We start from the raw sequence: 67,332 nt of genomic DNA, 5'->3' as shown, positions 1-67,332 counted from the left end.
CACATTGGTGAATAGAAATAGGAAAAGCTGATTTACTAGTTCCAGAACGCTCTCCAGTTTGCTTCTCCTCAGAAACCTCTCTATCTTTGCTAGCAGCTGAATCTGTAAATCTCTCTTGATTCAGATTTTCCTCCATGTCAACATGTTTACTAACATTCCCATTGGATGAAAACAAACCTAAGGATGTATCTTTGTGATTCAGACCACTCAGATGGGCAACATCAAATATGCTAGTCTGCCCGTCAGCGCTATCTTGTATGAAAAAAGAGCCTTCTGATTCTCTTTTCTTATCAAAGGTCAAGCCCTCCTTGATCCCAGACTCTTGGCGAAGATTGACCATAGAAGGAAATGGTGTTAGTGTTCTAGGTATGTTTCGCCAATCGCTTCTCTCATCTTCTTCATCAGCTCTCCTCAGAAGAGGAACATCATCATCCACATCAACATGCTCACTAACCCTCTCTTTGAAGGAAATTGTCTGTATAATTTCCCTCTCTTTGAAATTTGATGTGGCAAATTCAGGCACTGGAAGTCTCTGATTTGCTTCAAAGTGAATATCACTGGATGAATTTCCAACCTTGAAAGCTGAAATTTCTGGAGTTCCCTTGTGATCTTCACTAGCCTCAGGAAGATTGATTTCACCATAACTTAGTAGGACTCCAAGAAGAATAGTAGTACATATAATTACAGGTGAAGAAGAAAGCAGGAATGCGAAGAACCCTGGCGAAGATCTGTACAGTAAATAGAGCAAAACACCCAAACCGAAGAGGATCGGGTGTTCAGAAACAAATCTATAGCTTTTTCTAATAGACAGCCTCAAAACTTTCTTGATACATTGAGCAGCTTGTTTTGCCTCAAGGGCCATGGCATGTAAACCTCAGTAGCCTCCAACACAAACCTACCACAATCACAAGGAAAAAGAAGTTGTTAGTTGAGTGGAATAAAGTACTGTGTTTGGATTAACTGATAAATACAAAGCAGCTTGAAAGCGATGCTAATTTAATAAAACCAATTATAAATTACCCTGCGAGTTAGACCAAGTTTGTTCAATTTTTCTCCTCCCGAGCTTATGTAGATGTTTGCTACTCATTTGATCTAAAATGATACTAATCGCACACCTTTACAATACACCGTCCTCACAAATAGAACAGCCCAGCACAAGCATGAGACTAATCTTGAATTATCTAATCGAACAGGATCACAAGTTCAGGACTAGCCCAGCACAAGCATGAGACACGTCCATAGCGAATTCTTATTCAGCAATTATCTAGCGCTTGTTGACGGAGCAGCACAAGTCAAATCTTGAATTTACTGGCTGATAGCTAGATCAACAGCAGCAGGTACCTATCGGCAAAACAGCACAAATCCAGCCTTGCAAACTGATCACCAGAGATGGTATACAAACAATCTAATAGTTTCAGATTCTGATAACAAAACCTAGTCCTCAATTCGAGGGTAAACGAATCCGATCTTAACCCTCAAACTCCCGAGACACGGCGACCTCCAGTGCCGATCAAGCAAGAGGCAAACAGATCTTCGCTACTGGCAACCCAGCATCATCATGGCCCAAATCCAGAAATCTGCGAAGCTAGATCGACCATCCCACAGTCCATCCCAGGCTCATCAACCACAAGCACGCCAGTCGAATCAGACGTTACCGGAAAGAGCGCCACGTACCTTTCAGGAAGCTCCGCAGCGGCCAGCAGCTGCGAGCGAGGCCGAGAAAACTCCAAGGTGGTGCGGAAGAAGAAACGGACAAGGGGGGCAGCAAACGGGAGAGCCCTGTGGCGATGTACAGCGACCAGGCGCCGGCAGCTGAGGCAGGAAACGGAGCGAGGGCCGAGTCAAGAGAAGCAAGGGATCGCGCCGTCGAGGTCAAAGCCAGCAGCAGTGGCGTATGCGCGAAACGTGCGCGCGTATCCGTGCGGCGGGAGGGATACCAGCAGCAGCAGGGGCAGGAGGACAGACAGGGAGGTCAGGAGTGGGTGGGGGGGGGGGGACAAGCAGGGGCGGGGGGGGGGGGGGGGAGAGGGGGGGGGGGGGGGGGGGGGGGGGGGGGGGGGCCTGGACTGCCGCCCCGCCACTTTCGGCCGCCGGTCGCGGCGGGACGGAGTGGGCGGTGCGCGTCGGGACGGGGGGCGGGCGGCGGCGGTGATGGCGATCGCCCGAGGAGGGGAGGTAGGGGGAGGAGGCGGAAAAGGGGAAGCGGCGGCAGTAGCAGGCTAGCAGCAGCAGAAAGCCGAGGGCGGGCGGGGAGTGGTGGGCCCCGCTACTCCGTCTGCGTTGGCACGGTTGTCGCGGATGGCTCCTTCGGTGACGGTTCCGTGCGGCTGACGGTGGTGGGCCCCAGGTACCCCGGGCCCAGCAGCAGTCACAGAGGTTCTGGCGGTGGTGGGGCCCCGTGCCTGCGCGGGAGGCACCGCGACAGCGTGTGAGAATTTCCGCTGGCGGAGGCTCCGCTGTCGGAGGCCGGCGGCACTGTGCTCGCATCTCGCGATCTATGGTATGGATCTACATACGAATTCTTAGAACAAATTTAATATTTTAAAATAGATATGTTTAAAATTTTATGCTAATCTTTTTTATATTATCAAACATATTATTACACATAAGAATAAAATTTTGTATAGATTTTTTTATGTATTATTTGCTCCCTACAATTAAAAAGGTGAAAAAAGATTTGAATCCGTATCCGATCCGTATTCGAATTTTTATATCTATTATTTGAGAATATATATGATAAATTTGAGGTTTAGTTTTTATGAATCTTACAAGATCAATGTTAAATACAAGGCTATGAATTTACATAGTAAATGTTATATTTTATTTATCCATAATCGAAGAAAAATGACAAAAAATCTGGCATTCGAATAAACATCCGAATCCATCCTAAATACTGCTACTCCGTACTAGCTTTAGCGGCACCGCACACAAGCACACAGCACAGCAGCAGCAGAGGCCAGCCGGGCATGATTGCCTGAATCAGCTGCTGCTGAAGGCTGACGGACGAATCGCAAATCTGCCCGGCAAGCGGGCAAGGTGACCCCCGTCCAGTTGTGCTTAAGCCAAGCACTGTACTCCACGTCGATTCTTTTTTTTAATTCGAATTCATCCATCAGTGACGTACTGGTCGTGAAAGATTTCGGCCTTGCTTTCACGGCCGTAAGGGCTGACTGCCTGAATCAGTCTGAATGGCCGGTGGTTCAGTGCTTCACCCGTTCGGTGTCACAACAGACTGATTGTTCCTAATCCTAGGTCAAGCACTGCGTCTGTCACGTGCAATGCAATATGGTCCGGACGTGCGGTTGAAATCGGAAACTTGGGGACTGATCGCAGCCTTTTTGCGATCGATCTGACTAAAGAAGTGTCCCTGTCAGACATGTCATAGTCAGCCAAGTGATGGACCAAACATTCAGATCCAAATCCGACGGGGTGCAGGTGCGCAATAGTCAACCCTACTAGATCTCTCCAGGACCAATAAACCGGCGCGTGTAGAGGCAACAGCAAGAGCGCTGTTGTAAAACAACGGGACTCTCGTCTCGGTATAGAAAGAAGGGAGGTTAAGTTCTATTTCTATTCGGGTTGCTTGTAGGTTCTTACCAAAAATTGTAGATGAGTTCAGACTATATATACGAGGGAAGATTTTATTGTTAATTATCAATATTCAGAGAAAAAAATAGTCTTCTGTATTTGTGTCTTCTACTTTGTTCTTGTGCTTGTTGTGAGAGGCGAGAGAGGGGGAGGATTCAACCATTGATGACGTGTTTGACAACACATTATCAGCACGACCACTCTTCGTCGACTACATGCGCCGGAGGAAACGCTGTCAACTACATCAACATCAACGTCGCCAGTGATCGGATGCATCGACTCACCGTCACGCTGGTAGGTCCCCCGGCCCTGACGAACTGTCCTAGGCGACAGTCTTCGTTTTCCCTCTACACAAAATAGAAGGTATAATCTTTTAAGAGATTGGATTAACTCTGATATACTTGCGCATTGGTAATGTTGCACAGTAGTTTGTTTGTTTTCCTGGCCGATGAAGCTGAAAAATCATTTTTCCAATCTACTACTTGATCATCCACGAAGGTAGCCCTACTCGTATGTGTTCTCATTGAGCACTTATGTACGCATGCAACATCCCCCGGACCGACGAAACCACGCGTGATTCCCTTTTTGAGAAAAACTGGTACTTTTGAGAAAAACTGGACCTCGAGCGAGTCGTGGATATCTCGTGCCGTGCTGTAGAAATGAGTTGCCCCTCTAAAACACGGAGACAAGCCACATGCGTGCATTGACTCCCCACGCTACGGAGGTTTTAGAAATCCAAGCTTCCGTTCAGATATTTTTTTTTAAAAAAAAAGGAAACCGAAGAGGCTAACAAAGAATTGGAGATCCTCGAGCCTGCCTGACAGATCTGTTCGTCCAAGGACATGTTCAAGACGCTGCAGATCAACAGCATGTAGATTGTAGAGTACAGTACTATCTGTTTCAGCACGCAGTTGTTCATTTGCGTATACTACCGGCCCGCCTCTGCGTCCGTTGGCTGATCGGTTTCCACCGCAGCACCTCCGCCACGCCGCCGCGCGGGAAAATCGACGGACAGGGCGGCGCACCCGCCGGCGGGGACGGGTACGCGTGCGTGCACGGCAGCACGGGGTCGGCGTGCGCGGCGGTGGCGCCCGCCGTCGTGGGCGCTGGGCGGCCGATCTCATGCCGAGATCATGCCACGCACATCGCGTGACGGCCTGATCATGGATGGGGGTGTGCGCACCGTGCGTCCGGATCCATCCGTAGGCGCGCAAAGGCTGCTGTCATTGTTGAAGCTCGAAGCAGAGGTTGTACCATTCACAACTGTGACAAGTGTGCACAGGGTAGTAGCAGAAGAAAAGCTGCTTGCATGATGACAAGAAAAGTTATAGGCAAGAAAAGTTATAGGCATGGCTTCAAGGGCAAGGCCCAATGACAAGAAGTGTAAAAGTACGAGGATGTCCAAAAGATCGATGTGCAGCACACAGAATTAGTACTAACGAAGAATAAAAGAAACCGATCGTGTGCAACCAAAAAGACGAATACAACGCATGGATATATGAGAAATTAGGTACACGGCGTATGCAAACGTGCAGCGTCGCGACCTCCTCAGTGTCATCGATGATGCAACATCTTTTGGGTTCCAAGACTCTGTTCGGCAGGTATTAAATGGATAAGCCGACAGATTTGTTGTGAGAGAAAAATACTGCGCAAGAAGTTGTACGGCAGATTGATTGTGAGAGAAAGTATTGCGCAATAAGCCGGAAGAAGAGCTGCCGAACGCTGTCCAACTCTGAAGCCACAATGTCGCAACCCTAATCATTCATCACTTGGCATCTTATCCTCTCTTTTTGCTTCAGCCACCAGCTAAGCTAGCAGATTTGCAAAGGCAGCGAAAGGCCGAAAGCCAAGAACTGTGGTGCAAGATTGGTGCTCTCACTGAACCAGGGGCCTACCACCCTTGAAATCTACCTCGCCCCTGCTTTTGCACTTCTAACCTTACACAAAATCTGTAACTCGGTGCACGCACCGTCCATTACCAGCTAATGCCGGCATCTGTGGTCACTGGGGACTCTCATGTCTCATCCCCCGCCGTTCCTAAAAAAAAAGGTCCCTAAATAACTTCTCACTTCTCTATAGCAATTTAATGCACATCTAAAAAAGCATCAACTTTCCAAGCTGCGGAAAGAATAAGCTAGCAGCAATCTATGCTTCAGTAAATTGCTACCGCATGCAAATCCATCCACGAGATAGTACACAGCATGACATCAAATGACTGATATTACATTGTTCAACAAAAACCATGAAGCATTTCCAACAGAATCCAGACCACAGGGATGACAAAAACGGTTCTCTAATAGAAAGCAACAAAAGTAAAATATCCGGTTTATCTCCATGCTCTTTATTCGACAAAATGACTAGTCGCATGAAGATAATCACATTCGGTAGCTGCTGCACCTGGGCGCCCTCAGAAGGTCTTTTGTCAGTAATGCGGCGTCAGAATCAATAAGGCCTTCCTTGACATTGACCTCAATACAATCGGCAAGAACAGAACCTCCTTCAGCGTTCAAGGAGGAGCAGGGAATTCATTTGAATTCCGAAATTTCACAAGCCTGTGGCATGTTGCCCCATGAGGAAGAACCGAATACGATTCCGTCACCGACAACTGGTTTGGACTCGGCATTCATGTCGTTGCCCAGTAGCATTGCGATGGCATCGTTGAAAGAGCATGGATCAGCTGTGTTACCAGAGAATAGTGCATCTGGCCTCAGGTTTTCAGGATGAGGTGAACCTGCCGCATCATGTTTAGGCTCTACTGCCTGCTCACCAGAGCCCATTGAAGGACTTTGTGCTGCAAATGAATAAGCGGTCAGCTGAAAGAAAGGGTGCAAATGAGAAGAAAGGGTCATCGAATATATGTACTCACCAGGAGAAATTTTGGAGAGCTGAAAGATATCAGGTGACGCGGCACTAACAGGAGTGGATTCAGTGAACGAATATCCACTGAAAGGAGCACATTCATTGAGGAAAGAACTGTGATGTTCGTCCCAATACTCCTGGCAGAGATCAAACTCTGGGCTAACTACCGTAGTAGTCTCACATGGTGTACCAGCAGAGGAACTTGAACTTCTGACAGATGGTAGTTGGTTCTTCCCAGATCTTAGTGCCTGAGCTTCATGAAGCAGCTCTTCCAGAAGACCACTGTTCCTTGGTGATGCAGACTCAGATTTCGCTGATGGGGTCGCTATTGGAGAGTGCAGGTAAGGATCAACTAACTCAGTAGGCTGCATTGCAGGAGCCAAAGTATACTTGAGCCAGCTATTTGGATCAGATTCGGTATCTTGGAGTGAAGGGAGCTCCATCTTCAAAGGACCATTGATGGGCCTAGAAGAAGAGAAGATGCCATTTAAAAAGGCATGGCTGCCAGAAAGTGTAACCCCAAAAGGTGCAATAGTCTTGCTGCTAGCATTGGCTTCATTGAGATAATCAAAACCTAAAGCCTGCTTGAGCTTCTCAGAGTCTTTTGAAAATTGATCCACTGAGGAAAGCACACCATCAACAGTATCGCTCAATGCAGGGAGCACACAGCCAGATTGTTTCAGCATGCCTGATTGGTCTACCTGATCCATGAAGCTACAATTCTTTGATGCAAAACTCTGGCCAAGCAAATTGCTTATTGAAGCAGCTGAAAGCTGAGGTGCATAGGATAAAGCCTCTGTATTAGCAATGAAATTGTCACTGGTAAAATCTGGTAGATAAAGACTGTTCCCACTCAAAAGATCATTGGATATATTCTCGCCACAGTTAAAATCGCCAGAAATTTGCTGATCTTCACTTGAAGATTGATTGCACACACTAGCAGGATAGATAGGAAGACCAGCTCGTTGACATCTCTTTATTCGAGTGTTCCAGTAGTTCTTAATTTCATTGTCAGTACGCCCTGGCAACTGAGAACAGTGCTCAAGGTCAATGATGGCATTGTAGATAAAGACTAAAATTATCCAGGGTAAAAATAGGAACTTAGTGGAGACATGCATACATGATAAAGCATATGAAATATTTCAAAACATTTTTTTATTAATAAAGACACAGGGTGAAAGCATTAATTGACCGGAACTTATGTGTTACCAAATTGTAGTAAGAACATACAGGTGACGATGGCAAAAATGGTGCTACTACTTGGTGTCACCAAAATATATCTTCTCGAGCTATCAATTTAAGCACCTTATAATCAAGTAACTTGTATGTCAGACAAAGACAGTCTGGCTAGATTTGAAGAGTTTGCTAACATGAGAATATGAGTTACCTAAGTCTCAAAATAAAGGATTGATAAGAGATAAGACACAATTGCCGTGTTGAGCATCCTTTCCAGTTGATTGTTGAAATTCAAAGAAAAACTAGTAGCCAGGCCAACATGCTTTTCGTGACAAAGAAAGTAGAGTCAGCCTCTGGGGTAGCTATCTTTGCTGCTCAGGTGAAGTATTCCTACCTTTGAATATGACTACCAACGATGTCTTTATCCATAAAAGAGTAACACTGACAGGTCATATGGAGTTGAAAACCAAAGATAATTTTTTTTTTGAAAGTGATCATTTCGTGGTATTACAGATCAGGAGTGATCATAGAAACTTAAGATTTGTGGACCAGGATGATTTGAGAAGGTTGCTACACGAAAATTTCCCAGGCCTAATTTTTTTTAAAACAAAGATGGCATCTACTGAATTAAACTTGAAAATCTATTGTAGAACGGTAACAGTAAAGCCACACTAACATATAAGTACAGTTCCAATGCGTGAAAACGAAATAGTTCTCTAAATAAACCATCTCTGTTTTTCATGAAACGGTAATTCCTAAGTACAGAATTAATAAACACCTTGAATTAAAAACTGCACGTACGTGACGACCTAAAGAACGAATCAATTCTGGAAACTTGGTAAAGAACTGCATGGTTATGTGCAGAGGATGCAATCATCATAGCACTTACATGAGCAGCCATCCTCGCCCACTTGTTCCCCATCTTAGCGTGGAGCTGGATGATGAGGCGCTCCTCCTCGGGGGTGAAGGCCCCCTTCTTGAGGTTGGGCCTGAGGTGGTTCGCCCACCGGAGGCGACAGCTCTTGCCGCAGCGGAACAGGCCGGTGTTCTTCTGCACCGCGTTCCAGTTCCCCTCGCCGTGCTTCTTGACGTAGTCCACCAGGATGGCGTCCTCCGCGGATGTCCACGGCCCTTTCTTCAGGGGTGGCCCGCTACCCCTGTGAGGCGACCCCCCGCCGCTGCTGCCGTCGTCGGCCACCGGCGAGTCCATCTGGTCCTGCAGCATCATCTCGCAGTCGCTCTCGCTCTTCACCCGATACATCGCGCGCGGTCAGGCCGCCTGAATTATGGACGCAGAACAGGGTGGAAGCAGTATTAGATTAGCACTTGGGTTATTTCCAAAAAATAATGGAAAGAGCAGTATCACTAGATGAAAACTACTACCTAATTCCTAAATTCATCATCAGAGAGAAAAGGAAACAAGTACTTAATTAACGGCTAAACCATGTTCAGCTCAAAAACTCCAAGCAGGGGCAGCACTACAATTTAGCCGAGATTTTCGGTAAAAAACAAGAGAACGGTGGCTTCGTTTCTCATAATTCACAGATCAAAGCACCACATGCCGTGACCAGCACTCCCTCCGTCCCAAGAACGGCAGAATTGGGGCGGAGAAGGAAGGGAACCAAAATTCAGCACTTTCCCCCTCGGATCACACCAGGCAACTCAGAATAATTCTGAATTCAACAAGAGCCGGAGCTACCTGGCCGATCTCGCAGCAGCCGGTGCCGATCGAGGCGGGGGGTGGCGCTGACTGCTGAGTTGAGCTCCTCCAATTGCCCCCCCCCTGCTCTTGTGAGCTCAGCAGAGGATTGCTGGAGAGGAGGCGACTTGGGTGGAGCAGAGGAGTAGAAACCGGGCGAGGAGGATCTCGCCTAAGCGAGATGCCGCCACCACTTAGAACCAGAGTATGTGGAGAATTTTCAGGGGAGGGAGAGAGTTTTGAGGAGTGAGAGAGCAGGCGGAGAGAGAGTGCGCGAGCCTGGCTGCGAGAGTGGAGGATTTGCTTGGGGGCAGATTATAAAGCTGAAAGGTACAGCGCCAGAGAAGCCATGGTATTGGGCGTGAGCGCAGGGGCACCTATTTTCTCTCTCTAGGCCCCTAATTTCTTTAAAATTTTTCTTCTCATGTACTAGTATTGAAGAATACATCTGTATTTACAGCAAGTCCTATCGCTCTAGGCGACTCAAACCGTGAATGTGAATACATCTTTATTTAAAACAAGTTGTTATGCTCTAGGTGATGAATCAAATTATGTAATATTTTCACATACCTATTGTGATGAGCATCGCCCGCCGCCGTGGGTTTCTAGCAGGTGGTGGTCGAGGTGGGAGGCCATGTAGCGTAGAAATGAGAAGTTAGCGTCATAGGTATGCCGACGGTGGACTTGGAGATAGGAGCGTCGCCATGACAATTTAATCAGTCGAGCGGGAGGCGGGAAAATACGCGGGGAAGAAGAAATTAGTCGAGAGGTAGAAGACATAATCCTGACCTCTCGATTCCAATTGTAAGCTAGCGATATTAACTAACCGCTTTGTCTTTTCAACCGTCTAACGTATAGGGTTCTCCTAATTCTACTTTTTTTTTTCATGACTCCTCTTTCTTAGGACCAAAGACTATATATATATATGATCCCCGGCCAAAAAAATGATAGGTCAGAGCATTATCCTATATTTGGAGGCCACAAACTTTCCATGAACTTCCAATGAATTTTCTTCGTTGTAGAATTAAAATTGCTAACACATTTACCAATGTGGTGTTGTGAAACTATTTCCGTTGGAAAATTTTGCAAGGAGTTCACATGAAGGTTATTGGTTCACGAAGGATCGATCCACTTGCTAAAAGAAAATAGCCAAGTGCCATTTGTGGAATCTCCTTTTTATGTGTGTAGAACGTAGATGAAATGATGAATATACCTTGCGAATGAGAAGATACCTTCAGTTAAACGCCTAAAACATTTCCATGTTGCTCAAAGGAAAGGTGGCCTTTATACCAAATGTAGAAATTTTTTTCCTTTCATAGGCCGTGTTTGGTTTATTTCCATGAAATTACTGTAGCACTTTTGACCACCAATTTAGAGTATTAAATGAAGTCTAATTACAAAACCACCTCCGCAACCCCCCGTGTAAATCGCGAGACGAATCTAATGAGGCCTTTGACCGCGCGATTAGAGGATGGTTACTGTAGCATCAATGTAGCAAATCATCAATTAATTATCGTCATTAGATTCGTCTCGAAAAATTACACTCATCCCTGAAAAGGTTTTGTAAATAGACTTCATTTAGTACTCCATGCGTATGAGATTCTCTTCTCGAAAAATGTGCGCGAAAAATTTCACATGTAACCAAACACGGCCATAGTAATGGTAGCACCTTTCTCGCTTACTCTTTACAACTCTAATCTATTCTGCCACTGCTTTTCCCTAGTGTGTTTTTGTTCCAAAAATTATTGTATTATTAGACCATGAGCTCTCCCAATCACCTATACAAACAAAAACACAGTCCTGGGTTCAAGCCAAAATAAAAAATGTGACATTCGACGATGTTGTGTATACGAGTCGGACGTATATCACATCAACTTTTGTCCTGGGGTCAAGTTCACAACGGTTTTTTTCTCTTTCACTAGCTGGCATGTCCTATCAAGTATTTATTACTTGTACATCTTTTTATAAAAAAACAATTATATAGCACGAATGACAATTTACAGTTTACACAGTCACACCCATACAATATGATACATCCCGAAGGGTTTTATCGAAAAAGGAAAAAAAAAGATAAAAACGTCCAAGTTTCACGTGGAACGGACACTAATTTTAACGGAGGTGCACTAGCCCACGGTGACGATCGCGTCACTCTTCCTCGCTGCTCAAACTTTGCTGCTCGATCAGAATAACACTCCAACATGCCAGTTCGCGCGGACGACAAGTCAACCGTTGCATGCACGCCCCCATCAGGCCAGCTTTTACCCACCACCACCACCGCCAGGAGGGCGGAAGCCAAGCCAAAGCCAGCACCCGGCCGCCAAAACCCGCGGCCAGAGCTCCAGAAAAGGGGAGGAGGGCGCGGTTGCTTCCGGGGCGCGCGAACGAAACACGCCGTGCTCCGGCGCGATCCGGCTTCGCGCCGCGCGGAAGAGTGAGTACATAGCCGGCCCGGCGCGGGGTTTGGTGGGCGACGGAGGGAGCCTCGCGGCGCTGCTAAATCGGGGGGCGCACGTGGTGAGCCGCCCAGGTGCTCGTCCCTGCGTGCCAGGCCCGGAGGGGAAACCGCACATGCGCCCGGTCCATTAAATTTGTCTCGCACCGTATCTTCGCGCCCCGCCTGCCTGCTGCAGGCTTAGAGTTGTGCAACAAAAGACGCTAGCTCTTGATTAGGAGTGGTACGGCATACAATGGGAATTGACCTAGCAGGGTTACAATATTGTGAACAGCAGTGGATGGAGTTGAGCAGCTTTTGTTTTGGGCGCTTTCTTATGTGGAACTATATCTTTAGTTTGAGTGGTGAAGACTTAGTTGTAGTACTTCATGTATGCGGACGCGGATGCTTTTTTGGTAAGTATTGCGTTGCCAATCTATACTTTTTTGGTAAGTATTGCGTTGCCAATCTATACTACGAGGCTTTTGAAAATAAAGGCGCGCCTGCGTACCCGCTTATGCTTAGCACCTTGCTAATTGTAGAAACACAAAGAGATGTGCTTCACATACAAACAAAAAAAATCCATGTACTCACACACTTGCCACATCGGTTTAACATTTGTAGGTGCAAACATAAATCAACGAAAAATTGGAACTTTTTTTTCCTATCTCTTATTATTCGAATTAAGACTCTATGCGCACCATGGAATTTTATTATGAAAAAAAAGTAGCTCCTCCGATGCAAATAATGTCCTCTAACAGACTTTATGGAGAGATGATTGAAGAGTTCAATGTTGACGTAAAACTGGCATCCGATGCAACCTATCTTTTTTTTTAAGTTAACAACCTATCTTTTTAGAAAAATATAAATAAAACTGAGCACATGAGAGGTCCATATAATCCGAGGATAAAACTACGCTAGTTTACATGCATGGGGACCTTGCGTATGCTGTTAAAAAAAGGCCTTCCGGTCAAAAGAACTCCGTTCAATTGGAAATGTTTCAAAATTCAAACACTTTGATGTAGCCTACCAACGTATAGATGCACCAGGGCTTCCTTTCACCCTTTACCTCAACACAACTCGTGCCCACAAATTTGCTTTTTTTTCACATGGATCTGGCATTTATTCCCTCGTCAAACACTCCCACAAAGAAAAGGAAAGCGGTAAATAAAGGAAACCGAAGGCCACCTGCGCATTTGCGCGGCTAGATGTTACCATCTCTAATGTTATATTTTAAATTATTTAATTATTTATATTTATTATTTGTGCGGCTAGGTGTAAGTATATTTAAAGTTACATTTTTTAATTAGCTTTCATAAAATAATATTTTTTTGTTGACAAAAATCAAGATCTATTAAAGCTATTTTGAGGATTAATAATTTGATTTTATTTTCATACTCCTTCTAGGTTTGAATTGGATACCATTTTGAGATAGTTCTAAGTTTGTTGTTGTATACGTTGATTAAAAAAATATTTAGTTTCACTAAAATGTAAATTTTTTAATAGTACTCAAAGTTGTGTTTTGAGGATCGCGTCAATGGCAAACAAATTATTATTCATTTGGAGGTAGTATTATTTTTGACATAAGAACATTTTTGAGCATTTTTTTAGGTTCATGTGTTACGGTTAATGTTGTAGCGTAATGTTTTTATTTATTTAATTTGAATTCTAAGTCAATGATTTGCGGCAACTTCTTGACGTCTTCCTGATACTCACCTGCTGGTGCCGTTGCTTCTTGTTTGGTTGCTCAAGGGGATAGACAAAAAGGAGAGGTTTACTCTCTCATTCCCAGCTTAATTCGTAGAATCGATAGAGCGTGTGGATTCTATTCACCCCCAACCATTTATTTCTTCGTTGTTACCTCTAATCCAATAATAGTTCCTCCACACTCCACACTCCACACTCCACTCCTCCGCGTCGTCCACTTCGTATCTGCCCTAGCTTGCTTTTCCTTTTTCTCATTTTCCTTTTCCTTTTTTTCTTATTCTCATCCCCCTTATCATTTCCAATGGAATATAGATTTAGTGCACCTATTTTGTTCCTCTCTTAGTCTTGGGTATTCATTTAATCAATTCAAATATGCTGCAACTTATTTGACTAAGATAGTGAGATAAACAATGGTTGACATAAGATTATTTCTGGTTTTTTCAGCGCCATTTATTAGTTTCAACATGACTTTTGAATGAAATATTAGTAAATAGAATACATATTAACTTTGTCTGTACATGTTTCGATTGTATGCTAAAAATAATATTATAATTATTCAACTAAAATGATAGTATTTCTCAGTAAACTGTGAGGCTACAACTTTTCCACTTTTTCCAGCGTAGTGTTGTGGTGTGCAAATATTTTTCTGGAGCTTGTCCGGATTTTTCTCTATCAATGTTTATGCCTGTAGAAAAAATGAATTAAAAATTATGATAGTAATTTTTAAGAATCTCCTAGCTTATCCAATGCTAGTTGTTTAGAGTATCATTACTATGTTACATATCGGATTAGTTTCTTTATAATGGCATGGTGGGCTATATTTAGTCAAACACAGTGGTATTTTGGGCCGATTTTTATCGTAATGGCAGTAGTGGATAATTTTAATTTCTCTTATTTTCTCTGATTAATGTGGAAATTTTTAGGCCTTAAGATCGAACGTAGAGGCTTCGTTTGTTGGCAAAATAATAAGATATCGCAGTATACTATGAGGCTGCAATTTTTCTACTTTTTCTAGCGTGGTGCTATGGTGTGCAAATATTTTTCTGAAGCTTGTCCGAATTTTTTTTATCAATGTTTATGCTCGTGGAAAAAATAAATTAAAAATCATGATCGTAATTTTTTAAGAATCTCCTAGCTTACCCAATGCTAGTTGTTTTGAGTCTCATTACTATGTTAAATGTTGGATTAATTTCTTTATAATAGCGTTGTGTGCTATATTTAGTTAGACACAGAGTATTTTGGATCGATTTTTATCATAATAATAGGGGTTGGATTAATTTCTTTATAATGGCGTGGTGAGCTATATTTTTTCAGACACATGAATATTTTAGGTCGATTTTTATCATAATGGCAGTGGTGGGTAATTTTATTTTTTCTTATTAGACCTTAAGAGCGAACGTACGTGGAGACTTTATTTATTGATCGAATAATAAAATAATAGATAGCATGTCACCTATACGTGAGTGCCATGCGACCACGACCATCATGAAAGCTGCAGCATTACGTAGATCCCTGGAAAAGGAAAAGTTACCGGTACAGTACAAGGCAGAGTATACCAGCGGGACTCCGATCCTACGTGGCTACGTACTAGTACCCAGCACAGCTCGCAGACATGTGCCGTCCGGCCGGTAATTTTTTCTGCTCTAGCAGAGAAGGGTAACTCTGGCAGTTCTGGAAAAGGGAAGCAAGACACGGTAACGTACGCAGAGGCACTAGTGGTCTGTGCTCACTTCGAGAGTGCTCGGTCGGTCGATCGGTGTTAATTCCGCTAGACTGCTACGATGGTTGGTCAGTGGCGACCGGCCGGCGAGGACAGGGGCGTGATTTCTTCTCTTTGTACGACCGGCGCTGCAGGCTGATGGGCTACGGGAACGGGAGCCACTTTTGCGGCCAGGGCACGGGCGATTCAGAGCCGGGTAGCCCACGGATCTTCGCGCAATCTACAAGTACTGCAGCGCTTCACTGTCGCTGTACTGCGGCAGTGATGGCCACGCTGCCCCACGTCCGTAGCTCATTTAGATTGTAGTACTAGTATACTATGTACAAGCTCTGTAATTTTTTTTTGAAATAAAATAATTACATCCTCCACACGTTTCAGCACAGAGGACACCCTTCTCGACAGAATCATCATCAGGTCGAAAAGGGAAAGAAAATACAGAAAAGAAATGAAGGAGGGCCATGCTTCCATCAGGCATCGGTAGATAGCCACAAAATAGATTTGCATTGATTTTTTTTTCCAAGAAGAAAAAGGACCTGTATCGGAGGAGCCGTGCATGCAGAATGGATCGGTCGCTAGCCTAGCGAACCGGGCGCGCACGCAACACGCGCGGAAGCAAAGGCTCTGGGCGCCAGCCGTGCAGGACTGGCCGGAAACCCAGCCCCGCTTACGGTACGATCCCCCTGAAACAATAAACCTACGCAAGGGGAGGAAAGAGAGAGGGGGGAGCGGGGCACGAGTTTCGTGCCACCGTTTGCTTCGCTTCGCTCGATCGATCGCCCCTCACCAGTCGTCACCGTCCTGGTTGCTCCAGGCCTGAAGGCCTCTCAGGTCTGAACCGTTCTCATCGGTCGCCGGCGGCCGCCGGGCGCCACGCCAACCACGGCAGTTTCGGGCTTTCGGCCGCCACGCCACGGCAAGCCGGCGGGGAGGAAAGGGAAAAAGAAAAAGGGCTCGGGCGCTCAGGGAGAGAGGGGTTCCGGGCACAGAAGCGTGTCGCGCGCAGGGTTAAAAAAACCAACCGGAACCGGTCCGGAAACCGCGGTTACCGGTCAAACCGGTCCGGACCGGTTCCGGTTTGTGTCGGTTTCAAACCAACCAAAATTTAAAATTCAAAAAATAAAAAAAATTCTAAAAATACTTCAAGTTGCGACGAATCTAATGGTGTCAAATTTTTTCAAATATTCATTCATTTAGTATACTTTGCGAGCATTTGAAGTTAAACAAAAAAAAGCGTGCATACAAAAGTATACAAATACAATGTAAAATCTGTTATATGTTGTATTAATGTAAAAGTAGTAAAAAAAAGGTTGGAGAGTTCATTTAGGCTAAAACATGTTATACAAATATTCATTTAGTATATTTTGCGGGCATTTGAATTTAAACAAAAAAAATTGAATTTAGTCGGTTACCACTCAAACCGACCGGTAACCGGTCAAATCGGACCGGTAAACCAGTCGGCTAACCGGTGGAAACTGGTTGAACTGCCTTTTTTGTTTGAAATTTGAATTTGATCGGTTTTTTCTGGTAACCTGTCAAACCGGTCTGATTTATCGGAACCGGATGACGGCGGTTTCGTCGGACCTGTTGGTAAAAAAAACCCTAGTCGCGCGATGCGGGTGACGCGCGACCGTCCCAAGCTCCCTTTTTCCCCACGAAGGTGTGTGGGGGTGGGGGGGGGGGGTCCGGCCGTCCCGCGCGGCTCGAACCAACCGGACCGGGCCTGCGGACCACGACCCCCACACGCGACGAGTCCGGCGGGCAGGGGGGCGACCGGGCGAGCCGGTGAGGGCGAGGCGAGCAAGCAACCAGGGGCGAACATGCAGGCCTCGTGGGAGTGCGCGCGGGCCCCACCGGCCCCCCTGCGGGGGGTCGCGTGGTCCCACCCACCCCCGCCCATGTTGCGTGGGTCCTCGCTGTACCGCGAGCAGGGTTTCACTTCCCGTCCGGGATCCGCCGGAAACCGGAAAAATTTCCCGTTCCCGGAACTATCCGGGATTGGAAACCGCTAGAATTTCCCGAAAAATTTCGCCAAACTTTAAAAATTTTTAAAAAATTTGTATGAACGGTAACCGCTGCATCCCGAGTGGGAACCGACGTTTCCCGACCGGTTTCCGTTGATTTTGACCGGGAAATGCCGTCGGCCGAGGGGAAAATTAAAAATTTTGGCAACATTTCCCCGTAATTTTGTAAATAGCATTGCACAAAGTATATATCAAGCATTTATGTATCATTGACAGGGAGATAAACATATAAATAGAAGTTCATATACATATAAATGTTGTGTTCGCATGAGTAGTCCATAAATCACAACAATAGTCCATCCAAACTTCATATCCATAGTCCATACAAATCATCAAATACACATCATGTTATTTGTATGTATCATGTGGAATAATGTGTACTATGGAGCATGGACTTTGGTTATGTATTTGATGATTTGTATGAACTAGTGTGTATGAACTTCTATTTATATACATTATCTCTGTGTCAATGATATACAATTGCTCGATGTATATTTTGTGCAATGCTTTTTACAAAATTAGGGGGAAATGCTGTTAAAAAATTTTATTTTCACCGCAGCCGACGACATTTTTCGGTCAAATTCAACGGTGCTATATGACTTGTATTTGTAAGGCGCTATATGTGTAAAACATATGCTGTGACATGTCTATATATGTGTGTGACATGTATATATGTATCTTATATATGTTTGTGCCATGTCATGTATTCAATTTGCACTGAAATGCTGCCAAAATTTTCATTGTTCGTACTAACTATGCAATGCTATGTCCATTATATACATTAAAACATTATATATGTCTTCAAAATATCTTACGACATGTCAATTGTTCAAATGGAGTCATTTCTTTGTAAAATTTGGCTTCACTGCACCTGTTTTTTTAATTCCCGGCAGCTGTGACCGGTTTCCCGGTCAAAAAACACCGGTTCCCGGTCGGGAAAACCGGTTTCCCGATTTTTGAATTTGAAGTGTCATCCCGTCCGGTTTCTGGCGGTTTTCACCGGGAACCGGCCGGTTTCCCGTTCCCGGACTCAGGCGGGAAAGCGCTTCCCGACGGAAACGTCCGCGAGTCCGCGACGCTCTGGCTGGCGCCCCGGAACCGGGAGGCCTTCTGGGTCCATCCATGGAGGCCGGAGGCGTCGACACAGCGCCACAGCGGGCGGCCAGGCGGTGGCGTCCGTCGCCTCGTTGGTCGCTGGTCGCTGGTCCTCCCCGGTTGGGGCAAGCGCGGCCGCTGCCTTTCGCCGCGCTCTGAGCAACGCTTGCCATCCTTGGGCGGGGGGAGACCTCCAGGTCTGGACGTGCGCGCGCGTGCCGCGTGCGGCGTGCATCCGGGCTCGGAGACCACACCGTTTGTAGGCTGTAGCCGCTCCGGTTCGGGGCGTGCCGCGGCCCGCGGGTATGTTTCGGCGGCCGGCTGCGATGGCGGCGCGGCGCGGCACCGCACGCACGGGCGGGATGCGGCAGGCTGTGTACGCCGGCGCCGCGCGCGTACGACGGCGAAACCACGGGGGTCGGGTTGGTCGCGCTGCTCCGTGCCTCCGTCCGCGACCGGGCAGCGGTCGGTCGACCGACCGGCGATGGAAGGATTGGTTCGTGGTTGGACAGGGACGACACGCGCGGACGGTGCTCGCTGCATTCATTTCCGTTTTTATGAGAAAATAGTGTGTGATCACCTTTTTTTTCTCTTGGGGGCAGTGTGGCCGTGTGGGTGCGCTCACCTGCTCTTGCAGAAAAAGAAAAGAGCACTGTGTTCTTCGTCGCGTCTGCAGCGGCAGCCGCAGCACTGTGCAGCGAACGCAGGATCGTCGTCGCTGCTGCTATGCGGGCCGACCTCGCATGTGGCAGCCTGATCCTGCTTGCGGCGGCCACAGCCAGGAATCCGCGGGTACACCGTACACGCACAGGCCGCTAGGTGTGGCACCAGGGAAAGAAAGAAAGATACCGCCGCGTCAGGTCCGCGGCGCGGCCGTTCATCAGCTGATGCGCGCGTAGATCCTGCAATCTCTTTTCTTTCCTTGGTTCAAACGCATGTTAAACTTGCTACGTCAGGTTCAGAGTTACTACCACCCCGGGCAGTTCCTGCCCAGGAAAAGAGATCCTCAAGAACTGGAAAAAAAAAGGAAGCAGCAGAGGAAGCGCATGCAGGAATTTCGCTGAACTTTGCTGCGAAGGAACCGTTGGGTTGCCAAACGCCAGGTTTCTTCCGCGTTAGTTCCAACAAGGCCTAATGCTACCCGTGCATTCGCGACCTAGCTAGCTTGCTCGACCAAATCTCTCACCGAGTCATTGGTATTGTACTGATGTGTTGGGTCGTCCAAGTACTGGTGCACCGCCGGGTCAATGTCGTCGGTACCTCAGCACTGGCAATCTGGCCTTGCTATTTCTGGTGCGTGCAGGTGTAGCGACGACGTACGTAGTGCACGCGTTTTCGAGGTCAGAGTCGTGGCAGTCCACGGTTTTACTTGTACTTCGTTCTCCATTGACCCGACACGCTAAAACCTCTGCGCGCATGTGACTGGATCGTGCAGGGAGGAAAATGCAACTCGATCTTGTAGGATAGGTGATGTCCGTCTGGGCGCGCAGGTCGTCGTGCATGACCTCATTTGCTTTTGCGCACGCGGCCGCCCGGGGCCGTTCGATCGGATGATGTGCTGAAGCAAGCCAGCCCGGCCGGTAGGCAGCCGCGACGAGCCGCGCCGAAGGAGAAATTAAAGTGGCCGGCCGGCTAGGCGGGCCGAGCGCGAGGGCCGCCGTGCCGTGGCCGATCGTCGATCGATGGCCGACCGGGCGATGAGCTCAGCGCACGCGGTTGTGTCGTCTGATCACCGGGCGGGCGGGCAAGATGGCGCGTCGACGAAAGGCGTGGAGACGCGTAGGTCCGGCAAGGGATCTCGGCTGCGGACGTCGCGCAACGGCGGCCGCGCGCGTGTATACGGCGGCCGGCATTCCGGCGGCGTGCGCCATACGTGCATGTAGTCATGTACCCCTGTTATTACGTAGGCGGCTGGCGACGCATGCAAATCAAGTGGTGTGCATGGTGGCATCGATCGATCCGTCTGGTAAGTAAAGTCCCCAGAAGTCCTGCAAGCTGGCAACTCGAATGATTGTACTACTCGACGTGCCAAGGCACCAGAGGCGGCGGAGGCTGAACGAAGACCCCGCTAAAGAAACAAGAAGAAGAAGGAAAAAAAACTGCACGAGAATTCAGCGGAACAGCGATCTAGTTGGTGTATGAACATTTTTTTTTGGAGGTAAAGCTAGCCGTGTTACGGCTGCTAAGCTGTTTATGAACATTTTCTGGATCGTAAGGTCAACGATTTCCCCACTTTGTTAGGAGAATTATGAGGTTAGGAAAGGATTATACCCTATATATATACTAGACACCATCGGACTCGCTCGTGTCGTGCATGTGCATTTTCATCGCTTGAAATCCTCATCAGACAATGCAAAAGGAGAAAGGAAAACACTCAAGCAGCACGCAACTCGTCATATATATGGCCAAAACGTACCCAAGCCATGCATACAAGAACACGCATCCGTCGTGACCTGCCTAGTTTGTAATTAGCAGAGCATCGAAAGGAATAATCATCGCTCTTTTCTGTCGAATCGTGATGCTCCTCCTTTTATACTGCGACGAAATTCCTTGCATAAAATTTTCCAGGTTACAGCTAATCACTAGGGCTGGAAATTATACACGATTCCAGCTGACAAGAACAAGAGTGTTTGGTATGGGTACATAGATATATCGGCGGTCGACCGAGGATATCATATACTCTTTCCATCGCGAAATATAAGTCATTTTGGTTTGTCCTAAATCAAACTATTCTAAGTTTGATTAATTTACAGAAAAGAGTAATAACATTTTGAATGTCAAATGAGAATGATTAGATTCATTATGAAATATATTTTCATAATTTACTTATTTGATATAGTAGATGTTATTATTACTGTCTATAATTTGACTAAGTCTAGACTACTTTTATTTAGAACAAACTGAAATGCCTTACGTTTCGGATGGAGGGAGTACATCTATAACCATATGCGTGTATCCAGTTAGCCACTCTAGCTACGCAAGCATGCATGCATATGGACTCGACGGGATGCGCCCACGCACCCACACATCCTTCGGCGCGCGCGTATGGACGTATGGTGTGCGCATGATCCTGCCTGCCTCGCTGTGAGCGATCGAGGCCCCCGTTTTCTTTTTCTTACGCCATGCGTCAATAATTTCTCTGATGGCGACCTCTGCATCGTCATGCATGCCAATTGCCAAGTGGGCGGTAGACCGGTTTTCATCGGATATATGCGGGGGCAGTCAACAATATGCAATAACAGAAATGGTAGTATGGATAGTTTGGTAGCAGGTTGCAGCTGAAAAAAATTTATAGAAAAAACGAGGACACTGGTCACTGAAGAGCATGTTATGTTATGCCACACAAACCTCTCTCTTTTAAGAGAAAAAAAATTGCTACAAGGAAAAAGAGAAACCGACTTCGAAATCTGTACAGACATGTAAATGGGCTGGCCTGGTTTTTTTTTCAGCCCACAGGCTTTGCCTGCCAGTTCTCGGCCAACAAGTCCACACCGCGGCCGGCCCGGCCCATACGCGGTTTCCTCTCGACAAGTACACAGCTGCCCTCCAATCTCCAGTTCTCCAGCGAGTCACCACCATGGCGGGGAAGCAGTTCCCCTCCCTGGCGCACGCGCGCCCCGCCTCCGCCTCCGCCTCCTCCCGCCGGCTCCTCGCCGCCGCGGGCGCCCTCGTCCTCCTCTCCGCCGTCTACTTCCTCCTCCTCTCCCCCTCCTCGCCCCGCCCCGCCGACGCCGTCCTCGCGAGCCATACCCCCACCACCTCCTCCTTCCTCGCCTCCCTCGAGAGCTTCCTCGCCGCCCCGCACCCTTCCGACTCCGCGGCCGCTCCCGGCGACCTCGACGCCGCGATCCGTGCCCAGGAGGAGGCCCGGCTCCTCGGGGACCCCGCGTGGCCCGCGCCCGCCGCGGGGCCGCTCAGGGTCTACGTGTACGAGATGCCGAGCAAGTTCACCTACGATCTGTTGAGGCGCTTCAGGGACTCGTACCACAAGACGGAAAACCTCACGTCCAATGGGAGCCCCGTGCACCGGCTCATTGAGCAGGTGGGCGTGCGGTGAGATCGGACTGCAATTTTGTTCTGTTTTCTCTCGTCGAGGTGATACGAGGCGCCTGGTTCTAGTTCTAGATTTGGTCGTGTGGAGTATTGGGTTTCGGAGATTGGGGAATTTCGCCCGGAGTTGTGAAATATTTAAAATCGTAGCACATTGCTTCATGCGTTTTGCTTGCTGGTTGGAGTGGGATAATTATACTTTCCTATTCTTTTATGCGATGCATCTGCTCTTTGACGCTTTAAAAAGCTTGGAGAAGTTGCTGAAATGGGTTGCATGCTTGTATGCTAGATCCCAGAGGGTTGGTAGATTTTTCATTATACCAAGTCTCTGTTGTGAGGTGAATGTGATTTAGACCAGAGTGCCGCATCTTATTCTTAAAGCAGTTTCAGAATGCCTTTTTGAGTACTATAAAATCGACATGTATAAATGACTCTTGGCATTGTTTTGGGTGGTGAGGCAAAGATTATACTAAAGCTGATGCACATTGATTCCACAATTCTAGCTACAAAATCATACTCCGTATGTGTGTAATTATGTAACAAATATTGCATAGTCTTCAATACACTCTGTTCCAGCAAATAATCATGTGTCTAATTATGTAACAGATATCACATAGTTTTTAAGCTATTGGACTCTACTATATCTGTCTACAGAATCAAATTGTTTCTTCATTCACATTCGCAGCATTCTATTGACTACTGGCTGTGGGCGGATCTCATGGCGCCTGAATCACAAAGACTTTTGAAGAGTGTCGTCAGGGTTCAGCGGCAAGAAGAAGCAGACATTTTCTATGTGCCATTCTTCACAACAATCAGTTACTTCTTGCTGGAGAAACAAGAATGCAAGGCACTTTATAGGGTGTGGGAGCATCTCTTAAGGTTTATGTTTCGGAAAATGTTTGTTTTAGGACATCCACATAGACAAACTAGTTTTGTGGGCACATCTATTGATGAACTAAAATTTGGTCCTTCATGTTGGTAGTCTGGATTTAATTAGTGAAGATTGTTGGATTTGTTTCTCCAAGTATATCTGAAATTATAATGGCAGACAACATTGCATGAGTCTGCTCTGTTACGCGGATACTCCTACGAGGTGGCGTATCCGTATCCGATACGTATCGGATACGGATACGCTCCGGATACGCCTCGGATACGTTTCTAGCCGTATCCTGAAAAACGGATACGTATTTGCTTGGATACACGTATCCGATACTTTTGGGCCAGATGGGATACATCCCAAAGCAATAATCAGCCCACCCAAATGCTGTTTTGGTAGTAAGAGATGAATAGATGATACAAAATGATGAACTTGCTGCAATAGAACTAGATGAGCAGCAACTGAAGAACCCCTTGTGGAATCAGTTGTGCTTTTAGAGAAGGCTAGTTATAGAGGTAATGTTATATGGACATGCAAGTATTGCACATCTGAGTATAGGGGAAGTTACTCAAGAGTAAAATCTCACTTGCTGAATATCTATGTGATATTTATATATAATTATTAATTATCCTAGCCGTATCCCCGTATCAGTGTTTTTTGGGAAAGTGCGTATCCGCGTATCCGATACGTATCGTATCCGATACCCGTACCAGTATCCGTGTAACATAGTGAGTCTGGTTCTATTAACATTAGGACATCGATTAACATATTTACCTATGTTTATGGAAATTATTTTGTTGTTTATTCACCTCTTTATCGATCAATGTTATTCCTTGCTTTCAGGAAGCTTTAAAGTGGGTGACTGATCAGCCTGCTTGGCAACGTTCAGAAGGCAGAGATCATGTAATTCCTGTTCATCACCCATGGTCATTTAAATCAGTCCGGAGATTTATCAAGAAGGCAATATGGCTTCTACCTGATATGGACTCAACTGGCAACTGGTATGGTGTGTTCGTTGCCACTTTACCTTGTAAAATTGCTTGCATGCTGATCAGTCACTTGATCAGTAAGACTCTCACCGTCTTATTTCAGGTATAAACCAGGACAGGTATATCTGGAAAAGGATGTCATCCTTCCATATGTTCCAAATGTTGATCATTGTGATTCTAAGTGTGTATCAGAAACTCAGTCCAAAAGAAGTATATTGCTGTTCTTTCGAGGAAGACTGAAGAGAAATGCTGTAAGTCTCTTGGTACCACTCTTTAAGTTTTGACAGTTCAGAATATATGCATGCAAAACTTCCATGTATGTGCCTTTTATGGTTTTTTATACATCTATTTCATTAATCTTTTTCTCTCTAGGGAGGGAAGATCCGCAGCAAGCTTGTGGAGGAGTTAAAAAGTGCAGAAGACATAGTTATAGAAGAAGGCTCTGCTGGAGCTCAGGGAAAAGCTGCAGCTCAGGATGGCATGCGCAAGTCTCTCTTTTGCCTGAGTCCAGCCGGAGATACCCCATCTTCTGCTCGTCTGTTTGATGCAATTGTTAGCGGATGTATCCCAGTTATAATAAGTGATGAACTAGAGCTTCCTTTTGAAGGAATACTTGACTATAGGGAGGTAAATATGGTGATCCAGACAGCTTTTAGTATCTTTATGCTAATTTCATATGCCTTTACGAGTCTCTCCAACTCTGTAGTGGTTTGGTATTTCAAGGTAGGCATAAGTCTAAAATATATTTTTTCCCTCCAGAAAATGAAGGATATCTTGGAATTTGCATTCCCATAATATTGACAGATACCTTTGGTATCGTCAACAGTAGAGTAGCTAGTTGCACATCTGTTGATAATGGTACTATTAACGAAGGCGAAGTGTGGCAATAGTGATTGATTGCAAACTAAAGAGAACATGCCTGGAGCACGGGTTATGATTGCAGTCTGCTGGAGCACGGGCGGAGCTAGAGAAGAATTGAGGGGTGTGCGACACTTTATAGTATATCTATAATACTCAATGAAGTATTGTGAAAATTTAAAGATGATAAGGGATTATAAATTTTTTCTGGGTGCGGCCGCACCCAGAACTTACAACCTGGCTCCGCCCCTACGCTGGAGCTGCAATATCATGTATTGTCAAGGTTTCTTTCAGCCTTGTGGCTGACTGACTATAGCATGATATATAACTGCATCTCCTTTTTACTCTAGTGTGAATCTGCATTTCTGCAGTGCTCAATGATACGGTCTATTGTGCAGATAGCATTGTTTGTTTCATCAAGTGATGCTTTGCAACCTGGTTGGCTTGTGAAGTACCTAAGAAGAATGGATGCCAAAAGGATAAGAGAAATGCAATCTAATCTTGTGAAGGTGATCGCTTTATCCAACTCTTATTATACATACAGCCTGGAAAGTGAAAACATTCAGTATTAATGACTAATAATTTACCTGTGATTCATTGACAGTTTTCCAAACATTTTTTGTATTCAAGCCCTGCTCGGTCTCTTGGACCAGAAGACCTTACATGGAGAATGGTAATTTCGTTGACATTATTGATTTTTCTAGCAGTAGCATCCATGGATACTTGTATCATGAAATAGGTTATACCTGTCGTGGTGCTGCAAACCACAGCCGGGTGGCGGAAGGCACCCGCCCTAGCCCAGAGGGTGTGTACTCGGGGGTTAGCTAGTCCTAGTTAAATCTCTCTCAAGAACACGATGGACACAGCGGGATTAGAGTGGTTCGGGCCGCCGGAGCGTAATACCCTACGTCCACTGTGTGTTGTATTGCCTTCCCTCGAGAGAGAGTTCGCGAGAGCTTGTGCGTCTGGAGAGCTTCTTGCTAGAAGGAGGGCGTGCTCTCCCTTTTATATGCCCAAGGGGAGCACGTACACTGAGCGGGGCCCCGACATGTCGACCCGGCGATGTATTATAAATTGCACTTTGGCCTTCAATGCTTCAGATCCGGAGATCTTGTCGTCGGCTTCTGTGCGTAGCTTCTGACCAGGGATGGTCTTGAGCTGTCCTGTCAGATTAGAGTCTAGCCTCTGCAGCCGCGCGTCGAGGTCATGATGAAGCGCCGAACTACTGGATCAGTCCACTGTAGCAGCGTGCACTGTTGCTCCAGTCAGTAGCTGGTCATCATGACTCGTCGCCCATGCGCACGGCGCTGAGTCTTTAATGCTTGTCTTGGTAACTGACGAGCCGCCTCGGTAACTGGCGATCCACAGTGTGGACTGACAAAAGCTGCCCCGTGCCCAGAGACAACAAAGCCTGCCTCGACCACTCGCACTTAATGCGGGTGGGTGAGGGAGCTTCCAGGGGAAGGCTTGCGCTCGCGCCCGCGTCTGCGTGACACGCGGCGGCTCCGGACCCCTCCCGATCAGCTAGCTGAGCCGAGAGCTCACGGGGGTCCGGATAGGCACGTGGAGGTCCCGGACCCATCTGCGGGAGTCCGGATGGCACGTGGAGGTCCCGGACCCACCTGCGGGGGTCCGTGTCCGCGGCCACAGGTATTGAGCATTTCCACCTCTAGGACACGTGGTGACACCGGACCCGTCCCCGAGCGGGAAGCGGATCCGGGACCGTTGGTCCGGTGAGATGGAGTCGGACCCCAGGGGTCCGGCTGCTCAGCTCCTTATGGCGTAGTTACGGATAACTACGCGAGTCTTAGCACAGTAGGAGTGGGTACCCCAGTTGCAGGGTACCGACAGAGGCCCCCGGGCCCGCCTCGGGAGAGGCAACGAACCCGCGTCTGTCGTGGGATTTCTAGGGTACCCACAGCCGGGTGGCGGAACGCACCCGCCTATTCCCAGAGAGGGAGTACTCGGGAAGGTATTAGGCGATTGGGCTGATCTAGCTCTGAGACAAGCACACAAGAACACACGATTTAGAGTGGTTCGGGCCGCCGGAGCGTAATACCCTACATCCACTGGGAGAGGTATTGATCTTGGTTGTGTATGAATCTATCCTCTGCCGGGCCTTGGCTTTCACCCAGCCTGGGTTTTTCTTCTAGCGGGCGCCCCCCTTTTATAGACCAAGGGGTGCGGATACATAGGACGTTGGGGCCCCGACAAGTGGGCCCAACGTGACTGTGCAGCATACTGCGCAGAGTATTTAAATGGCTACAGTGGTTACGAATCTTTCCTCCGATATGCTTCCATACCCTTGCTGACCCTCTGACGAAGGGTGGGCTTCTCTTGTCCCGTCAGCAAGGTGCCCGTTGGGGGAACGTAGCTTGCGGCGTGACTTGTTGAGGCTATTATGTAGGCGTCATAATGGGTGAAGCCGAGCCGTCATATCCATCTGTTATGGCAGACTGACAGCCGCGGCGTGGGCGGCGCCAGCAGCCCCACTATGCATCTTGGTAATACGCGATCAATAGTGCCCCCTGGTCAAAGAATCGTCTCGGCTTCTGCTACATCAATGCGGACGTCCTCCTACCGTAATGAATACAGCGGTAGTTGAACCTTAATATGGAGACCAAGCGGCGTTATATACGTGTTCTGCGCTTGCAGACACGTGGCGGCCCCGGACCACCCCGAGGCGGGGTGTCGATTCCTTCCCTTGGCGAGGGGTCCGGTCACTATACAGGGGGTCCGAGACCCCAAGGGGGGGTCCGGGATTCCGCGGAGGTCCGGAGCCCCCGGCTGTTCGGGATGAGCGCCTGCTTCTTCCGGAACACGTGGTGCTCCCGGACCTTTCCCAACCAGAGGACGGGTCCGGGACCGTTGTCGGGTGAACAGGGCTTACGGACCGCAGGGGTCCGGCTGCTGGACGTAGTTAAGGATAACTACAAAGCTCTTCTTGCCTAGACACAGCAAGAGGGGGTACCCTAGTCCTGGGGTACCGACAGTGGCCCCCGGGCCCAACTCGGGAGAGGCACGAACCCGCGGGTGGGGCCTACTATCGTGATGTGTTTTCACGCAAACTTGATTGCGTCGATGTGCTCATGCAAGGAGCGGGTGCCCCGGACCCCTTGGAGGCCGGAACACCGGTTGCCAGGTTCAGGTTGAGCTCCCTCCGCAGGGCGACGAAGGTGTAGGCTTAGGGTGCGGAACCAAGCTAAGCGGCTACACGGACCTCGGATCGCTCAGGGAGCAAGCACCACTTCCCGGACCCGGCTCTTGGCGACCGTGGCGAGCGGTCTCCGCCGGAGCGGGCTACCGGAGTGGACTTGAGTCGACCGTGGCGAGCGGTCTGCGCCGGAGCGGGCCACCGGAGTGGACTTGAGACGACCGTGGCGAGCGGTCTCCGCCGGAGCGGGCCACCGGAGTGGACTTGAGACGACCGTGGCGAGCGGTCTCCGCCGGAGCGGGCCACCGGAGTGGACTTGAGACGACCGTGGCGAGCGGTCTCCGCCGGAGCGGGCCACCGGAGTGGACTTGAGACGACCGTGGCGAGCGGTCTCCGCCGGAGCGGGCCACCGGAGTGGACTTGAGTCGTTACTGACGATCCGATGAAATTTATCACCGGACCTGAGGGTAAGGTGCGAGAAACCAAGCCTTATACTAGAAGGGAGCTCGGGACCTCTAAAGACAGCAGTTCACGGATACTAGAGTACTTGTAACAGGGTAGTGAAGTACGTAACTTTAGGGTACATTACCAGGCTAAGCTACGCGGAGCTTCTCTACCCCAGGATACGAGTACTACTTCTCCGGAACAGGTCCTTAGGGGTCCGAACTATCTTCCAGCTTGAAGGGGTGTCCCCACCTGGCCACAAACCAGCAACTTAACTTGGATTGTTAGCAATAATAGGAAGATTCCGCTTAAGAGGAAAGAATAGCTAAACCAAGGCGAATAAATGTAGTCAAGGTAGAGCCTGGATAAAACTGAGAAAAGAAAATCTCTTTTATTATCGTGGTTGTCACGGTATACATCAGAGATCGGGATTACGAGGTCGGACCTCTACCGCTCCGGACCGTTGCTTGCCTGTTTGTGCGATAGGGCCAGAGGTCGGGTTTACAAAGTCGGGCCTTGACCGCTCTGGACTCACACGTAGGCGCCACGTTATTACAAAGGAGGAATTTTCTCAATCCTACTTTAGGAGTAACCTTCGGCTGCATTCTATACAGCATGTCCTTCTCTGACTGGAAGTGGTACCACTACTTCTGGGTTCTTCATGGTCGTGGGAGGTGAAGGCGTCCTGGATGTGCCTGAACTGCATCATCCAGCATCACCTCGGGAGCTCGGTGGGCTACTCCTTGCCTAAGAGCTGTCATATGCTTAGGTAGCATGAGACAAATTCTTTGGCTTTGAATGGGAGAGGCCCCCTGCCGTCGCCGTCCGCCACCGGGAGCCATCCCGCCCGTCACTCGCTGCGGCAGGAACTGGCTTTCCGGCCTGGCGCAGCGGGAGAATGTGTGCTCGTGTGGACGAGCACGGAGTGTGGAGAAGGGCGGTTGTTCGCCGGCTTGTCCTTGGTGCTCGCGCCAGGGGCCCTTGCGCCTGGCGGGGTCCTGTCTGCGGCAGCACCAAGCACCCCGGGTGGTGCCGGAGACGATACGACGACACGGCTAACTTCCTCCGGGATGGCCGTCGGCTCCAGGCTCCATGTTGAGAGAAAGCCTTGAGCCGACGCCATGCCGCCGCAGAGGAAGCATGGTCGTTGCTTGAGAGAAAACCTTGAGCCGACGTTGGGGCGGCAGCGCCCAGCGGCACCTCCGCTGTGCGTTGCTGCGCCGGCTCTGAGGTGTCGCAGTGGCGACGCACAACAAACGCCGCTGCCGTGCGCCGCCGCACCGTGGGCGTTGACGCCCTAGTGCCACGGCATGTGGCGTGGGTGACGCCCTGCCTTCCTTCATCTTCTCATTCGCCGTTGCAGAGGATGAACACAACCCCAGAAGTCTGAAGATCCAGCCGGCGCCAGACCTTCCCCACGGACGGCGCCAAATGTCGTGGGATTTCTAGGGTACTCACAGCCGGGTGGCGGAACGCACCCGCCTATTCCCAGAGAGGGAGTGCTCGGGAAGGTATTAGGCGATTGGGCTGATCTAGCTCTGAGACAAGCACACAAGAACACACGATTTAGAGTGGTTCGGGCCGCCGGAGCGTAATACCCTACATCCACTGGGAGAGGTATTGATCTTGGTTGTGTATGAATCTATCCTCTGTCGAGCTTTGGCTTTCACCCAGCCTGGGTTTTTCTTCTAGCGGGCGCCCCCTTTTATAGACCAAGGGGTGCGGATACATAGGACGTTGGGGCCCCGACAAGTGGGCCCAACGTGACTGTGCAGCATACTGCGTAGAGTATTTAAATGGCTACAGTGGTTACGAATCTTTCCTCCGATATGCTTCCATACCCTTGCTGACCCTCTGACGAAGGGTGGGCTTCTCTTGTCCCATCAGCAAGGTGCCCGTTGGGGGAACGTAGCTTGCGGCGTGACTTGTTGAGGCTATTATGTAGGCGTCATGATGGGTGAAACCGAGCCGTCGTATCCATCTGTTATGGCAGACTGACAGGCGCGGCGTGGGCGGCGCCAGCAGCCCCACTATGCATCTTGGTAATACGCGATCAATAGTGCCCCCTGGTCAAAGAATCGTCTCGGCTTCTGCTACATCAATGCGGACGTCCTCCTACCGTAATGAATACAGCGGTAGGTGAACCTTAATATGGAGACCAAGCGGCGTTATATACGTGTTCTGCGCTTGCAGACACGTGGCGGCCCCGGACCACCCGAGGCGAGGTGTCGATTCCTTCCCTTGGCGAGGGGTCAGGTCACTATACAGGGGGTCCGAGACCCCAAAGGGGGGGTCCGGGATTCCGCGGGGATCCGGACCTCCACGCGAGGTCCGGAGCCCCCGGCTGTTCGGGATGAGCGCCTGCTTCTTCCGGAACACGTGGTGCTCCCGGACCTTTCCCAACCAGAGGACGGGTCCGGGACCGTTGTCGGGTGAACAGGGCTTCCGAACCGCAGGGGTCCGGCTGCTGGACGTAGTTAAGGATAACTACAAAGCTCTTCTTGCCTAGACACAGCAAAAGGGGTACCCCAGTCCTGGGGTACCGACAATACCGTACTCTTATCTATTCAGATTCATGACATTTCCGTTACTTAAGTGCTATTAAGTTTTAAGGATCTTAAGTTAGTTGTTTCATTTGTTGCATTTATATTTCTCATGAATCTTGTTACTTCTACTTTGAGACACGCAGTTTATTTAACCATTTTGACATTCCAAAACCAAAATGCAGATTGCCGGTAAGCTGTTAAACATCAAGTTGCACATCCGACGCTCTCAACGTGTGGTCAGAGAGTCGAGGAGCATATGTACATGTGAATACAGAGTTGGGAACAGCACGAGGATGCTTTGAACCAATCTTTTTCCTTTGTGTTTACACCATTTTAAAACTTCTGTAGCATAGCCAAGATTTAGTTGCCAATAGTGCGAGCTTTGAGTTAGGATTCTTTTTTTTTTGGCCGATGTATGTAAACCAAATAGTTTTGTAACAGAACTTGGAACTGGGGAAAAGTTGTGACACTACAATTTGTGGAATGTGAAATCCTATCACGGCTGAGATTACTTGGTTGCCGTTCCTCAGGCTTAACGTAAAGGCTCACTTTATGCTCGACTGGTTCAAGCATATATGGTTCGAGAAGTTGTTTTTCCACATGCATTTCAAACTATCGTGAAACAAATGAACCATATTGAATGCCTTCTTGGTTCAATTTAACCTAAATGCATTCGGTTATCTGGAGTGTTTTTGTAATCAGGTCGACAGGAAACTAACAAATATAACAGGTACCCAACGCGTGTCGTTGCATTTGAGGAATTCAGCCATTCAGGGCATGAGACTTGGAGTCATGTCCATTGTCCAACGTCTAAAGTCCTTATGTATGTGTCAATCTCTTCAGCATGAAAAGGCTGCTATTAAGCTACTACATACGCGATTAAAGGTCCAAATCTTTTTGGATGGAACCAAATAAAGAATACATGCTCCTATTTTTTTTACCGTCAGCACCTAACCAAGTGTGAAAGCTAAAAGCCTAAAACTGCTAGATTTGAGGAGATAGGGAGTATCTGATAATTGTGCAGTGGTTTGGATATTTTTGTAACACAAGAAAAAAAATGTGGTGATCCATTTGATAAGTCATCTATTTAATGTTGCCTCCAAATTCATGCCAGGAGCCCAGGAAGAGAACAGGGAGAACAATCAAAACACCAGCATAATGACCCCGCATGTCAGCATACCAGCAGTAATTCAGAATATCTTGCATACTTAATTCATAATTGACCACCAAGGGCTAAGCTAGACTTACCCCAAAGGGCCAAAAGATGGAAGCGCCCACATGATTAGCAGCACTACTGCAAACTATACAAAATTGATCCCGCAAGACCTAAGTCACTTGCAGAAGGCACAGTTGTGCGGGAACAGTCATTTATAAAAACAGGACATTAATTAAATTAATGATTCCACAATGGCAGTCTTTGACGCAAACCATTCAAAACAGTCCTCCTTTTACTTTCAGATCAACAAAAAGGATCTGCAAAAGACGACCATAGGTAAGAGAGAATTCGACAACATGTTTCCACAAATATATGCATAGTAGATTGAAAGGGTGTCACATTAAAGATTTCAAAATGCCAAATGGCAATTTACGGCGAATTAAATTTGCTTCTGTATTGTAACATTAGCTGCTGAACTAACACACCAATTGGGAGTCGAAGTCAACATCATCAAGAGTGAAATCAAAAGCTGGATATGAAACACGTATAGAGTGCTTGCAAAGGATAGAATGAGTTGATCCATCACCATCTTATTTCTCACAAGTATGTGGTTAGTAATGAGGAATGGTCTCATTCCACCAAAATACATGGAACACCCCACGATGGACCACTCTATTCTAACCAAGTTGACTCCCCAAGCCAAACACCCTAATAATATATGGATATAAAACTTAGGCGATACATTGTCAGGTAACCAGCTGAGTAAAATAAATAAGAAACCAAAATTAAATAGTGGCAACCATGTCTTTATTGTAAGAAACCTCAACAGCAAAGAAACTAAACAGGAATAATATCAACGAAAACTGTCTGTTTATGAAATAACTCAACCCCTCACAAAAAAGCAGCAATCTCAACAGTATAAGTAGGAAACATATTAGGTGCAAACCAACCTCTCCGTGCAAACTATAGAAACTTCAATCTGGGCCATCAGATTAACATCCAAGGGGAGGGACGCATGGGGTGGGAGGGGAGATTTGCAAAAGTGTGATTACCCAATCCAAGGGTGGGTCCAGATTGTAAAATTACCCAATCTCCATGCCCTTTGGATGTTGATCCGATGATCCGGATTGAAGTTTCCATAGTTTGCACAGAGAGATTGGTTTGCACCTAATATGTTCCCCTATAAGTATGGCTGATGCTTAGAACTGAAAAAAGAAACAATCAGAAATTTTTACCTAACTGCTGGTAATGTTGATAGATAGAATGCACATCTTCCGTAGTTAGATAAAAAAAACCCGACAGTTTGAGGATCCACAAAGGCAGTTCTTAGCTCTAGGAACACCACTAGAATTAGTTCCAATGTCACCATAATCATAAGTCAACTCTGTCATGGGAGGAATGTGTTTCAATGCAAAGAACATGATATGCGGGTTACGTTCATCTTCATGATCAAACTGAACTGGCTGCCAGAATACATTGGGAGCACAACTATGGTTCATGAAACGCGAGATATTTCCAATTTTTTTTGCACTTAGTTTAATGGGCAGAGGCTCAAAGGTGTCTGATGAAATATTTGTGCTTTGCTCCCCTATCAATTCAGGTCCATAATTCCATTTTAAAGTCTTCTCACCAGGACACAATGTCTGAAACATATAATCATCTTCATGATTATTCAAATCACATTTAGCACCATCAATAACCTCACCAACATACTCGCATAAAAATGAACCAGCTCGTATAGGGTCCCATGAACGAAGACCCCAGCCTCTATTTCCGGTCTTAAAGACCTCAAAGTGGATCCTAACTCCTTTCTGGGTCACCTTGTTACGGCAATTGAATGAACACCGACAGGATTCACCACATTCATAAACCATAGGCTTGCGGCAGACAAGCAGTCCCGATGAGCTGTATGGTAAGTTGCCTCCGTTACGCTGTGCACAACAGCAGTTGGCATCACCAGGCAGACAAACACTAAGACATCTGCAGCCCTGTAAATGATTCATAGAACTGAGGGGCTTTGAGTGTTTGACCTGAGTAATATAGGTGAAATGGTGTGGTCCTTTATCACTGTCAACGTCATTAACAAGAAACACTGGCAGATTTTCTGCACCGGAAGATAGATCAGGGTGTAAAACATTGCCTCTTGTTGCTGGATTCTCTACCCATTTCTGGGACATCTTCCAAATTGCAACACCATCAGGTTGTCCTGGCTCTCGCAGCAGCTTGTACTTGAAACAAATTATTCCAGTCTTCGTTTTCTCCTTCCATGACTCGTGAATCCTATAGAGGCCATCATAAATATAGACCTTCCCAGTCAAGCAACCTGGATCCTTATAGCCCCTTACTACCCGTATTACATTTTTTCTGGACAGGCTCCTCTCAAGAGCCAGGTTACCCCTCTCAAGCTTCTGGTCATGCCGCTCCTCATTGTTCCTGCTATTACCTCCTGAACCGCTGTAAACCAGCACATCTGTGTCATCATCGTTATTGTCATAACCACCTGCAGCAACAATACATATTGCAACAGAATCATCCACATCACCAAACTTGGCAGTCATATAATCAATTCCGGCCATGCTAGGACTATGCAGCCCAACAACACATAGCTCCATCCTGAAGTAGAAAATATCCCCTATTTCAACTCCAGGAACAACCCCTATCCTCTTCCCAGTGTTGGCCCTGAGATTACTTGCCATCATGATGGCGCCAGCCTTCAGGTCAGCACGTCTGCTAGTCTCTTGTGCCTCATCCATTTGAAGATGCCTACGCCGCAGGGCCTCAAATGTCATGAGAACTGCCTCCACAATTTCCCTGGGATCACCGGATGGAGGCACCATGGCGTGCTCATTGTCAGCAGAAGTTTTCTTGTGAGAGGGTTTGGGGCGTTTAATCTTCATGCTACTGGAGCTGTCAGTGCCCAAGCCATCGTTCATATTATATCCGCTTAGTCGGGATGGCCTCTTAATCTTCCTTCCAGATGCTGATGTATGGTTAGCAACATAATTCTCATCGTTGTCATCATCATCATCATCATCATCATCCAGTGAGATAACACTAGGCTCTGTTGCCCTGTAAGCTGAAATAGGAGTGACGTCAATGGGACCGTTAGCATTGGCACTCACATCTGAAGACCAATGTGCAGCAGGCTGGCCTCCAGCACAATCCTGATCACCAATATCAGCATTCTGGCTGCCAGCAGCATCCTTATCACCAAAAGTGTCAGCCTTGCCATCATCAACACTCTGATCACCAAAAGTGGCAGCCTTGCCATCATCAGCATTCTGATCACCAAAGGTATGATCCTTGCCTACACAAGCATCCTTGCTGCCAAAAGCGAAAAATGACTTGGCAGCAGAATTGTTCCAATCACCAAACCCCCCTTGAAACTGCCCAGCAGGAGTGACAAATATCAATGGTGGGGAGGTTGAGTGGTTATATGTATTGACACCCAAGGGTGCAGGGAACATGGGAGCCAATGTCCTCAAAGGCTTGACATCTAAAACATCCTGATCAGGAGTAGGCATGAAACTCGATGGCCTGTTCATCTCGACTGACAGAAATTGAGTTCCTGTGTGAAGAAAGCACAGTTAATGTTTATGTTTTCACCGACCTCATTAACAAATTGGTAAAATTTAGACAGCCTTTAGAATATGCAAGGAAGTTTTCTAAATCAAATATGCACACATCACTAAGCAAGTGAGAAGAATATCAGACTATAATGGATCATGAACAATGTACAAGGATAACTGCAAAACTATCTGAGTTGCGGCTCCTAATCACAAAACACTATCAGTTTAGCAATTACAGATAGTCCAGGGCATGACTAACTGCATCTGATTCGGAATCATCAATTGGGGATGAATGATTCACACTTCTCAACCAGCAGTAACCTCGCCTAGGTCACCTCTGCTAATTCACCAAACCCATTTCGAGCCCCATAGCTAGATTCCTCTTCCACTCTAGCATGCATTCCCCTCTTCCCCAAAACCAAGACAGATAAAACCTTCAATAGGCGAATCAAACCCTCAACTTGGCAAAAACAAAAGATCACCTTTCAGTCAAATCAAAGTTCCCCGTAGAACATATTCAGCTCAAAACTACGAAACAAAATTGACTTCCAATAGAATGCTTCGAACTCAAGAACCGCATACCTAACCAGAATGTGGCACATAGCCTGGCAAATATTCAATTTTTTACCAGTATACAACACCACGACGGGAAGCAGGGTTTTCGCTGGCAAATTCCGGACCTTCCTTACCCACTAGGGTTTAGAGAGAACGAGAAGGGGAACGAAGAGGCGCACAGCGATGAGGACGAGAAGCCTACCTGACGGGCGGGGGCCAGAGAGGCGGTGCCGCGGTTAAGGGTGGAGCCTATCTTTGGCCTCGGCTCTCTTAGCTTCCGGCGCGGGCGGGGGCGGGAGAGGAGAGGCGAGCCGGGAGGCGTGGAGCGCGTCTACCCACTGCCAGGTGCCAGTGTGTGATAAGGGGAACAAGGGCAAGCGACCCGGACCGATGCGTGGACGGGGAGAGAGCGAGCAACCGGCGGCGGCGGCGGTCTCGAGGAGTCGCGCACCGACTGAGCTCAGTGGAAGGAAATGACCCCTCACCTGACCAGAATCCTCGCGGCTGCGGCTGCGGCTGCTTGGGGCCGGCGCGGGGGAGCGGGAGCTCAAGAGACGGCCGCCATGGATGAGCGAGTGATCCGCTGGGCGGAGCCGGGGAAGAGTTGAGTGGCGCTCTGTTGGGCACCGCTAATTTGCGGTTAACCGTGCGGAATGGATTAGTGAGGTCGATTTTTTGACATGGCATATTTCCATATATGGAATAGTGCCCGCCCCGCGATTCCGAATTTGACATGCAGCAAACCAACATCCACCTCCGAATGTGCCATGTATTTGTCTTTAAGTGGTCTGTTTTCATTCTCTTTCTGATTTCCAAATTGAATTTTTTGTGGGTTGTTTTTAGTGGGCCGTTCATTCTCTTTCTTGCTTCCAGATTTTCTTTTGAGAAGCTAAATATTTCGGGAACATGGGGATGAGGGTGTATTTTTGGGTGGGGGATAAAAGTAAGTTTCGTTTCAATTTTATTAACACATATAAAAAGATCATTAAAAAAACTACGAAAAATACATGAATAAGATATATGATCCTTTCCAAATATTGTTTAGCATACCAAATATTTATACAGCTGACATTTAAAAAAATGAAATAAAAATTTTGCAGCTGACAAAAAAACTTTTTCCTTGACTGCCGTGTAGATGAACGGTTACTTTCTGCTTGTGCTGCTCAGCAAGAAATAATAACAAATAAAATAAAATAAGTAAAAAATTTTGTGAATATAATAGAATTACAAAAACGTTTCTTACCTTTTACCCCTGGATTTGTAATTCTCAACTTCAATTCCCTATTTTATTTTTATAAAAAAAAGGCTACATCAAAATTTTGGCTATGACAAAAATTCTATTTAAAAAAGGTGGTCTCCACAAAATTTCTGAGTGATAAAAAGTGGTCTTACATGTTGTCTTGCAATGTCCTTTATTTCTTTATTTCTGGCATGATCAATTCGTTCTCCTCATGAGTGCATAGATAATATGTTATAGATTCACACAATGGCTTCGCATGCTCTTGTTGATGAACGTGAGGTTAAAAAAACTGTGCTAGAGAATGGTGCTGGTTTTTGATTAAAAAATAAGCATAAAGACATTTAACAATAACAACAACAAAAAATAACCTCTTTGAAGTGGAAATGTGTCTTGCCATCGTACGCTAGAAGAAGTTGTAGAACAAAAACCCCTCTGTCATTGCTGACACGATATATAAAAAGTTACTAATATGTTATGTGGAGAGAAAAAATTCATAGCAACTCAAAAAAAGTTTTGCAGAAAAAATAGACTTGCGGTGGAGAATTACTCAACTGGTTGGTTTGGTTGGAGACACTTCCAAAAACAGTGGGCATGTCGTATATGTCAACCCTTGTAGATTTTGAATGAACTGCTTTGAAGACTTTTCTGAATTTGCAAATAACATTGAAGGCATCTAATTGTATTATTGCTATGTCCTTGAAAGGGCACATGACTTCGAATCTACCATCTCTGAAATTGGCTACAACAATATACCAGTAGTTGTATTTCCTTAGGGGCACAAACACCTGCAGTAACAAAAAATAAAAATAAATAAAAAAGTGAAAAGTTGTTGTTTTATTTTTTAGGTGTATAAAAAAATTGAAAACAAAATAATTAAAAACTATGTTTATTTTCACCAAATCTACATTGTCTAGTCTGAATCCAATTTTCTTCTCTAAAAGACTAACAGCTATGTCAGTAGGTATCGATTCAGTATCTTGAAGCATAACCTGTGAAAAAAAATACATTGATTCATAATAAAATTTGCAGAAATTAAAAAGAGAAAAAGAAAAAGAGTTGTTACTGCAGTGTGTCAGCTTACTGCTAAGTCATTATGGATGATGAGCTTGCCGCATTCATCATCGTGTAAGAGTCCGCGAATATGTTTTGTGTACTGCGCTTCCATGATAGCAACACCCATGATGTTCATGACATGATGAGATACAGAACCATATACTTGCATTGAAAGACCAAATGTCCGATGATCAACCCAATTGACAGAAACCATTTTGACAATCCTTGGGCTTTATATGGGTAATGAATAGAGAAAGAGAACAAAAAAAATGTATATTAGATGTATGTTAAGCATAAAATGAATAGAAAACAGGGACAACAGGGCACTTGCTGGGGAGGGGGGAATATTATGCATGTCTGCAGCTATATATATATATATATATATATATATATATATATATATATATATATATATATATATATATATATACCTTCTTGCAGGGAAGGGAGGCGGTATGTTGCTCACAATATGTTTGTGTACTGCTCTTTGAACAGGCATTGAAACAAAGACATGGCAGTACACAAGAGGATTCATAGGTATCATGCTTTCGGGTGGAGTCTGTTGTGAGTTTCTAAATGTTGCAATTGAGTCATCAACTTGTCTTATAGTTTCCTCATTGCAGATCATGTCATCAAGATCAGAACACATACCATCAGTGTCTATATTTAAATCAGCAACATGTGCTGAGAAGCTTGTGTCCGTAGTGCTGTGTTTCAGGTTGTTCAATTGGATATCTTCATTTGTGGGATGCTTGTGAACAAAATCTGTAGAGATGAGAATATCTGATTCTGATAGGTGGTGGTCATCTGATTTTTTGCTATCCATAGAATCAACCAAGACTTGGGTGTGCTGAGGTGTCGCAAATTGAAGTTTCTTCTTGCGAGCTGCAAGCAATTTGCTGATCTTTTCTAGCTGCAAATCATTTAATGATGGAAATCTAGTTTTTTTCACACTTGTTTCATCTTCCTTGATACTACCACTACCAGACATTCTGAGCAATGATGCTGGTAATGGTCTTTTCTTCAATGGTGCGCTGTTTATTGAAGATGACCGACATGAAACATTGTCACCTTGAAGCTGCACTTTCTGTTCTACAGGAGGTAAACGTCCATCAACTGAACCATACTCCATGCCTAATTTTACTAATGAAGAGGTAAAATCGCTGAGGTTGGCTGACTCCTATTGTGGTGCAAGTTCCAACTGCTGAGTGCCAAAAATTAGTTTCTGCAGATCTGCCATAAAAGAGGTCTGACTAGAGCAAATATCAACAGCATCCTCTGAATGTATTGGCTCCAATTCATCAATGAAATTCTCAAAAATTTCTGCAGCTTCAGTTTGAGCATCAATGATTTCAGGGACTTGAAACTCTAGTGGGGGGAGCATGTATTTTGAAGGCAAATGCTCATTGTGACATGCCATTTCATAATTGACTGCAGCATCAAGAGGTTCAGCGGGTGTAACTAACTTAGTTTTTCCATTGTCATGTGGATCATTACTCTGCAAAGCTGTTGCAGATGTTGAATTTGACTGATCAAATGCCACTGCAAGTGCACTAATTGCTCTAGTTTCAATTGCTGATAAAGAAACAGGAACCTGGGTGGAACACTTGTCATTTGAAATGTTTTTCAATTTGCACACGGAGCTGTTGTTTGTGTCGCGGATAATTCTTGCAGCTTGGCTTATCTGTGAGAGCAACAATGGTTTCATTGAGTTGATGTAATGTTTCCATGATTCATTGTACATTAGGTGTAACTGTTTCCTTGCCTGTGAAAAATAACAAAAGCATAAATAAATAGCTAAAAAAAAGAATAGCATTATTGTACATTAAAGCACAATGAACAGAAAAGAAGGTGGTGTATAAGGAACCGGGGAGGGGGGTTGTGAAGTACTGACCTTAGTGTAATAGTCCTCTGGAAGAATTGTTGACAACTTGTGTTCCATGTCACTATTTGTATCGATGAAAATGCCATCTGAGATGGGATAGTGAGTGCAAAAACATGACCTCCTGATATCTCTCAGCTGCCAAAAAAAATTGAGGAAAACATATGCTGAAATTTCTTTGAAAAATAGTTGATACAAAGATGAAACATGCGTTGAAGACATCTGTGTAAGAAAATCATACAGGGATTCTTCCAAAATTTGTGCCATCATTATTCATTTTGTCAAGCTCAACATATGCCATAATGATTTCTGTTGACCAAATACTTAGATGAGGCATATAATTTGGAAGGCTTATCTCTGAGGTATCAAGAAGCTCAAGATATATTATCTATGGAAGGAAACAAAAAAAATCAAGGGGATTGTGAAGGAAACAATGAAAAACAAAAGAAATAGAAACGCATATATAAGTTTTTGCAACATACCAGTATTGCGATTGTGCAGCCCCCTAATGAAGCAGTAGTGCACTGTTTGCGAGCTTGCTGGAATTTGGAAATAGATGACACAAGCTTGTCTGTGATGATAGTTGACCAATCATATGAAATGATCTTTTCTGACTCATATATAGATTCATAAAACTCAGGGCTTGCACAATCACTACTGGTTGGGCACAGAAGAGATGTTAGTGCAAAAAGAGCAAATATTCTCAAAAACTTATGACCAGCAAGATCAGGGGTGATTAATGCTTTCAGCTCATTGATAGTTGGATGGTTTCCCTGGCAATTTGTTTCCTGCTGAACAAGATTTTTTGCATCTTCACTGCAAATTTTGGGGAGAGGTTAGCCACCAATTGGGGTCCCAAGAACATGATGTATGTGTTGGCTTGATAGTGTAAAACTATGACCATTAGGAAAGAAAAATGTCCTTGTGGGGGTATCAAAATGATTGACAAGCCAAAAGATGATTTGTTTCGGCAAACTATTGCATGCCAAGTCCAGTAGATGATGGAACCCAATGCTTTTGACAAGTTCCTTCTGTTTTGAATCCAGTACAGCAGTAACTTCAAGAAACTTTGGTAATGATAACTTGGTTGTGAGCTGGGACTTCAATTGCACTATTTGGATCAGCTGTTGGTGTGTGAAATAAAGCTGCTCTGGAGGCTTCCTTAGAAACATTCTGAGTAGCAGTTTTTGATTGCTCCAAGCCACTACAAAAAGATTTCACCATATCACAACACTTGCTCACAAGCAAAGGTTCGATAGATTTGACATATTGCTGAACAGAATCCTTGAAAAAACTCAAGCACAATATCCTCAAATGCTGGTGCACATGTGAGAAAAAAATGTATAAATAAAAAACTAGAGCCACAATTTTAGGCAGAATTGAATGAAGTGGAAAGGTGGGGAGAGAAAAGGATGTGCACATCTGCAGGAGCTTCAGAGCCTAATGTGGATTTTATAAATGCATCAACATCTGGGTGCATGGATTCCCCGCATAAAACTTGCAGTGACAATTGACTTGCACCAGGCAACACTTTGCGTGCAGACTCAAGATCAACAGTGCAACTCTGGCCACAAACTGAGCTGGTTGGCCTTAAAAGTGGAGACATTGGGGAATTTGCCTATTTTTTGGTTTGTATATAGATTAGTTATTATATCAGAATGAAAAAATGATGTATATGAAAAAAAAGGATAGCCGAATGAAATACAAGTCACTAGTATTTTTATATACCTCGTGTTGCTCATTGGTATTGTGTGTACCATATTGGACATTTGTAGCAAAATTGCCACCGTGCGTTCCAGGTTCATGAGGAGCGTTGGTGACATCTGGCCCATTAAATCCACGCAGTGTAGAAGTGTCCATTTGGTGTTCATTGAACAGCGTGTCCTCAACTCTCTTGAACTATTATAGAAAACATTAATTCATAATTTTTTTAGAAAAACAACGAATGAAAAACAAATAGAAGATAAATTTTGACATGATGAAAAAAATACACAGGGGGTACCTGAATGTCTTTGGTTGCTGACTGAGCACCACTGTAATTAAGTATAGCATTGTCATCCCACACAAGAATCCTGGGCAGAGTTGGCTGAATAATGGTACGATCCACAACCAAGTAATCAAAATATGCAGCCTGCATGGGAAAAAATAGAAAGGGGAAAAAAGTTCAGTCAAAAATTGAGCTGGAGTGTCTGGTAGTTGTTAAATAGAAAAAGGTTCGTACTTACCACAAGAACAAAAAGAAACCCGCCGAGTGTTGCCTTACCAGTACTGTTTCCTTTCCTTGCATTATTCTGGAAATTCATTACACCAAGGTGCAAGCAATCTGCTACAGAACTGTACCAATCATAATATCTGATTCCTTTAACAAAATATATGCTCTCATAGAACTGATGACTAACTGTGGCGCTACTTTTTGGACACAAAAAGATGCCAAGAGTTACGAGCAAGAAAATCCTAACAAACTTGTCACCATTTAGCTGAGGGGTGATCATAGCTATCAGGTCATCAATTTTGGCAGATTGGTTTTGCTGATTTGTATCTTTCAGAAGCACAACTAGATGATTTGTTTGGGACTTTCTTTCCTCCAAATGGAATACCAAGGATCTGATGGACAGTAACTGCATTGTCGTGGTGTGGCAAACCACAGCCGGGTGGCGGAAGGCACCCGCCTAAGCCCAGAGGGTGTGTACTCGGGGGTTAGCTAGTCCTAGTTCGATCTCGCTCAAGAACACGATGAACACACCAGGGTTTAGAGTGGTTCGGGCCGCCGGAGCGTAATACCCTACGTCCACTGTGTGATGTATTGCTTGGGTTTGGAAGAGCTTGGAGCTGAGTCCAGCGAGCGTCTGGGGTGCTCTGGAGAGCTTGTGTCCTGCCCCTTCGTGTACAGCGGATGCCTCCCTTTTATATCTCAAGGGAAGCGCGCACATGGTCGTTGGTCCCCGACGGGTGGGCCCAATGATGTAGTATAAACTAAGTACTGTCCATACATTAAGTGTCGCAGAGGAAGGAGATCTCCCTCCTGGATTTCCTTGCCTGCTCCCGGAATCCTCCGCCCGGCATGTCCAGGTGCTGTCTTGTCGAAATGGCGCCGGGCGTAGCCAGCGGCGTCGCCTGCCACGTAGCTGGACGGCTGTGTAGCTTGCGGCGTAGGTGGCATGATGGAAAAGTGTCGTGTCGTCGTATCCAATTAAGGTGGCAGACGAGCTCTGCGTGGGTGCGGCGCAGACAGCTGCACTATGTACCTTGGTAATACGCGGTCCATAGTGACTCCTGAAAAAGGCTGCCCCGTGCGCAGCGGGTGCAGAGCACGCCTCAACCATCCGCATTAAATGCGGTAGGTGGGGCGAGTCTTCCAGTGGAAGACTAGTGCCCGTGTCCCGCACCTGCGGGACACGTGGAGTCTCCGGACCTCCCTGGCGGTATGCTGGCTCTACGCGCATGGGAGGTCCGGGCAGGCGTGGGGAGGTCCCGTACCCCTATGGGGGGTCCGGGCCCCCGGCCGTTGGTTCGGAGCTCCCCCTCCCCTTGGGACACGTGGCGTCACCGGACCCGTCCCAGAGTGGGGGAGCAGGTCCGGGGCCATTGGCCCGGTGGGGTAGGAGCCTGACCCGTGGGGCCCGGCAGCTCCGCCCCTTATGGCGTTAGTCACAGATGACTATGTGAGTCCTGCCTTGTTGCAGTAGAAGTGGGTATCCCTGGTACAGGGTACCGACATGCGAAAACTCTTGAACTGTCTACTCTTTGGATCATAATGCTTGGCAATCCATAAGACCAGTGCATTTGGGATTGATGTACATTTGAGGGAGAGGATTGAACCAAACCCACAGCTTGTATGTATCTTTTTGAGGACCAGTCAATCTTCCGATCAATTTGACCATCTTTGCAATATTGAATTGAGAACTAAATTTCTGTGGAAGCAGAAAAAACAAATCAACACAGAATATTAAAAAAATGACACAGAGAGGTGTGTATGAGGGGAGTAGAATACCACAGGTGAAATACATACAGAGCATTTCTTTAGCTTGCTTGGCGGAGACAGATGACTGTCACCGCTATCACTGTGGCTTACATCAGCGTTTCCATTTGAGGTGCCCCCTGAAAAAAAAGAAAAATAAAGAACATGCATATAACACAAAAAAAGCTACTGCATGTGATGTACCAGACAAAAATATAAGCCCAGCCATATCATGGTTTTGCATGTGTTAAAAAACTGCCCCAAGTTGACCTTGTTAAAAAATTAGCCTAATCATAACTGAGACAGTAAAAAAAGCAGTAGCAGCTGCTGTTACTGCAGTTCTCTGAAAAAAGAAAAATTCTGTGTAATTGCTTGGCACATGCCACCTAGTAGAATGTCACCACACCACAACTACATCTATGGTAAAAGAACACATAGGTAGTAGCAGCGTAATTAAATGGTTGATTAAAAAAAGCAGAGTTGACACATTCAGAAGCTGGCATCGCAAGAATTAAACTGTAGAAGCTTTCTTCTGCAATCCAATTAATTAATAAATTAAGTGTGACCAGTTGGTGAAATAGAGATCAGATGGTTCATAAGCTGGGCAAAAGGTATAAGCACAAAAACAAAAATTCCACACACGATAATCTAGCTGATAATATGTCAATCTTGTGCTTTCCGAGGCAAAGAACCATGAGTATAGACATATAGGACTTAGAAATAGTGGCGAATCTAGCCCGAAAATATAGAGCGGGATCATGTCCACTCTCTTCCTCCTCCTCCTCTTCTTTTCTTCTTCCTCACCTCTTCCTCTTCATTGTTTCATCCCAAAAATCAAGGGGGTCTTAGGGGGGTATCCATGGATATTAGGGAGGTAGGGGGGCTTAATCCCCCCTAGCCCCCCATGTGGATCCGCCCCTGCTTAGAAATGCCACCACTATGAGAATACTGAAATATTTGTAATGTTATAGACATTTAGAAGATAAATAAAATGTAAGAAAAAGTTCTGTGTAAGTACTAATTATCCTACATGAGGGACAATTTAAAACAGAAGCAAGCGCTTTAAAAAATACTCATTATAAGATACTTAGAATCTAAACCTAACAAGAACAAAATAACAGTATATCAGCAGAAAAAATGTGGTGCAAATTAATATATCAAAAATTGAGCATGAACAAAATATGTAGTGAAAAAAAGTGACACAAAAAAATAGTATGAAAAGGAGAAATAATCAACAACCTTAGAGTTAGTATTAGAAGCTTTGTCTTCACTGCTTGATCCGTTAGGATCGCTTTCGCTGATAACTTCCATGCCGTCTGCTTTTTCCTGTTAAAAAAAGTGCAATAAATTTGATTAGAAAAATAAAAGGATTCAACAAAAAATACAACTGAAAAAAATACACTAGGATTGGAAACAGGTGTAATGGGGTTGAAGCAGAAGACAGCGGGGCGAACAAAACCTGCATGTAATCGAAAAGAGGCACCAAAAAAATCGAATCGAAACTGAACAAACGAAGCGGAACTGTACAAACCCTAAATCGAGCGCCTAGCGAACAAAAAACTAAACGAGATCGCGCGGAAATACTAGGGCTGCGAGTTCCACAAAACCTGAATACGACCAACTCCCTAAATCGACTAGGTCTCAGATTGAGGCTCAGATTCGGGAAAAAATAGGGGTCAAACCGGGAGCACTAGGACGATAACTAGGACCAAACAAAGCAGATGACGGGTGCGACACGAACATCTTACTAATTGCGCAAATCAACTACTCCCCTTGTTATTAGTTGCGCAAACTCGAAATCAAATAAAAAGGAAACGAGAATCGGCACGAACCTCTTACTAATGTTGATTCCAAATCGAAGACTGCTCCAACCCTGTTATACGCTTCAAATACAAACACGAGAGAGGATGAGGGCTCGCGCTGGGGAGCAAGGAAGAATGAGAGAGAGCAAGCGGTGGGGAAAAAACTGTGCGGGGAAGGAGAAAGACCTGAAGAACAGGCGCAATGGAATACGAACGGGTGGAAAAGGGGGGAATGGAATGAGCGCCGGCTAATGAAAAAAGGGCGCGATGCAAAAAAAAAGATGGCAACGACAATAAAAATGGGACCCAGAAGAAAAATAGTATGGGCCGCTGGGCCAGGTGCGCGACGGGCCGGAAAAGAGAAATGCGAAGCAGCTCGCCGCGCACGTCGATCGTAAGTTTGGAAACTCATGGTCAACCGTATATTCAGTATCGGGCTGTTGGAGCCTGCAGAGGGGGGAGGCGGATGGGTTGGGCGTTGGGGTTTTTACTTTTTCCTCGCGAGATGCCCGCGTCTGTCGCTTTGTGGTTTCTTGACGGGGCACTTGGGCAGCTGGGCAGCCAGTTCGCCGTCGTCTTGGGCGTTTGGCTAGTGTTCGCTCAGACGCGCCAGCCGTCAGGTTCAGAGGCTTGGAGCGATCGGACCGAAGCGTGTCGACGGATGTACATTTCTTTTTTCAACATACTTCCGCACTGTTTTGTTTCTCGCAATCAATTACTAGTATGTAATCCAGCTTGTAATCTGTAAGCTGATTATTTGGTACAAACAGAGTCTAAAATGCCGGACGAGCGAACTATTAGTAGTTAACAGTGAAGACCCCACACGTGTAGTCCATGCACGATTTGCGCCCCGTCGTGAGTCCGCGTCCACCGTGGCAAATAAAGCAGCAGCCCCCACGACACGTGGCCGCGGCCAGGTCTCAACACCTTCGGCCGCACCAGATGGATCTCCGCAGACACGTATCTCTTCCAGAGTCACACGTGTGCCGCTGCATGAACACAGCTCACTCCTTTTTAACAACAGCTCAACGCGCACCTGTCCATCAAGCGCAAAAACAGAGAGAGAGAGAGAGAGAGAGAGAGAGAGAGCTCCGAGCCTCCGAGCAATGGCGTCGTCGTGCCACGAGGTGGAGGTCCCCGGCAAGCCGACGGAGACGGGGACGGCGCTGCTGGAGACGGCGACGGGCACGATCCAGGGGTTCGCGCCGCTGGGGCAGATCCACCAGCACCTGTGCGCGTTCCACTTCTACGCGGACGACATGGGGCGGCAGGTGGAGGCGCACCACTTCTGCGCGCACCTCAACGAGGACGTCCGCCAGTGCCTCATCTTCGACGGCCCCGGCGCCGGCGCGTGCCTCATCGGCGTCGAGTACTTCGTCTCCGAGCCCGTGTTCCTGACGCTCCCCGACGAGGAGAAGCCGCTGTGGCACTCGCACGAGTTCGAGGTCAAGGGCGGGGTGCTGTTCATGCCCGGCGTGCCCGGCGCCGTCGAGCGCCGGGACCTGGAGAAGGTGTGCCGGACCTACGGCAAGACCGTCCACTTCTGGCAGGTGGACCGCGGCGACCCGCTCCCGCTCGGCCTGCCGCAGATCATGATGGCGCTCACCCGGGAGGGGCAGCTCCGGCAGGACCTCGCAGACTGTACGCATCGCATCGCAGTTCTTATTTTGGTATCACATCTGATGATCTGATCGACTGCTTGTTCCTCTTCAAAAAAATCGATTGCTTGTTGGGGACGTGCGTGCAGGTGTGGAGAAGAAGTTCGGCGTGTCGTTCCAGAAGGAGAGGGAGAACCGGGCGTACATGAGCGGGCCGGAGCACGGCATCCACCCGCTGGCGAACGCCGCCGGCAAGGGCCTCAGGACCGAGATCCGTGAGGTGGACATCCCGGCGGCTACAACCGCCGGCGCCGCCAGGGTCTTCACCTGATCTGAATCTGATCGCCGCGAGTTGCGTTGCGTTGCGGGTGGCGGACGGCTGGAGTCTGGTAGTAATACTAATATAGCAGATAGGGTAGCTACTAGTAGATGATGGTGCGGGATAGTCGGTGGGTGGTTGCTTGTGTCCGGACTCCGGAGTGTGTCGTCTGATGATCTGTTCTTGTTCTCTCCGAGACGGAGACTCGGCCTCCGCGCTCCGCGAACTGTGAATTTCGGTAATAAATAATGTCTTGTCTGGATCCTTCGAAGTGGAAAAATATGTGAAATTGGAGTCGAGAAATGAAGCGTGTGTGAATTGAAGTGAAAAATGAATTGATTTTCTCTCGATCCCTCATGAATTGGTACATAAGAAATGGAGGGGAATTTTCTCTCGATCCAATGAACAATGCGCGCTACCGATCATATCAGTGTTGCATGATAATAAAACTAGCTGTGACAGGACCCCCGTGTGACATTGTACAAAATTGCTGAATTGACGGATGAACAAACCGTTAGTAACAAGTAATTCTGAACTATAAAGCCAGATGCGAGATTTTCCTGGCTCTGGGTTACATCATCTAAACCAGGCCTAGGTGTATGGAATTCATGGAAGGCCAAGATTGAATAAAAAGATATAGGACGCCGTTTTCACACAGGACCAGCCAAATGGAAGCAGCTCGTCGATCACATCTCCTATTGTTGCGAAAGGAGGGGAAATTTGGCCCAAACGCTCCGATCATCGAGTTCATGCAAGATCAACGACTATACGAGAACATTGTTCTATATGGAACAAAGATTGCTGGGCAAACAATGGAACAGCAGCTGGAAGTTTCAATCACCACTCACAAGTTCACATGCGTAGAACCATACAAATCGAATTTGACATCAATTCATTTGAATCAGAAGCTCTCAATGTCGATCGGAATTTAACATATACTCCGTATGTACTAATGCAGAACCATACATCCATATATGTATCGAATTTACCGCCAAACTCAAATTTCTGGAAAATAGCAATCTGATCAAAGCAAATGTTAGAGCGAATTTACAACTGTTTACATGATCTCAACCTACAACATTTGACAACCAAGCATCACAGCTCTGCCCCTAAATCTAGAGCACAGCTGAATCCAGCAGATCTAAGAAAGAATTGGGTTACGACTCTAGCCGAATCCTCAAAATAGCAATGAAATCGCCACATGACCATTCCTCAGCACTCAACGATGCACCAAGGCACGAGCCAGCGAAAAATCGGGACAAAGAATTGAGCAGCCTTACATACGGGGAGGGGAGGGGAGCACGGCTGCGGGAGCGGGAGGGGCGGGGCGGGGGCGCGCGCGTCAGAGGAAGCCGAGGAGGACGGCGGCGCCGAGCACGAAGAGCCAGACGATGTGGACGAGCAGCAGCGCCTGGCCGGAGACGGGCGCGGAGCCGGCGCCGACCTCGCAGTAGCCGCGCCGCGCGACGCGGGCCCCCGCGCAGGCCGCCTCCGGGCAGCCGCACCAGTACGTGACCCCATCGGCGCCGCAGACCGGGTCCGGGCGGAAGCACCGGACCGGGCAGAGCTGGACGTCGCCGTCGCCGTCCGTCGCCGCGGCCGCGCAGGGGTCGCCGGTCTCCGCCTCCGCCCCCGCCCCCGCCGCCGCGGCGGGCACGGGGGAGGAGGAGGCTAGGGTTTGCGCGAGGAGGAGCGAGAGCGTCACGAGGAGGATGAGGTGGACGAAGCGTGCGGGCGGCATGCCGGGCGTCGCCGGCGGCCGATGGTCGCCGGCGAGGGGCGGGGCGGGAGTCACGGCGCCGTTGTGGGTCGGGGAGGACGCGGCCGCGGGGGTGGGGAGGGATGGAATTACGGGCGCGGCGGAACCCGTCGGCGGTTTGAGAAGTTTCCGTTGGCGACGCGTCGGCCGGTCGGCGTGGTGGGTGGGTTTGGGTTGGACTTGGCTGGACCGCGTTGGCGTTGGGTTGGCCGCCTGCTCTTGTCCCATTTCGCCGTGCCCCCAGAATAGCATTTGCCGAATTTTGGTCGTTTCGACGAGTTAATTAAGGCACGTATAACTTGCAACGTGAAAAATGGAGTATATGCAGATTTTTGGTTTATAAAAATATAAAATATAAACGTTGCTAGTTTTTTTTTCTAACGAAAATTGAGGTGGGTAGATTGCCTCCTCTCGAAGAGAAAGCGATGGGAATTACTTTACCTGCACCAGCATGTGGTACCTTTCTTTAGGATGAATCATTCGCGCTTTCGCTTTCTTCTCATGGGTTGGCGAAATCTTCTTTTAATTACTCAAATCTAAGCCCTGGGGCGAGATATGTGACTACATACCAAAAAAATGGCAAGATTACAAAAGCCTGCCAACAATATGCAAGTAGCTAGAAGTCTGCGCACCCGCCCTGATGCGACCAGAAGCAAAATTTTAGCATGCGTATGTGTTAATTTTTTTTTAAAAAAAAAGATGCCTAGAAGATACGGCAGCAAGCAACGGCCTCATACATGTTGAAAAGCCGGTGCTCAAGGGATGAAAACAAGCATGGTCTAATGGAAAATTCCTGTAGAACTAGTGCCTTTCAGCTAGCAGAAAGTAATCGCCATAGCTCGTCTACCATGTAAACTTCCATGAAAGACTAGTTCCATTAAGTACATATGAAGTTCACATTACACTGAAACAAACCGACAAATTGGCCATGTCCAGTATGTCACCCCAAAGGGATCAAAGATTTAAACAGCACCAGAAGACGAATTTCGAACGTATTGTCGGTGTTTCTTAGTCGGCATCCATTTCCTCCAGAGCCGCCTGAGCAGCAGCCTTGGCCTGTTCCAACAGATCATTTGGTACCTGTACGGCAAGTGAGCAAACAAGTTTAGCTCTAAATTCACACAGAAGGATTAACAGTGGCCATTTACAGGTGAACATCCCAGTACCTTCTGATGCTGGCGGTTTGATTCATCACAGACCCAGCTCAACTCCAACTCGAAAGCTTTGTCCTTAGCTTCGTCATGCACTCCATAAATTCTGTATTGGGTAGATTGTGAGTATGCAAGCAGAAAATTATACAAGAAACTTAGCAATATCTTAATATCGAAGTTAAAACACCCACAACAAAGTTGGTTTTCTTTAGCATCACTATACATTAGTTGTAAGCCATCACACACATCTACTGTAATAAGAGTTGTTTTTTAAAATTGTCTGTGTCAATAGCTTGCAGTACTATCACAGTATGTCAGTGCAATCATGATAAGCAGTTCTCTACTAATAACTCTTATCAGCAAAACTTATGATCTAAAAAGGTATAGTTAAAAAGGAATGTACTCACAAAAGTTCCTAGTGACTAAACAAAGATAACTGGGTACACCCTTTATCAGGGGTTGTGTAATTAATATGAAAAAAATCTAGAAAACATGCAACAGTGGAACAACGAGTGAAGCCAACTAAAGCAAAACAAATAACCAGCAAAGCTGTAGACAATAAAATGAATTCAGGAAAAAAGGTAAAACCTAAAATTCATTAAGTGGCAAAATGGCACTGTTACAGAAAAAGAAACTTAGAATTACATCTTTGCAACTTCAACAATGCCTTCCCGGCAGGTAAGCTCCGAAAGCTTCAGCTTCTCTATCTCACTGCAAGACAATAGTCAAACAGCAGGATTTAGAATCATTCAGAGATCCATCCATAAGACAAAAGAATTTAGCAGAGTTGCAGAAAAAACATCAAAGTATATTTAACAGCAATTGCAAAAGTATTCTTGTAAACAAGGCTATGAAGCACAAATGCTAAAGTCAATAGTTACCTTGATCAGATTGTTTTAACTCGCCATTTTTATTAGAAATAAGGGGAAAGATATATACATGAAAAAACTGAGGTAAGCGAGCTCCAATTATATACATGAATCCTACACTTTAGTGGTGAACTCTATCCAATGATCATAAAAAGGGAGCATACGCAGGAGAGAGCAGAGATCATTTGACAATGTTAATGGTATAGTCACTATTCTATATCAATATGCTAACATTGGTCCAATGGTTCCATTCAATAGAGGCACAGATGAATGAAAGAATGTTGAAGCTATGAACTATTGAATGTTAAGATGCTATTTGGAGGATACTCCTTTCTCATGTACTTTCCCTCTCAGTAAGCTGGGTTTTAATAATATGCTCTTCTACACTTGCAATAAGTATTTAATGACTATGTTTTATGCATTGGCAAGTAATTGCAACAGAACTAGAAACAAAGAGAGTATTAGAAATGGGAAAAAAATGGTAAAGCTTACGTTTTTGCAGCCTGTCTTCCCTTCCCCAATGCAGCACCAAAGTATTTCTGTTCAGGTTTGCAAAGACAATAAACATTAGTATATTTCAAAATCACAAGACTCCTAATATGCAATGCTACTAGAAAAACAAGGTAATCAATACTGAACATGGACAAGCGACAGATAAAAAAGGGCGTACCCAGTGCCGTAGGCTTCCCACACTATGCGGGGTCTGGGGAAGGGTTGTTTTTAAGCCCCAAGCCTTACCCACACAAATGTGTAGAGGCTGGGGCTCGAACCCGGGACCTTCCGGTTACAGACCCCGCATGGACAAGCGACAGATGGAGGACATAATTCATGTAAAAACTAAAAGTCTAAAGCGAGGAACCTTGCAGTCACAATGATACAACCCTTAATCTAATACAGTAACAACTTACGTAGGAGACTCCTGAGGGCTCAATCATGTAGAGTTGTGGCCCATCCGTATCATAACCTCCAAGAATAACGCCACAACCAAACGGCCTAATGCAACACCAAACAAGTTAGGATTGCCAAATAATGTATTGACAAATGCAAGTCATGAATCCAGTAATTATGGACCACTACTGTTGAATATACCTGAGCCACCAGTACAACGTGCAAAGATGAACATAACTTGCCACACGATCTGCCAATTCCTTCACAGAAATGGCTTCCCCGTAGACCCTGGAGCATTAAAGTTTTAGAACATAATCATATAAAAATGCCCATATGGTCCAAAAGACTATGTGCATACTTTTCATAACTAGCAGCTTCTGATTTGGCCCTTGAAACAATTTGCCTGCCATCTGCCGCTAAGCCAGCAACAGCCTGCAAATGGAAATAAAGTAATTTGTGGTTACAACACACACTTAACAGTACATGTTAGAAGGTCAAAAGAAGAAATGCAATCTTGCTCCTATATTCATTTATCATAGCATGGATTTACTTTTAGATCAAAATCAATATCAATTTTGAGTCACTTGTATAGGAGTGTACCAAGCCAGAGTGGCGGTGCACTGAATGGATCCTCCGGTTGGACCCCTCCAGCATCATCTTTGAAGTTACCAGCTTCTCAACACCCTAAAGAACCAAACACAAAATCTGAGTCCAGTCAAAACATAAGAGGGGCTCCATCAACTAACAGAGTATAAAAGTAAGAAATATCCCAATCTTACCAGGACAATGCCATCTTTGCACTTGATCCCGACAACAGTCCTATTCACAGATATCAAGGCATCACCATTAGATTGCATATCAGAAGGATTAAAGGAAACAAGTGAAACAAAACAGACTAGGATGCCAGTGGAATCGAACCCGCTGTTGTCGACAGCCTTGGTGGCGTACTCGACCTGGAAGACACGGCCATCCGGAGAGAAGGTGGTAACCGACAGATCGTAACCTGTGCCTATGCTGCTCATCGTCGACTTGTTTGCGTCACCTCTAAGCTGCTATTATGGAGATCACTCCTGTAAACAAAGTACCAAAACCCCAGAGGACTAGTTACGAACACACAGTGGTGGAATTAACGCGGGCAGGCATAAGGGTTTGTCGGGAAAAAAAATCCAGACTACAAACATATATCAGTAGTCCACTACGCCACGCCTTAACGAATCCGCAAACCCTAAGTCCGGTGGGTTGAAGCATATCGGGATTTCAAGGCAAATGAAGGGGCAAATCCGCAGTCAAAATCTAAATCTAAAACGAGGAACCCGTGCAACCAAACTAGGTCACCCTAACCAACGAAAGTACGAACCAAGTGAAGCCACGGGGTGGATCTCCGCCCCGCGGCAGTCGAGGGGAGTGAGGGCATCGAGGACGCCGATGGCCAGAGGGAGGGGGAGGCGGGGGAGCAAATCACCTGGATCTGGACCGGCGGCGAGCGAGGCGGAGCCCGGCGGAGCTGGGGTGGAGCGGCGGGGTGTTCTGAGCTCGGCGGCTTGGGATGGGTTTGGGGAAGGACGAGATCGATGGGGAAGAAGAGGGGACGAGAAGGGCCTGAGTCAGTGCGTCGCCCCCCTTTTCTTTCTTGCCTTCTTTCTTCCGGCCCAAGCCGAGGCCAACTCTACAAGACGGGCGGAAACAAGAACACACGAAGGCGTCACGTGCGTATGTTGGACTCGGGCCCGACGGGACGAGGCGGGGTAACGGTCCAGATTGCGCGTGGTCCGATTCGAGGGCTGGGATTCGTTGGGCCGTTTCACGTGGGCAAAGTAGCCCATAGGCTCAATTTCCGTAGAGAACTTAATAATATTTGTAATCCACTTTATTTTTCTTTCTTATATAGGCCGTGTTTAGTTCCCTGTCGTGTAAGCGCAAAAAAAATTTTCGACGGAATCTTACTAATTTGAAGTACTAAATGAAATTTATTTACAAAATTTTTTGCACAAATGTGTTGTAAATCGCGAGACGAATCTAATGATGCTAATTAATCTATGATTAATCAATAATTAGTGGATGGTTAATGTAGCATCATTGTTGTAAATTATGGATTAAGTAGGCTCATTAGATTCGTCTCGCGATTTACAGCCCATCTATGCAAAAAATTTTGCAAATAGACTTCATTTAGTACTTCAAACTAGTAAGATTCTTTCGCAAAATTTTGCGTTTTTGCGTTTACGGGGTGGAAACTAAACATGACCATATTTCTATATGACAGTGTGGATATGGCTATGTGCACTACACACTTCCTTATTTTTCGTGTAGAGAAATTAACGCAAATATGCAATGCAACGCGGACGTTGCAGAAGTTATTTCATCCAGCAAGTAGTATTACACGTTACACACACCGTGGGTGGAGTACGACGCAACAGAACGACATGTTTCGCCCTCAGCTGAGCTAGATGAGGTGTCGAATCGAGCATCCGCACGCTGCCAAGTGCCAAGCCAACCGGAAGAAGGGAACACGACGGTGAGCACGGTCGCGGCCTCGCGGGTACACACGGAGCTGCAGCTCAGAGGATGACACATTTCTGGGGGCGCTTGCCGGCGTCGGACGGCCCCGCCGGCTTCTTCTTGCCGCGCGCCGCCGCCATCTCCTCCGTCCTCTTGCTCCTTCGTCTGCACACAGAGCCATGGTTAAGTCCAGAAGGTTACCAACTTATTACCGTTTTTTTGTTCATCAGAAACAGAAGAAAGGTTCAGGGAGTGATTATATCCTCACTTGGCCATCATGACCTTGACGAACTCGTCGAAGTTGATGCGCCCGTCGCCGTCCACGTCGGCCTCGCGGACCATCTCGTCCACCTCGGCGTCGGTCAGCCGCTCGCCGAGGTTGGCCATCACGTGCCGGAGTTCGGCGGCGGAAATGAAGCCGTTCTGGTCCTTGTCGAACACGCGGAACGCCTCCCTGAGCTCCTCCTCCGAGTCGCTGTCCTTCATCCTGCGCGCCATCAGGTTCAGGAACTCCGGGAAGTCGACGGTGCCGTTGCCGTCGGTGTCCACCTCGGCGATCATGTCCTGCAGCTCCGCCTCAGTGGGGTTCTGGCCCAGGGACCGCATCACGGTCCCCAGCTCCTTGGTGGTGATGCAACCTGGGGCATTTCGGACAACAGGCTCATTGCATGAAACAAAAAAAAATGAGTGAGGCAATATAATATCCGAACAAAATTGAAGGTCAGATAGATGATGCTTGTATAGATAATTTGGTTCATAGAGCACAAGAAATAATTAACGAATTCAGCAAACCAATGTCAGTCTCAACCACCATACTTTTTTTCGAGCAATATCGGGGGATCCCCACCTACTATTTTAAACTTGAAAGTTTTGTTACAAGCAGATCCACCGGCATCCCGGCGGGGGAGAATTACATGAGAGATGTTAGGGGAAGTAGGAGAGGTTTTAAAAAGAAGAACAAAACACTACCCAATCTCGCCATTTCTCTAGGTCAGAACAACATTTCTTGTACCTGCACGACCAAGTGTTTTTTTTTTGAAGGTCACCGGGAGGGGAGAGAGTCCCCCACCTGAATTTCATTCATTCAACATTGTGGCGGACCACGAATTACAGAAAAAGCTGCTAACATGGCGCAGCAAGTACTTCAGCAACACAGGGGAAAACGAAGGAGAAGAAACACAACACGACGCAGGTTGAGGCGACCGAACCGACGACTGCCGAGTGACGACTAGCACCACCACCAAGAACAACATACTCGTCGGCACACCAGAGCCATCCCCGACTCAAGCATACCAAAAACGACGATCTCCCTTCGAGCTAATAGGGGCACCCGACGGCGCATCCGGGCTCCACCGACCCGGCATATGATTTACGCGCCCCTGTCAACAAGGAGAGCACCGACGGAGCAAAGATGCCAAGGGGAGGCACACATCGCATCACGACAGAGGCCGAAACGCCAGTGCCAGGCACGACGGCACAAGAGACCTGCAGGAGTTCTTCAAGCCGAAAACACCTCCAAGCGTAGATAGAAGAGGGGCATCGGGTTACCCATGCGAAGGTGAAAAACACCCCCCACGCGCCGGGCGTGGAGTTTTCGCTGCATGGTGGGTGTGAGCACGGTGCAGAGGGGACGCCTCCAGGGAGGGATGCGACGTCCGCAAACGCCACCGTCCAGGCTTTCGCCTTGCCCTCCAGCACCGCGACCGGTTGCAGCACCACCACCCGTGAGCCGCCGCGGAGCGTGCCCGGCAGCGCTCCCGCTAACAGTGGCGGCACATCACCGCACACCCGTGAGCCGCTGCAAGGCCCACCCAGCAACGCTCCCTCTAACAGTGGAAGCACTGCCACCCGAGAGCTACTGAGTTTAGCTTGTCAAGGAGAAGTTCGGCCACCTGGGAGCTTGGGGCTGCCTGATAACTCGGCGGTGCCGCCCCAATCACCGGCATGTGCTCCCCGCAGCTTGACCCGGCCAGCAGGACGCGAGAGCGGGCCTCCGCCTGACGGTGAAGCTGCGGAGAGAGACACCCGAAGTAGCCCCCCGATGCGGTGCGGACCCGGCCAGCAGGACACGCGAAGCGTGTCGCGAGAGCCTCCGCCTGACGGTACAGCAGCAGCGGGGGAGGCCTCCGACGGCGCCCCAAACCAGTGCTGAGCTCAGAAGAACGGGGTGCCAGACCCGACGAAGTCCGGCATGCCACCACCAGGCACATGGGGAGCGAGGAGCGGCGACAGAGGAGGGGGCAGGCACCCGCGGCGGCGGCGCCCCCCACGGCGCGCAGCATGGCGCCCCCGCAGCCCACCACCACCGCTGGTGGCAGCCCAGGCCAGGCGGCGTCAGACGCCCCCCCGCCCGGGGACGACCAGATCCATGGCCAAGGACCACGGATCCAGAGGTGAGGGCCTCGGATCTGGCCGGAGACACGCCGGAGCCCCACCGGACGCCGGCGAATGGGAGGGAGGGGAGGAACGGGAGGGAAGCGGACGGGGAGAGGAGAAGGCGCGGGAGGGGTTCACGGGGAGCCGGCTTGGGCCGACCTCCGCCGCTGGCCGCCGCCGGCGGCGGCGGCGGCGACGGCCGTCGAGGGCGCTGCGGGAGGGGCTGGCGGCGGCGCGGTTTTTGTCGCCCCCGAGTCGCCCCGGACGGGATGACGCGAGGGCCCGAGTCCAATTTTCCCTGCACGACCAAGTGTCAATGTCCTTCGTGATGCGGATGAGGATGGCAGTAGGAGTAGAATCCACATGGTCAAAAATCATGGCATTTCTCGCCTTCCATAAATGCCAAAGAATCAAGAGAATAACATCGACCCGAACGGCTTCGGGAAGGGAAGTCGCCACCCCGATGTCCCACGGCCGTCGCACGACTTCGCATTGCACGAAGATGCCGAGCCGCGCCCAAAGGTCCTGTGGCTTGCGGCATTCCAAGAAAATGTGTTCATCTGTTTCAAGAACGCCAAGGCAGTGGGCACACCACGATTCCTCCAAGGTTCTAATGTTCCTTTGGTGGAGATGGGCGCGAGTGTTGAGCCGGCCGCGGTGCAGAAGCCACGAAAAAATTTTGATTTTAGTGGGGAGCTTGGTTGCCCAAATCCGCATCGAGTCGTTTGCCGGAGCTTCCCCTTGTATGGCACGGTAAGCTCCACGCGAGGAAAACGACTCGTTGCCTGGCAAGGTGAGCAGATGCTTGTCGTGGTGGCCCCCCGAGAGTGAAATGTTCAAGGCAGTCCAGGAGCATACATAATTCAGTTTCAGCAACGTTTGTGAGCTGCGGCCTCATATGATGGCGTAGATCAGTGGCCAAAGCTTCTCGCACAGAGATGGACTGAGAGATGCTGTGAGAGAAAAGAGCCGGAAAGGTCTCACGCAGCGGATCATTGAGAAGCCACCGATCGTGCCAAAAGGACGTTTGAGCACCGTCTCCCACCTGGACCGTCGTCAAGGACCGGTAGCGTTGCAGCTCGCCATGGATCAGTTTGCCGAGGTAGGAGTCGTGAGTTAATTCCAGGTCCCGTCCAGAGTGCGAGAGGAACCATCGTTTCCAAGGTGGTGTACTGGCATCATGTAACTTGTGAACAAATTTCAGGAGGAGGCAATGGTTCATATTCTCCATATTTTTAATACCAAGGCCACCGTGCTCCTTGCTTGTGCAAATATTGTCCCACGCAACCAGACAACTGGACCCATGACACTTTTCCTCACCAGTCCATAGGAAAGCACGCCGTTTGGCATCCAGAACTTCTCTCACTTTTTTGGGCAGAAGAGCAGAAGACATGAAGTAAATGGGCAGGCTGCCAAGAACCGAGTTAACCAACACAATGCGTCCTCCTGTGCTTAGAAGGCGCGCCTTCCATCCAGCCAGGTAGCGATCAAAGGAGGTGATGAGGGGTTGATAGTCAGCGAATTTAAGTTTTTGTGGCGAGAGAGGAAGGCCCAGGTACGTCTCAACCACCATACTGATCCTATCTTTCAGAGAATTAGCAGCTTAGTACTGCTAGTAGAAAACATTTGACTTGAGAAAACTTTCAGCAGCAGCATATGGAAAAGGCTCATTTCCATCAATCAGGAAACTTGGTAATTGCTAGTAAGCAACAACTCGATTTGCATCTTATCTCATCACGAGAACACATACTAGCACATCATACTGCCCGGGTTTCATCGCACACCCAAATTGAACTACATGATCTCATTTTCTATGACAAAATAAGTTATTAAGGATTTATCTATATGAAGACATTTACTACGCAATGATCAGTCATTAGATTATCACAGATCTAGTTAAAAAGTGTTTATTTAGAAAAAAGAATGTGTGTTACAATTACAAATGCATTCCTTGGGCACTTTCAGTAAAAGGAAATAAAATTGATGGATTGTCTTCAATAGAAGACAGTAAGACACGTCGGGGTTTCGAAGTTCAACTTTGTAAAATTAGATATGTACTATTAAAAGATCCCAAAGTTAGATATATACTATCAAAACCTACATGTCATTGACTCATTAAAGTAAATAACAGTGTGACTAGTCCACCGTTCTATAAAAAAAATCACACTGTTAGGTTCACCATTCTGCCATCTAAAAAAAGCTGACTACTCAACCATTCTGCCATCACTTGATTTACAAAAGCGTGCTCTGTTCTATTGTATGCCAACATGGCTCACCGGTTCATGTTAGGTTCGAATAATTCTCTTCCAACATCACTTTATTCTTCTACCTTTTCTTTTCTATTTTGCGATATGATTGAACTGGAATCTGATTCCATGAATCAAATAACAAAGTAAACCGCATTGCTTCCATATACAGCTATTAAAAACCAAGCGGCAGCTGACAGACGAACTTAGAAAGCTCTTATAGGTACGCCGGAAATGCTCTTAGAGCAGATCTCTCTGGGCTCGAGAGAGAGAAAAAAAAGCGACTAAATTCTAAAAGAATCTGTTTACCTTGAGATCGATGAAAAGCATGGTGGTGTATTTACTAAACAGAATACTAGGGGTGCAAATTAATATTTTTTAGGTGCACCTTCAACCCTCTTTAGTTTAAAATTTTGTAATACTTCTCCAAAATAATATTCTATTTTAAAAAAGTAGTACAAAAGAGGGTTAGAGGTGCACCTAAGGATCACCTCTTTGCACCCCTACAGAATACACACTTGTAACAAAATCAGTATGACTAAGAAAATGAAAATCAGTATGATCGTCCTCACTTTCACGTATTGATCTCTTACCGTGATTACTAGTTAATTCACTTGTACTTGATTTCGTGGTTCGGATCCGGCAATCGCTATGCCCAACCCCAACACCCGTGCATCAAGAGTCAAGACCACTGAATTTCAGTGCCAGCCTTCCACTAAGACAAGAGCGCGGCGGCGCATGATAGATCTAGCATGAAACAGCCAACAGCGACTGATCGGATGGAAACCTATAGGAGGACGAGGAGTGGGCTAGATCAGGCGAGAAAAAAAAAGCTCGATCGGTGTGGCCGTCAGAGGTAAACCAGGGAAAGTGAAGGAGAGCAGGGAGAGGTGAGGAGGTCCATACCGTCGCCGTCCTTGTCGAAGAGGCTGAAGGCCTCCTTGAACTCTGCTATCTGGTCGTCGCTGAGCTGGTCCGCCATGGCGATGAAGCTTCGAGAAGACGAGGGAAGCAGAAGCAGGGAATGCTACGAGCACGCGTTAATGGCTACTGCGCGCGCCGGGGGCGTGTGTTCGTGCGCGAGACGGGGAGGAGACGATGAACTGATGATGCTGCAAGCAGCGAGTTGGGGTTTTATTCGGTAGAAGGGCCCAGCCCAACAGCAGACGATTGGGACTGTGGGCAGTTCCAATCTACTCCAAAAAAGTGTTTCTTTTCTTCAGAAAAAAATGAATCCTTTTTATATTTCTGAAGGAATTTTTATTTATCCCCCTCAGACAAAAGGAAAACTTATCTAGTTGTGCGTTAAAAAAAATTAGAATCTATATCCTTAGCTGAATATTGCTTGAGAATGTGTGTCCTGGCACTGTGGAATGTGTGCATTACGGATGGAGCGATCATCATGCATGGCCTTATGCGCCGCATGGTATCTTTCTTTGTTTTTGACCCCTTCTTTTTCTTTTTTTTTATTTCGTTGCTTTTTTGTTTCAAGATTGAAGATTGATTGCCGAAACAATTATATTCCTTTGCCATGCCACTACAATATTTATTGTCTATTTTCTACTAAGATTAGGAAATACTATGTTTTGTGCGAGTGCACAACTATGTTCTGCGTTACAATAATAAATGTGTTATATTTGGTAATAACATGTCTATCTACCACAAAATAAAAATAACATATTATGTGTTCTGTTGGAATTATGTTACCGTTTCGCGCTATGAAATTTCAACATTGCATACATGCATACATGAAGATTGGCAGATGTCGCGAAAAGGCCTGTAGCCTAATAGTTACAAGAATCTCGGTAGCACTTGAGGTCCTAGGTTCGACTCTCCATGGGAGCGAATATTTTGGGATTTAACGACGTTTTACATTCAATGGTAGACGACGTTCCTGTACGTGTGTTTATAGGGGTGAGTGTGCGTGCAATAGCCAAATAATATCTATCTATACTATAAGGATCCATAGAAATTGAAATCATTTTCACCAAGATTAACCCTCGTACCCACGTTAAGCTCAGGAAGTTCGACGAGAAACCTTGGCAGATCCAAAACGACGCCTAGCCCGTTGTTCGCGAGGGCGCGCCGCCCCTCTGTCGGTTTTTTTTTTAACCGTGGGGGCAGTCTACCCGCCCGCGTACCCAGCCCCCCAAATTCACGGATCCCGCCCGGCCTAATCACCGCTCGCTCGTACCACCCTCGCAAATCAACACCAATGCCCGCTCGAACCGCCCTCGCAAATCACGGACGCTGGTGCCGCTCTTGCTGCGCCGCCGCACCACTCACCGCTCGCCGGGCCAAGAGCGGACGCCGCTTCCTTGAGTTGCACGGCGGCGTCCCGGCGTGGTAGCGTCATCCTGCGCATCTTGCTGCGCCGCCGCACCGCTCGCCGGGGCAAGAGCGGACGCCGCTTCCTCGAGTTGCGCGGCGGCATCCCGGCGACATCCTACGCATCTGCCACGACACCGCGGGTTCCAGACGCACGCCGCCGCGGACGCACGCCGTAACCGCTCGCCGATTCCTCGAGTTGCACGACGGCGTCCCGGCGTCATCCTACATCTGCCCTTCGTGCTGCCTGCCGTGTAGCAATGGATCTCCGGCGACCTCTTGGTGATGTTTCTAACCAGGCAACTGATGAAACTATGGCACAAACGAAACGGAAACGAACAGGTAACGTGGCTTCGATGGTCCTGACCGATATCAGATTGCATTTGTTGTTTGTTTTGACACCGGATGTTGTTTGCAGGTGATGCCGGGCAGGAGAACGTTGATCCTAATGGACGTGCTCGGCAACGGAGGAGAGAAAGGAACGCTGCCATGACAGAAGAAGAGAAGGAGAAAAGACGTGGAAGAGCACGTGAAAATTATCACCGGAATAAGTCAAAAAGCATTGTTAATCCATTACTCGGTAAAACCAACGTTGATCATAATGAACCGGTGCTTGATTCAGGTAAATCCATCGGTCCTATCACTTGCGATACACCAATGACATTCAGGGTTTCTGGCGTTACCACTACCAGTAGTGGTGTTGTCTTGATGGATTCCGGGGCCATAACTGGTATGCCATGCTAGAATTTGTTAGAGTATTTTTGGCTGTTGTCACTGTCAAAAATCAATGTTTTGCACGCAGGCTCACCATGCGTTAGGGGATTATCTATGTCTGCTTCTAGCAAAAAGCGTGCTGTAAGAAAATATGCTGATCTACCAGAGGAAGAGAAACGGCATGCAAAGGTAAGAGAGTGTTATTATCGCAAGATTAAGAAGTCATTAGTGGCTCTGATCCTGCTGTGACAACTAATGCGGCCGTCGGTAACTCACATCGACAGTCGCAGGGTCTGCAACCTGTGATCCGGATAATAGGAATATAATTTTGTTTAGATGAAAGTTGTTCATTCGACCATTAATGACCTTCATTTGAGTTGTGGCTGATCGTGACTGCATGCACTTTATCAATTTAAGCACCGCATGAGATCACGCCGGAGCATCGTGTCAGGCAGATGGATAGGGAACGGTATAGCCGACTCTCAGCAGAAAAAAGGCAGTCAAAAATTACAAAATCTATGGAAAATCGGCTACCGAGGAGAGTGAATATGCAAGGTATTGGTATTTCAAAAAGGCATGCAAAAATTACATCTTTAAGTTGCATTTATCTTTCTCATTGGTGTATACTATTTTAGGTGATACCCCTATCAAGCCGGCCGGTGGTCCAACCTTCATTGGAAAGTACAATTACGCAAATTCAAACACGTTCAAGATGCATTGGTTCAAGTAATGGTAGTCAGTTTCTGTGATCTATAATCTTGTTTCTGCCAAAAATTGATTTTTTCCAGAAATAAACCACGTGATTTATTATGGTTTAAATTAACAATTGTAGCTGTAGACCCATTCACCGCCGAAGAAAATCGAGCTGGAATATGGGAAAATGATGAACCTGACGTTGCTTTCAAAGGTGCTTGTTCTGCTCAACTTTAATTAAACATAATTTTTTATGTTTTGTGTCAATGTTAAAATGGTTTGTCTTGATCTTTCTTGTGACCAGGTGTAAACGCTGAAAAAAGAGCTTTTGACTCAGGTATTTGGGAAACAGATGATAATGTGTTAGACGCACAAGAATGTACTATTTAGTAGTTTTTTAATTCATCTAGATATATAAGATGTGTATGTAAATAATAAAAGGGTTGATGCAGAGGAAGATCTGGATTGCAAAGCTCCGGATAATTGTGGTTTAGATTGTGATGTATTCGGAGACGATGAAGCAAGAGTCTACCACGCTAATGGTATGCTTGCCTATTAAATCAAAGATATAGTATTGTAATGTGTATTATTGAAGTCTAAATACACGCGACGACTCCTAATGATGCAGACATGGAATACAAGTCAGCCAGGGACCCTGAAGTGGTGATCTTGGAACATGATCCTTTCAATCGAGTATACAAAGACCTTCCCGCTCACCATCTTGTGTTGAGAAAAGTGCCGATATGTGAGTATTGTGGTGCTATAAGGTTTTCAAGTGAGGGACTTGCGTTTTGTTGCAGGCAAAGAAAGATTAACATAGTTAGCACACCAATTCCCAATGAACTCCGCCTATTTACTAGCCAGACGGATAGGGATGCGTTGTATTTTAGAAAGAATATTCGGTACATTAACTCCCATTTCTCTTTCACAAGCTTTGGAGCTAGCGTGGATCAAAGTGTCGCTACTGCTGCTGGTAACTATTTCTTGTCGAATATTTTATGAGGTTCATGTAGGCTGCTATTACTTTATATATATGTTAAATAATATATGACCTTGTTGATTTATGCATTTATAGGTACTGGTATCTATACTTTCAAAGTGCATGGTCAGATTTATCACAAACTGGAACAACTGATATCGGGAAAAACGGCCCACGTCATATGCAGTTGTACTTTTATGAAACGGATGAGACCCTAACAAACAAGAGTAAAAGATCACCACATCTTGATGCAAATTTGATTAAAGTGATTCTACAAATTCTTGAGAACAATCCGTATGTTCGTGTCTTCAGCTGAATACAAAATTTCGACGAATACAAGATTGAATTGAACACCACTATTTCAGTTGATCAAAGAAGATATAACGCACCTGCGACGAAGCAAGTTGCGGCCATTTGGCAGGATGGTTTTGATGAAAACAGTAAATTTAAACGAAGTATTATGGTTTATCCAAATTTTGGCCATCCACTTTTTATACGGGCATACTATGGTTGTTAGGATCCCTTAGCTTGCCCTATCTTATATCCCGGTGGTGAAACTGACTGGGAAGACAAGAGTATATTGCCGGAGGAAACACCAATAATAGGCTTTCCGCGAGCTAGAAGAAAATATACCAACCATAAAACTAAGGGTATGACATCTATATGTCCTTCTTGTTGAATAATTACTTATTAATTATATAATATATATATATATATATTTTCTTTCGATATACGGTAATGTACATGTATATATACTAAACAGGTGGTAATGTTGCACAAGCGACAACTACATCGGCCTCCAAGAAACATGTACAAGCATCCAGTAAGATTACACGATTAGGTTGTAAGCTCACAATACTAAATTTTTAGATGTTTCATCAATTTCAATCATACTTGTTCAGTTTAAAATATTTACATGGATCTTATTATGGACTCCTAAATTTGCAGTTGATGATCTTTGTGAAGACGAAGGCGATTGTGAGGATGTCGCAGCCGAAGACGGAGGAGGTAAACGTATGTAACATAAATTTTTTAATTTATGTTTTTCTATACCATAATAAGGATATAAAGATCCAAAACAATTGAAATCTTTTTTTTACCAAGATTACCTGCCCATACCCCCTTAGAAAACACTTCTTGGTGGCCCACATGTAAGCCCAAAAGTTTGACGAAGCCTAGAGGCAGACGGATTTTCGTCATCCCGCCAGTTCATTTGCACGCCGCGCCCCCCATCGCCCAAATCTTTTTACACCGCAGCATTGTTTACCCTCCCTCCCATACCCGCCCGCCCAAATTTCCATTTTTTTTCTTCCTCCAGCACCGCCGGCCCTACCCTGCTCGTGTCACTCTATTGGTGATGCTACATGGATGATTCAATTTGGAGATGTCGATGTGATGGTGGCTGGTGGAACAGAGTCCAGTATCGATGCTTTGTCTATAGCTGGATTTTCTAGGCAAGTATGTTCTTGGTGCTTTGTTTTATTTGTCTTTGAAAATAGTAGGCTGTATACTTTGGTGACTGGAAAATGGTTTGAATGCTTCAGTAACGTAATCAGGGGCAACTGTTAAGTGTGAGGATTGTAGGAAGCCATAGAGAATCCACTTTTATGTTCAGAAATAAACATGTCTCATAAATAGCATATGCAGACTTGGTCACCTGCATATTTGCTCTTTACCCACTGTTTCATTATTGATATATGGCTCGTTCTTATTAGTATAGCCAACATTAACTTATCGGTTATGTCTTATTTGCTTTGTAGGTTACGGGCATTGTCTACAAAATATAACTCATCTCCATGTTCTTCTTCGAGGCCATTTGATTGTGGATAGAGATGGATTTGTGTATGTCATGCTACCGCACGCTCCTCTTCAATGTCTTGTGTTCATCGATGGAAGAAGCTAATCCCCTGCCTCTCTCTCCCGTTTTGGTTCTTGCAGTGCTGATTTCTCAATTCCCTCTTTGTGTACAGACAAAGTTTGCCTTCCGTTTCTCTCAAATCCCCTTCCTTTTCTCTCTATTTCTTATTCCTGTAACTCTATTATCTGATGCAAATGTCTTCTTTCTCTCTTGTTCGTCACAATCTTGCAGTGATTGGTCCGGTTCTGAGGCCCTGATTGGTTTCAAGGTGAGCACAAAATTTTCTTAGTTCATTTTTTTGTTCTTTCCATTACTGCACACCATTTATTTAACATTCATATTCAAAATCCCATCTTGATTTTGTTCAAGGTTGCAGATCCGTCAGTTGCTGGGTTCTTAGCGTGGTGCTGGTTCGGATTGTCCTGCTACTTGTTCTGTATATGCAAAACACCCCCACCCCCTCCTATGATGTCTAGTGCTAATCTGAGTATATGTTCATGCCTATAATCTGTTCATGTATACATGGCGGTGATGTTTTTTAGCTGTCCATGCCTATGAAATTTTCCTAATATATGTACATGATGTGGCCATTACATTGTTATTTTTTTGTTTTTGCATATTTCTTCCTA

General features: G+C 46.6%; 9 protein-coding genes and 2 long non-coding RNA genes across 13 annotated transcripts in view; 2 read left to right on the top strand and 9 right to left on the bottom strand.

The window, feature by feature from the left end:
- The window catches only part of LOC120708424, a 5,475-nt gene extending 3,488 nt beyond the window's left edge, over window positions 1-1,987 (bottom strand). Inside the window, exons 1-2 of the mRNA XM_039993664.1 lie at window positions 1,675-1,987; window positions 1-895 (exon numbers count right to left, since the gene is read on the bottom strand). The exon at window positions 1-895 is cut by the window's left edge and continues 1,305 nt beyond it. Coding sequence (XP_039849598.1) covers window positions 1-862 — 862 coding nt within the window. The 5' untranslated portion in view covers window positions 863-895; window positions 1,675-1,987. The remainder of the gene's footprint in view (window positions 896-1,674) is intronic.
- A 3,782-nt stretch (window positions 1,988-5,769) lies between these two features.
- On the bottom strand, window positions 5,770-9,618 carry LOC120708423 (transcription factor GAMYB-like). Its single transcript, XM_039993663.1, has 4 exons — window positions 9,323-9,618; window positions 8,513-8,902; window positions 6,455-7,475; window positions 5,770-6,379 (listed from the first exon to the last, which is right to left on the bottom strand). The coding sequence occupies exons 2-4, from the start codon at window positions 8,882-8,884 to the stop codon at window positions 6,114-6,116; spliced, it is 1,659 nt and encodes a 552-aa protein (XP_039849597.1). The 5' UTR covers window positions 8,885-8,902; window positions 9,323-9,618; the 3' UTR covers window positions 5,770-6,113.
- Window positions 9,619-21,858: 12,240 nt separating this feature from the next.
- LOC120708422 (probable arabinosyltransferase ARAD1) lies at window positions 21,859-31,743 on the top strand. Its single transcript, XM_039993662.1, has 8 exons — window positions 21,859-22,338; window positions 23,032-23,205; window positions 24,067-24,224; window positions 24,316-24,463; window positions 24,585-24,839; window positions 25,469-25,579; window positions 25,675-25,743; window positions 31,397-31,743. The coding sequence occupies exons 1-8, from the start codon at window positions 21,874-21,876 to the stop codon at window positions 31,514-31,516; spliced, it is 1,500 nt and encodes a 499-aa protein (XP_039849596.1). The 5' UTR covers window positions 21,859-21,873; the 3' UTR covers window positions 31,517-31,743.
- A 607-nt stretch (window positions 31,744-32,350) lies between these two features.
- On the bottom strand, window positions 32,351-37,142 carry LOC120708421 (histone-lysine N-methyltransferase, H3 lysine-9 specific SUVH1-like). Of its 3 annotated transcripts, none has more exons than XM_039993658.1 (3): window positions 36,697-37,142; window positions 33,606-35,938; window positions 32,351-32,687 (listed from the first exon to the last, which is right to left on the bottom strand). In XM_039993658.1, the coding sequence occupies exon 2, from the start codon at window positions 35,913-35,915 to the stop codon at window positions 33,651-33,653; it is 2,265 nt and encodes a 754-aa protein (XP_039849592.1). In that variant the 5' UTR covers window positions 35,916-35,938; window positions 36,697-37,142; the 3' UTR covers window positions 32,351-32,687; window positions 33,606-33,650. The 3 variants fall into 3 exon arrangements, with proteins under 3 accessions (XP_039849592.1, XP_039849593.1, XP_039849594.1); XM_039993659.1 differs by having other exon boundaries at window positions 36,980-37,142; XM_039993660.1 differs by lacking the exon at window positions 36,697-37,142 and adding an exon at window positions 36,522-36,683.
- A 356-nt stretch (window positions 37,143-37,498) lies between these two features.
- On the bottom strand, window positions 37,499-37,914 carry LOC120710776. Its single transcript, XR_005690011.1, has 3 exons — window positions 37,887-37,914; window positions 37,738-37,775; window positions 37,499-37,653 (listed from the first exon to the last, which is right to left on the bottom strand). It is a non-coding gene; the product is annotated as an uncharacterized LOC120710776 (long non-coding RNA).
- Window positions 37,915-38,137: 223 nt separating this feature from the next.
- On the bottom strand, window positions 38,138-41,836 carry LOC120710224. The gene is made up of 8 exons (XM_039995874.1): window positions 41,152-41,836; window positions 40,911-41,057; window positions 40,682-40,807; window positions 39,219-40,552; window positions 38,816-39,017; window positions 38,616-38,723; window positions 38,282-38,519; window positions 38,138-38,175 (listed from the first exon to the last, which is right to left on the bottom strand). The coding sequence occupies exons 4-8, from the start codon at window positions 39,917-39,919 to the stop codon at window positions 38,138-38,140; spliced, it is 1,287 nt and encodes a 428-aa protein (XP_039851808.1). The 5' UTR covers window positions 39,920-40,552; window positions 40,682-40,807; window positions 40,911-41,057; window positions 41,152-41,836.
- A 375-nt stretch (window positions 41,837-42,211) lies between these two features.
- On the bottom strand, window positions 42,212-42,801 carry LOC120710775. The gene is made up of 3 exons (XR_005690010.1): window positions 42,672-42,801; window positions 42,398-42,568; window positions 42,212-42,287 (listed from the first exon to the last, which is right to left on the bottom strand). It is a non-coding gene; the product is annotated as an uncharacterized LOC120710775 (long non-coding RNA).
- A 4,674-nt stretch (window positions 42,802-47,475) lies between these two features.
- LOC120708420 (oil body-associated protein 1A) lies at window positions 47,476-48,677 on the top strand. The gene is made up of 2 exons (XM_039993657.1): window positions 47,476-48,070; window positions 48,177-48,677. Exons 1-2 carry the CDS (start codon window positions 47,536-47,538, stop codon window positions 48,356-48,358), a joined length of 717 nt encoding a protein of 238 aa, XP_039849591.1. The 5' UTR covers window positions 47,476-47,535; the 3' UTR covers window positions 48,359-48,677.
- A 530-nt stretch (window positions 48,678-49,207) lies between these two features.
- LOC120708418 lies at window positions 49,208-50,290 on the bottom strand. Its single transcript, XM_039993656.1, has one exon. The coding sequence runs from the start codon at window positions 50,085-50,087 to the stop codon at window positions 49,689-49,691; it is 399 nt and encodes a 132-aa protein (XP_039849590.1). The 5' UTR covers window positions 50,088-50,290; the 3' UTR covers window positions 49,208-49,688.
- A 631-nt stretch (window positions 50,291-50,921) lies between these two features.
- Window positions 50,922-54,710, bottom strand: LOC120708416 (proteasome subunit alpha type-3-like). The gene is made up of 11 exons (XM_039993654.1): window positions 54,476-54,710; window positions 53,932-54,083; window positions 53,793-53,832; window positions 53,614-53,697; window positions 53,372-53,445; window positions 53,215-53,301; window positions 53,034-53,118; window positions 52,618-52,664; window positions 51,902-51,967; window positions 51,272-51,362; window positions 50,922-51,185 (listed from the first exon to the last, which is right to left on the bottom strand). The coding sequence occupies exons 2-11, from the start codon at window positions 54,033-54,035 to the stop codon at window positions 51,114-51,116; spliced, it is 750 nt and encodes a 249-aa protein (XP_039849588.1). The 5' UTR covers window positions 54,036-54,083; window positions 54,476-54,710; the 3' UTR covers window positions 50,922-51,113.
- Window positions 54,711-55,308: 598 nt separating this feature from the next.
- Window positions 55,309-61,286, bottom strand: LOC120708417 (calmodulin-3-like). Its single transcript, XM_039993655.1, has 3 exons — window positions 61,038-61,286; window positions 55,778-56,147; window positions 55,309-55,674 (listed from the first exon to the last, which is right to left on the bottom strand). The coding sequence occupies exons 1-3, from the start codon at window positions 61,111-61,113 to the stop codon at window positions 55,569-55,571; spliced, it is 552 nt and encodes a 183-aa protein (XP_039849589.1). The 5' UTR covers window positions 61,114-61,286; the 3' UTR covers window positions 55,309-55,568.
- Between the last annotated feature and the right edge of the window lie 6,046 nt (window positions 61,287-67,332).

This window comes from Panicum virgatum, chromosome 5K (assembly GCF_016808335.1).
Source record: "Panicum virgatum strain AP13 chromosome 5K, P.virgatum_v5, whole genome shotgun sequence".
Classification (NCBI taxonomy): domain Eukaryota; kingdom Viridiplantae; phylum Streptophyta; class Magnoliopsida; order Poales; family Poaceae; genus Panicum; species Panicum virgatum.
The sequence above is the reverse complement of the archived record's forward strand: the minus strand, read 5'-3'. Positions and strand labels throughout refer to the sequence as shown.

What these genes read in the sequence shown, in the direction of transcription:
- LOC120708423 (XM_039993663.1), bottom strand. Translation starts at nt 8,884, where the DNA reads ATGTATCGGGTGAAGAGCGAGAGCGACTGCGAGATGATGCTGCAGGAC. An exon ending in GGGCGAGGATGGCTGCTCAT is followed by an intron (nt 7,476 to 8,512) that starts GTAAGTGCTATG and finishes CACTGTTCTCAG; the next exon opens with TTGCCAGGGCGTACTGACAA. An exon ending in GCTCTCCAAAATTTCTCCTG is followed by an intron (nt 6,380 to 6,454) that starts GTGAGTACATAT and finishes ATTCATTTGCAG; the next exon opens with CACAAAGTCCTTCAATGGGC.
- LOC120708422 (XM_039993662.1), top strand. Translation starts at nt 21,874, where the DNA reads ATGGCGGGGAAGCAGTTCCCCTCCCTGGCGCACGCGCGCCCCGCCTCC. An exon ending in AATGCAAGGCACTTTATAGG is followed by an intron (nt 23,206 to 24,066) that starts GTGTGGGAGCAT and finishes CCTTGCTTTCAG; the next exon opens with GAAGCTTTAAAGTGGGTGAC. An exon ending in GAATACTTGACTATAGGGAG is followed by an intron (nt 24,840 to 25,468) that starts GTAAATATGGTG and finishes TCTATTGTGCAG; the next exon opens with ATAGCATTGTTTGTTTCATC.
- LOC120708421 (XM_039993658.1), bottom strand. Translation starts at nt 35,915, where the DNA reads ATGAACAGGCCATCGAGTTTCATGCCTACTCCTGATCAGGATGTTTTA.
- LOC120710224 (XM_039995874.1), bottom strand. Translation starts at nt 39,919, where the DNA reads ATGGAGTATGGTTCAGTTGATGGACGTTTACCTCCTGTAGAACAGAAA. An exon ending in TCATCCATAATGACTTAGCA is followed by an intron (nt 38,724 to 38,815) that starts GTAAGCTGACAC and finishes TTTTTTTCACAG; the next exon opens with GTTATGCTTCAAGATACTGA. An exon ending in CAACCAAACCAACCAGTTGA is followed by an intron (nt 38,176 to 38,281) that starts GTAATTCTCCAC and finishes ATATCGTGTCAG; the next exon opens with CAATGACAGAGGGGTTTTTG.
- LOC120708420 (XM_039993657.1), top strand. Translation starts at nt 47,536, where the DNA reads ATGGCGTCGTCGTGCCACGAGGTGGAGGTCCCCGGCAAGCCGACGGAG. An exon ending in CCGGCAGGACCTCGCAGACT is followed by an intron (nt 48,071 to 48,176) that starts GTACGCATCGCA and finishes ACGTGCGTGCAG; the next exon opens with GTGTGGAGAAGAAGTTCGGC.
- LOC120708418 (XM_039993656.1), bottom strand. Translation starts at nt 50,087, where the DNA reads ATGCCGCCCGCACGCTTCGTCCACCTCATCCTCCTCGTGACGCTCTCG.
- LOC120708416 (XM_039993654.1), bottom strand. Translation starts at nt 54,035, where the DNA reads ATGAGCAGCATAGGCACAGGTTACGATCTGTCGGTTACCACCTTCTCT. An exon ending in GAAGCTGCTAGTTATGAAAA is followed by an intron (nt 53,302 to 53,371) that starts GTATGCACATAG and finishes TTAATGCTCCAG; the next exon opens with GGTCTACGGGGAAGCCATTT. An exon ending in ACGTTGTACTGGTGGCTCAG is followed by an intron (nt 53,119 to 53,214) that starts GTATATTCAACA and finishes GTGTTGCATTAG; the next exon opens with GCCGTTTGGTTGTGGCGTTA.
- LOC120708417 (XM_039993655.1), bottom strand. Translation starts at nt 61,113, where the DNA reads ATGGCGGACCAGCTCAGCGACGACCAGATAGCAGAGTTCAAGGAGGCC. An exon ending in CTTCGACAAGGACGGCGACG is followed by an intron (nt 56,148 to 61,037) that starts GTATGGACCTCC and finishes GAAATGCCCCAG; the next exon opens with GTTGCATCACCACCAAGGAG. An exon ending in GTCAAGGTCATGATGGCCAA is followed by an intron (nt 55,675 to 55,777) that starts GTGAGGATATAA and finishes CTCTGTGTGCAG; the next exon opens with ACGAAGGAGCAAGAGGACGG.